Source organism: Vicia villosa, unplaced genomic scaffold (assembly GCF_029867415.1).
Source record: "Vicia villosa cultivar HV-30 ecotype Madison, WI unplaced genomic scaffold, Vvil1.0 ctg.000579F_1_1, whole genome shotgun sequence".
Classification (NCBI taxonomy): Eukaryota; Viridiplantae; Streptophyta; class Magnoliopsida; order Fabales; family Fabaceae; genus Vicia; species Vicia villosa.
In genome coordinates, this window is record NW_026705264.1 from 748,650 (window position 1) to 820,738 (window position 72,089).

The 72,089-nt window shown below is 33.4% G+C and overlaps 5 protein-coding genes across 6 annotated transcripts; all 5 read left to right on the top strand.

Moving 5' to 3' along the window:
• The first annotated feature begins 2,761 nt into the window (after positions 1 to 2,761).
• LOC131629546 (vacuolar protein sorting-associated protein 54, chloroplastic-like) lies at positions 2,762 to 18,693 on the top strand. Of its 2 annotated transcripts, none has more exons than XM_058900328.1 (19): positions 2,762 to 3,752; positions 4,760 to 4,822; positions 5,961 to 6,040; positions 6,239 to 6,356; positions 7,818 to 7,892; positions 8,675 to 8,831; positions 9,320 to 9,408; positions 10,693 to 10,949; positions 12,246 to 12,417; positions 12,512 to 12,595; positions 12,688 to 13,058; positions 13,434 to 13,587; positions 14,403 to 14,484; positions 14,602 to 14,681; positions 15,771 to 15,887; positions 16,686 to 16,753; positions 17,281 to 17,361; positions 17,453 to 17,706; positions 18,441 to 18,693. In XM_058900328.1, the coding sequence occupies exons 1-18, from the start codon at positions 3,021 to 3,023 to the stop codon at positions 17,589 to 17,591; spliced, it is 2,919 nt and encodes a 972-aa protein (XP_058756311.1). In that variant the 5' UTR covers positions 2,762 to 3,020; the 3' UTR covers positions 17,592 to 17,706; positions 18,441 to 18,693. The 2 variants fall into 2 exon arrangements, with proteins under 2 accessions (XP_058756311.1, XP_058756310.1); XM_058900327.1 differs by having other exon boundaries at positions 2,763 to 3,752; positions 15,726 to 15,887.
• A 5,785-nt stretch (positions 18,694 to 24,478) lies between these two features.
• Positions 24,479 to 25,633, top strand: LOC131629559 (F-box/kelch-repeat protein At3g23880-like). Its single transcript, XM_058900341.1, has one exon. It carries the CDS (start codon positions 24,479 to 24,481, stop codon positions 25,631 to 25,633), a length of 1,155 nt encoding a protein of 384 aa, XP_058756324.1.
• Positions 25,634 to 33,987: 8,354 nt separating this feature from the next.
• On the top strand, positions 33,988 to 36,200 carry LOC131629552 (uncharacterized RNA-binding protein C1827.05c-like). The gene is made up of 9 exons (XM_058900334.1): positions 33,988 to 34,036; positions 34,098 to 34,191; positions 34,266 to 34,380; positions 34,768 to 34,823; positions 35,078 to 35,125; positions 35,233 to 35,330; positions 35,782 to 35,851; positions 35,948 to 36,058; positions 36,153 to 36,200. The coding sequence occupies exons 2-9, from the start codon at positions 34,105 to 34,107 to the stop codon at positions 36,198 to 36,200; spliced, it is 633 nt and encodes a 210-aa protein (XP_058756317.1). The 5' UTR covers positions 33,988 to 34,036; positions 34,098 to 34,104.
• Positions 36,201 to 41,251: 5,051 nt separating this feature from the next.
• LOC131629553 (uncharacterized RNA-binding protein C1827.05c-like) lies at positions 41,252 to 43,966 on the top strand. The gene is made up of 10 exons (XM_058900335.1): positions 41,252 to 41,403; positions 41,487 to 41,589; positions 41,678 to 41,792; positions 41,881 to 41,936; positions 42,213 to 42,260; positions 42,362 to 42,459; positions 42,909 to 42,978; positions 43,077 to 43,187; positions 43,284 to 43,335; positions 43,669 to 43,966. Exons 2-9 carry the CDS (start codon positions 41,503 to 41,505, stop codon positions 43,329 to 43,331), a joined length of 633 nt encoding a protein of 210 aa, XP_058756318.1. The 5' UTR covers positions 41,252 to 41,403; positions 41,487 to 41,502; the 3' UTR covers positions 43,332 to 43,335; positions 43,669 to 43,966.
• A 21,811-nt stretch (positions 43,967 to 65,777) lies between these two features.
• LOC131629560 (uncharacterized mitochondrial protein AtMg00810-like) lies at positions 65,778 to 66,242 on the top strand. The gene has a single exon (XM_058900342.1). It carries the CDS (start codon positions 65,778 to 65,780, stop codon positions 66,240 to 66,242), a length of 465 nt encoding a protein of 154 aa, XP_058756325.1.
• Positions 66,243 to 72,089: the final 5,847 nt, after the last annotated feature.

Here is a 72,089-nt window from a genome sequence, read left to right on the forward strand (position 1 = left end):
CTGATATTTTAATATATTATTTTTGTGGTGTTTTTATAAATCTTACATTAATTAATATTAATATGATTGAGTTGTCCAATTAAATGTTCACATCACATTGTCACAAACTTGGTCATCCATTTAAATCCATATTTGACCTGTACTATTTTATTTTCTATTTTCTTTTTTAGTTTCAAATTAAATAGCAAGAAAGAGATAGTTGACTGTTCAATTTACATTTATCAATAAGAAGGTTTTTTAATTTTCATCTAAATTAACAATAATATTAAATTGTTCAATTAATTTTGATCAACTATATTAAATATTTTTTATTTTAAAATTTAAATTTAAGGTTTAATCATATTTAATTATAGAATTAAATTTATTTTTCTAAATATAACTGTTTTATAGTTCATATTTTTAAATATATTCTTTATTTATAAATTTAATAATTTGGTGTGTCATAATCGATTAGTAAATTCAAAGTTGACTATATATTAAGCGAGTATATGATTACTAAAATCTGTACATTATTTTTTATAAAAAACATTTGAAGTACATTATTTTTCACCTCCATTTTATTATTTAATGATTAATAAAACATTTTTTTTGTTTCTTATCCTATATTATTTTAAGTACATTTATTCCAATCTCATAGAATTAATAATACAATATGATAAAGTAAAATGATTATTTTGGCAAGTTTGACACTAGATAAATTCTCAATCCTATTACTATATTTTTAAGTAATACAAACAATATATTAAATCTTTAAGTAATAAAAATATATCTATTAATATCTATTATCAATAAATACTTTATTATTTGAATTTTTTTTTATGTATACTACTTATAACAAAGACATAAGTAGTTTTAAAATATTGCACGGGTATACATTTAAGTCATTATTTCACATGCCTCTAAATATAATTGATTTTGTTTAAAAATATTCTTTTAAATTGTTTTATTAAAGTCATTATTATATATGATTTTATAACCAAATATTTGAGAATATGTAGAGATAATAAATTTTAGAAGTAATGATAGAAAAGAAAGATTCGTTTTAATTGAATGAAATTTTTTCAATTGATTTCGTTTGAAAAATTAAGGATATGTTGAATGTTTAAATTCATAAGACGAATCAAAATAATTGTTTATGATATATCAATTATATTAAATTTTAAAAAATATATTAGTTTTATATATTAAAAATTTAATTAATAAGTAAGATTTATGAAATTGATTTATAATTAATGTGTGAATCATTTTCATTTAAAAGAATGATTTGTTGACGGTGTAAACTATTTTTTTATTAGTAGCTTAAATAATTAGACAACATTCTTCCAAAATAAATATATAAAAAGATTATAGTTTTTAAATAATTAGACAACATGCTTTTAAAATAAATATATTTTTGATTATAAAATGACTATATTATTGGTAAAAGACTTAGAACTGCAAAAAATTTATTTATTTTTAAAAAAAATATGTGAACATATTATAGATTATTTATCTCTATTAAAATTAATTGTCTTATTTGTAAAAAATTAAAATAAATTATTTAATATTTATGATATATTTTATTTTAATTTTAGGCATATGCAAATCATATAAAATAGAGTATATACCTAAAAAGTGTGAATGAGTTTAAGTTATAAACTAAACACAAATTAATATTTTATGTTGTATTTTAATATGAAGAAGGAAAAAAAAACAATATCATAGGTTTATAAATGGTGAAATTAAATTTAAAGATGACAATATCATTTTGTTTCTATGAAAATTGATTCAGTCAATTAAGTATGATTTATATTATTAATTTATGAAAAAACATGAGCCAATTATAATGAGTGAATACATATATTTTGCATGTCTACCAGTATTTTGTTTATTTTTCATATTTTATTTTTTCCAAAATTTAACTCACACAACAAGCAACTATCAATTAATTTTTTTTAGACACATTAGTAAATAATAACAAACAATAATACTAATAATCATATTTCTTGATAATATAATACTTATAGACAAAAAAAACTAAAAACTAAAATAAAAATAGGAAAGAGTTAGAATTTATTAAAATAACAAATGTGATTTTTGATTTGGTATTTGTTTTTAAGCTAATTAAATAAGATCTTAATTAAAAATTGAAGTCATGGAATGCTCTCTTTTTTTTTTAGATTTTTTTTGGTTTTATTTTAATTTAATTTTTATTTAGTTGTAGAGATATTCATTAATTAAATAATAATCAGTCAAAATAATTCTTTTTTTGGTTAAGTTTGTTTTTCATTATTTTGAATAAAATTAAATTAAATCCCTTTTAGAATATTTGTTGTTTTTAATAATGGAATTTAAGAAAATTTAGTTAAAATTTAAAAAAAGATTTGAAGGAATGGGGCGCTCCTTCCGCCTTTTGTAGGATAGTTTTTATTTATTTGTTATACATTTAATTTAATTTAATTTTGTTAATAAATTTTAATTATTGATTAATAAATAGATCATAATAGCTTTAGATTTAGTCTTTAATTTTCTTTTTTTTAAAAAAATAATAAAAAAATAATAATCAAACTTTTAAGATTTAAGCGACCATTTTCCCTTTTGTCCCGTGCCTCGCACGGGTATACACACTAGTATATTTAATATTTAATACCAATAATAATTGATGATTTTCAATCCCACAACCAAACACTCATGCCGCACCGGTTTAAAGTCCCAATTCCAACCCGGTCCAGACCACCGGTTTTTTCCATACAAATTACAAAGATTCTTCCTTCACTACTCCATTTTCATATCATTGCTCATCACTGCAAAACCATCCTCAACTCTCGCCCTCTATTCTTCCCCCAGATCCCAATCCAACCTTCGCCATTCATATTTCCCCTTCTCCCCATACACCCCCTTCCATGCATCACCCCCACTAACCCTCCCAACTAATTCAATCCCCTCCATTACACCAAACTCCTCCCTACAACCACCACTTCCCCACCCCCGATCTCCCTCACTAAACACCAATGTCCCCTCACTAATCCCTCCCAAAATCAATGGATTCCCCACCCTCCCAACAAACGTGGGGAAGGTCACCAACCCTCTCCTCAGCTCCTTCCACATCCTTCTCCAAAGACGCAATCCAAAGCCTCTCTTCCATCCTCAACAACCCTCTCTCCTCCACCACAATCTCCCCTCCCGAATTCACCCCTATCTCCTCCACCAAATCCACCTCCGAAATCACCCGATCCGATTTCCACACCTACCTCTCCACCGTCTCCGATCCCTTCCACCGCTTCGACGACATCCGCAAACACGCCAACAAAGAGATCTCCCTCCCATCCGACACCGACGGCGCCGGCGAAGCACTCGTCGCTTGTCTCCGCGAGGTTCCCTCGCTTTACTTCAAAGAAGATTTTCGTCTGGAAGAAGGCGCCACGTTTCGCGCTGCGTGTCCGTTCTCGACGTTTGCAGAGAACGCTGTGTTGCAGGAGAAGCTCTCGCAGTATCTTGATGTGGTGGAGCTTCATCTTGTTAAGGAGATCTCGCTGAGATCGTCTTCGTTCTTTGAAGCGCAGGGACAGTTGCAGGATCTTAATGGGAAGATCGTGGAGGGATGTGCAAGGATTCGGGAACTGAAGGATACTGTTCGGCTTATTGATTCAGATTTGGTTGAGTCTGCTAGGCAGATTCAGCAGCTTAACGGTACCAGGACGAATCTGTTGGCGCTTCAGCAGAAACTTAGGCTCATATTCTATGTTAATCAAGCACTCTCAGCTCTCAAATTGGTTAGTGTTTGTGGAGTAGTTTCAATTCTCATTTAGAGAGGCGCATTTTAAGTTTTGGTGCTGTGAATGTTAGAAATTTTTATGGAGAATTGTGGAAAGATGATTGCAGTTAACCTTAGGTGGTTTTATTTTAGTTTTGTTAGCTTGTGCATTATTTCAGCTTTAAATTTTGAATGACGGCCAATGGAACACGGACTCCGACATCGATAATGTGAAAAATATAGGACACCAACACCGTTACATATATGATTGTATTTGAACTTCATTTATGCATTTATTATTAAAAGTTAAAAATATCCTAATCAAATTTATTGTCTTTACTTTTTCATGGATAATATTGGTTTTATACATGTTTAACCCTTGCGTATGCGATTTGTTTTGAAAAGTGTATAAGGTGTGTTGAATGAAAAAAAAAACAAATTCTTTCTTAAAGACTTGTCTAAATTGTTAGACACGTGTTGTATGAATGTCAAACGAGTGTCAGACACCAATTTAATGAGTGTCGAAGCAAATTAAATAAATCATTTATTTGGGAACACTTGTCTGACTTTTCCCACACGTGTTGTATGGTTGTCATACAAGTATCGGACACCAACGCGTGTTACACACTGCGACACGCCTACTCCTAGAGTGGTCCGTGCTTCATAGATAACAACTTTTATTTTTGACTGGTTGTTAGAATTGAAAGGTGTTGTGCTGTAAATGTGGGAACTATACTGAATAGGATTTGATGGGTTATGGAAATTTATGGGGGAAACTACTTGCGGTTTACTTACTTTGCTTTGTTGGAGTAGTTCTATGAGTTAGTTAATTAATCAATTCATGCAATGAGTTTCCTAGGGAATCACTTTGGCTGTCACTTGATTAACTGTCACACTTTGTTGATTCATTGTTTATCATTTTGATTGATTTTCCGATGTTTCCTTAATTATCGTTTGTTTTTATGGATTGTTATTGTTTGACAACTGGAAATCCATTTTAAGTTGATTAATTTTGCTGTGATACAGCTTGTTGCATCTGCAGATTGTGCTGGAGCACTGGATGTAACTGACGATTTGCAACATTTACTGGTATACTTTAACTGTTTTATGAAAATCCTATTAATATCAGGGTCTGTTTACATCCTTTATGAATGCAAATGTAAATATTAATTGTTGAGAGTGGGGGGTGAGAGATAGATATAAGGAAGGGAGAGAGAAAGAGAGGAGGGAGAGGAGAGAGATGAGATCGAGAAGAGAGAGAGAGAGAGAGAGAGAGAGAGAGAGAGAGAGAGAGAGAGAGAGAGAGAGAGAGAGAGAGAGAGAGAGAGCAATGGAGGGGAGAAAGATGAGAGATGGGAGAGAATATATTTTTAGTAGAAAATAAAAAGGTATTTTTGTAATTTTGATAGCTTGTTCTTGAGACAGAAAGTTGTTATATGTTTTAGTTTGAGTTTTTGTCCAATCCTTAGTCCCCAGTTTTGTCTAGTCCAATAACTAATTTTAAAATCAAACACAATACAATTAGAGTTGTGTTGTCCAGTCCCTCATTTGTCAGCAAATCAAACACATTATCATTCTTAATTACTTCCTATTTTCTTGATCGTAGCCTTAGTTCTGTTCTTTTCTTTTTGTGAGGACTATATGTGTTTGACCTATCATGACTAGGAAAGGATGTCCAACTTAAAATGTTTTTGGTTGGTCAAATACATCATTTGGTCCTTAAAGTTAGAAGTTTGTAACAAGTTAGTCCTTTAAGCTTTTTAAGTAACAAGTTCGTCTCTTTAGTTTGTAAAAGTGTATGTTGTTAATCTTTTAAAGAAATTCTGCTGCAAAAAGTTGATGTGTTTGTTATTTATATTTTATACTATGGGGCTGGAATAATGTTACCAGACCCTATTATGGATGGGTGATGTCTATGTAAAACTGCTTAGTTATTATTCTTATTAATGTCCGTGTAGATGATATCAATCAGTGTTTGCTGTGTGTGTTGATGATATCAATCAGTGTTTGCTGGGTGGGTGTGGGCAGCTGATATCAATCACAGTATGACTGAGTAGTTTCCTTTTATATTGTAACTGACATCAATTACTTAGCGTTGAACATAACTAATTTTCTTTGAAGTCTGTTAATGAGACATTCTACTATTTAATGTCAATGGGATTCCTGAAGGACAAGGAGAGAATTATATGCTAATTTTAGTCTTTTTTGTTTACTGTAACTTTGATAGGATGGAGATGAGCTCACTGGGTTGCACTGCTTTCGTCATCTTAGAGATCATGTGACAGGTTTTATAGAATCAATAAACAGGTAAACTTTTAGTGCTGTCCTGATCTATCAAGGTGGCATATGCTACTGTTTAGTTTCTCTTAGATTGTGTGTTCCATTAACCTGCATCTCAAAATTCGTTTGACAGTGCTTTCTACTGCTTTTCTTGATTTTTGATCACCCTATAATTTTTGGAAGAGAACAGAGTTGAACTATAGTGCATTGTATTGTTTTTTGTAGCATTCTCTCAGCAGAGTTTATTCGAGCTTCTTTACACGATGCTGCAGAATCAGATGTGATAATTTTATCTAAAGCTAAAGCAAGAGCTTCCCTTCCCATGAATGGAAAAGATGATGAAGTAAGATTGAATCTTCAATTACTTTTATCTTTAACACCTCTTTTTGGTTGTCTCTCTTATTTTATATTAATCTTGTGCTGGAAATCTTTCAAATCTTTACCATTATGTTTTAGAGGGGATACAGTCACCGGGGTTTCTTCATGTAAACTAACCTGGCACATTTTAAAATGAAAATACTGTTAGGTTGTCAAACTTGAGTTGAGAGTGTAGGTAAACTCTTGGAGCTTCCGTTAACTCGTGAGAGTATTCCTAATATAAAAATAATATTAAAAACCTAAATACGGCATGTATAATATATAATGTAATCACATTTACTCACTAATAGTTCAATATTCAAATTCATAATAAAGCTAAGTAGCATAAAGATTGAAATGCATAACTTCGAAGTTCGGTAGCCCGTAGCTCTTGAATCATTATACTAAACATTAGACAAGCACTACATGATACACATTAAAATAAGATTCATTGGTTTTCAAGCATATTCTAGTAAACCAGATGTGGCCTACTATCCTTAAATACAAAAATATTAACCAATTTAAGAAAACCCTAAAAAGAGGGAGTGGGGCATAGTCTAACAAATGCATTCTAGCATAAAGAAACTTCTATAACCAAATGTTTCAGCAATGAAGGCCGACAATATGGCCCAGCCTCAATTAAGGCAGATTTTCCAACAGTTCATGATATAGTACCATTACCACAATAATTATAATTCAACATTCTGATAAGTGATATTGGGCATAGCACTAATGAAAGAAGACAACAGCCTACATTTTGAATTACTGAGGAGATTATTTTATCTTTTTTAGTTTATGTTAATTAGGATTTACTGATTAGAATTAAGTTATGTATTTTAATTTATAAGGTTATTCAGCTTCCTTATCTTGATAAGATTAGGATAACACAATTTTGAAGTTCCAATTATTTTAGCATTGTTAGGATTAAGTCTAAATGTCTAATCTTTAGGTTGTATTAGTTTTTATCCCAATTCAACTAGGATTCTTTCTGCTGTTGTAGCTTATTTAAAAGGCATATGGATTAACAAAGTGGTTGGCTCTAGTGATTAATAACCATCAATTAAGGTTGAATCAACCGAGATTACCTAAGTTCAATCACTAGCTTGAACATTTCTTTGTCAAGCTTTACTTACCACACTGAAGAATACTGGATTACTAAAATCGATTTACCCTATGAATCTATGATTAAGACAAAGAAACAGTATATTTCTTAGTATTAGTAGCAGGATAAATGAAGGTCTTGATGATTCTTGATGCCTTAAGCACACTGATAAATAAGTTCATTGAGTACTTTGGCATTTAATCCAATGTTTGAGAAGCTCAAAGTCTCACAATGTTATGTGCTTGAATTTTGTTCTATGCGATATTATATTTTCTTTGTGCATTCATGTTTTGATAAGTTTTGAGGATGCAATTTTTGATCTAACCTCTACGTCATCATAACCAGGTAAAGTTAGAAGAAGAAGAAACAACTAATTTCAAAGACAGTCTTCTCCCTACTGTAATTGGCTTGCTTAGAACAGTGAGTATTAGCTGCATTTACTTTACTAATATTATTATTATTTATGTTAATTCAATTTCGATATCATGTTGTGGAAGTTAGTTTCGTCTTTGATTTATGAAAAATCTTTACTAAGATCCATTCAACTAGTTATTCCTTTTCTACTTTTGAGGATATGCTGTTCATTTATCCTTCATAATAATTTGAAAACGCTTGACATTTGATAACCAATAAATGAGGATAAGAGAAACAGAAAAACCCATCTTGAGATCCTGTACCATAAAATAGTACACAAAACAAACAACACTTTCCGTCTTTATGCTTCCCACGTGATTCTCCTGAAATTCCCCGTATCATTCTAATCGTCCTCTGTAAGAGTTGGAAACCTTGGAGTGGGAGAGTTAGTCTTGGCCATGTGTTATTTGTGGAGTTGGAAACAGCACAATTATAGTACATTAATTTGGTGGTGGTGGTTATTGGTTTCCTCATGCCATTTAACTTTTCAGCTTACTAACCATAATTTTCTGCAAGGCCCTTTTTGTAGTACAGAGTAGGAAGCCTCGTATAGAATACAATAACAACAACCAAGTTTTATCCATCTAGGTGGAGCAAGGGATATAAATGAGTAGGACAACTAGCCCTAACATGACATGCACTATTTCAAAAATAATAATTGTACTTATGATGGCCATTCCTGATGCGTCCCTTTTTGGTAGGGAGTTTGTTGACTTGGAATCAAATTTTTTATCTTTGCAGGGGATTATGCCTGTTAAATGATTTTGTACTGTTTTTCTTATCTTCAGGCTAAACTTCCCTCTATTCTGAGGATCTATCGAGACACACTAACTGCTGATATGAAGAGCTCTATTAAAACTGCTGTTGCTGAGTTGCTTCCAGTTCTTGCTCTCCGAGGTTCAGAATCAGAGTTCTTTTCTGGAGACAGAGCTGTAGAGGCAGATGGTGAGATTTTCTTTAGCATAACTGCTAATGTTTGGCTATCAGAAAATTAATTCTTATATATATGGGAAGGGATTAAATTTTACTGGTTTAATATTGTCACTGTTACGCAATTAAAAACTCAACAACGTAGTTTTTGTGTGGATCCAACCGTTGAATAATTAATAATTTGTTACATTAATTTTGTATGTGACATCTTAAAATGTAAATGAGTTTGTAATCAGATGATTCTTGTTTTCAATATATTTCAAAAGTGCATATGTTATTTTGACATATCTCAATGGCATATTGAACAATTTTACATTAACATGCAATTTGATTAATATAATAATAATTTTCAATCCAATGGTGAATTTTGAATTACATTTATACTATAAAATATCATTGATTGTATGTTGTAATTGTCCAAGTATTACACAAGTGTAATGTGATTCATTCTTTATATATGCTCTTTTCTGCTTTCAACTTTTTATTGTTAAATAATGACTCAGGTGGTGGTGCTTCGCTTGCTAGCAAGTTAAGGAGTCTGTCATCTGATTGCTTTGTCCATCTTTTGAGTGCTATTTTCATGATAGTACAGGTAATTTGTACTTGGCCTTTGTTGTGTCCATCTTAACTAAAACTCTTGTATATTTTTGAAATGTATTTAGTCTGAATAAAATAGAGGATTTGCATTAATGATTTCTTGCCAGTATTGCTGAGATGCATTGACACTGATAGACAATACATAAACTCTGCAACTAATGAAAATGTGAAAATGTCGCTATGCTTTTGAAATGTCCTGTAACTTGGTCAGTGGATAACTTTTTTGGAGGTTGGGGGTCTTCTTGGGTGAATTTTTGTTGTCCCTCCTACATTGAATTTGACTTGAATGAATTTGACTTAATTAATACAGCAATGAGTGCGTATTGTAATTCTAGTAGTATTAATTATGATTTTATTTGAGAAAAAATAATAAATGTATTATATATTGTAATTTTAATTGAGGCTTATATTTAGGGACACTTTTTTTCTTTCTTTCTTTCAAAAGGGAGCTTATATTTTGGAACATCCATGTTGGATGCAAATGCTCCACCTTGAGGGGGCATGTTGTGATATTGTAAAATATTATAAGTATGAGTTTAGATAATATCCCAATTGTATTTCTGGGATTCTTTCCTAGTTGTCTCTTTTTGGTTGATTCTATTCCTTAATCTTCAGGGATTGATCAGGTTAGCTTCATGTATATATATATATACATTTTACATTCTCCTATCCTTGATACATGAAAATACAATATACATGAAAATACAATTTATTTTCAATCTGAAGTCCAATCATTTTGTTGTATGCTACCTTTAAAGTGGTCGTTATGTAAAGTAACTGAGTGTTCATTTTTTTTCTTTACATTTGTGAGGTTCTGAAATATTGACTTATATCAACAAATATCACTTGAACATGAATGGAAATGCTCACCGATTTAGAAATTCTTGTATATTTTCTTGACAATCTTGTGAGTTTTGCAATCACATGACTCAAACTTTTCCACATGTTATTGTTTTTAATAGCATTATTTTGTATTGTATGCTGTATACTCTTTACTGCGTAATTTTTGTCTCTTCGGCACATCACACCTCATTATCAATGGCTATTGCCCAAGAAAAGGATAATTGGCTATTATGCCAACTTATTTTGCTAAAATTACGTGTTTTTATCTTCTTAGCTTCTTAGGGAGACTCATTGTGTTGGCTGTATCTCATGTACAAGCATATGTATTGTGTATGGCTACATCCATGTTACTGAAATTTAGCTTTCCAGTGGTTTGCACTTTATCAGCTGTTTTAAGAGAGATGTAATAAGATTTTTTTCTTTTTAGTGATTGCAGGCTCATTTAGTACGGGCTGCTGAAGTGAAAAAAGCCATTGAATGGATTTTGAGCAACTGTGATGGTCATTATGCTTCTGATTCAGTTGCTGCCGCAATTGCTCATGGTGCTGCAGCTGCAGAGATATCCCAAGAAAGCGATGTTAATGGCACTACATTTTTTCCGTATTCACCGCAGAGAAATGTTGCCAAGGGTTCCTCTTTTCAGGGAAAAGCAATTGATGCTGTGAGCTCCTCAAACATGTCAAAAAATTTCAGGTTAAATATAGCCTCTTTGTTTTAATACACATGTACTGGAAAGCTTTTTCTGGATTCTTTTAGTTTAAATGTGTTAAAAAATTGTGTAATTTGTTATATAAGAGTTAATTTTCCCTCGCATAAGCACCTAAACATACTACTCACTAGTGCAGCATTATATAAGTACAAGTCTTAAGTTAATAGAAATGATAAATAGTTGTATTGTAATAAGTTTTCTTATTGTTTTGTGCAAACAATTTTTTTCTCTTATAAATTTGAACTGTTCCATTCTTTATTGAATGGTGACGGTTAAATGTGGTTGGGCCTAACTCAACTCTACAAAACCGGCTTGTAGGGTGAGGATTGCCCCCACTTATAAGGACATGTTCAGGCCATATATTGTCCAATGTGGGACTCTTAACACACCCCCTCACGACCCCCTCACGACCAGGACTAGACAACTGGAGCGTGGAAATAAATGGTGGGTGGCCCGATAGCGGAAACCATAATAGGTGGCCCACCGGATCTTAAACCAGGCTCTGATACCATGTTAAGAAATGTGGTTGGGCCTAACTCAACTCTACAAAACCGGCTTGTAGGGTGAGGATTGCTCCCACTTATAAGGACATGTTCAGGCCATATATTGTCTGATGTGGGACTCTGGCAAATGTATTATATTGAATGGGAACTATTTATATGTCAAAAGCCAATTAACTCAAGTTTAATCTGATAGGTGAAGGCACACGGAAGGTTTTATACTAAAAACATTATAGAACTATTCTATCATTTAAAAAATTAGGCTGCAAAATGGGAGAAAAATTAATAGAAAAATGAGATGGAATATTACTAAAGGCCACTACATTCTGTTCCCTTAAGACTTGAGTGTTTTGCCTCTTGACTTAAGCAAGCTATAGTAATTCCATAGCTTGGATGTCTAGTTTATTTGGTACATTTTCTTGTAGCCGACATTATCTTTGCAAATATAATAACATCCATAACCTATGTTTAATCAGTATGTATGGTAATCCTCCTCTCAAATGTTTTATCTTATCTTCCTATTCTGCCCTTGAGTAATCATTTTTCTGTTTTAGAGGCTGCTAGGTTTCAATTACTGCATTTCTTTTTACTGATTACTGATAACTAATTGCTCTTATGTGATCTCCCCTCTTAAAAACGCTAATAATGGGGTCCTGTAAAATTGGTATATGGATTATATAAAATAAGCTATACTTAGATCTAGTATGCTTTCAGCAATTACTTGTGTTTTAGTTGCTGCCCAATTTGTTTGATGTTCTCAAAGAATCTGGTCCTAAACAGAGCTGATGTATTGCGAGAAAACGCAGAAGCTGTCTTTGCAGCATGTGATGCTGCTCATGGAAGATGGGCAAAGCTTCTGGGGGTCCGTGCTGCTCTCCATCCTAGATTGAAACTGCAGGAATTTCTAACTATTTACAACATCACCCATGAGTTCATTACAGCTACTGAAAAAGTACATATTTTCATTTTGGTTTAAACTTTAAAGTTTAGATACCAAATTATGTGGTTTTAGTTCCCTGATTTAACTACCACATTCAAACTAACAGATTGGTGGAAGATTGGGATACAGCATCCGTGGGACACTGCAGTCGCAGGCCAAGGCTTTTATTGATTTTCAGCATGATTCTCGGGTTGGTTTAAATTTTGTTCTTCCGCCATCTAATATAATATTTCCTCATAAAAAAATGTTCACCTCTATTAATATTTATTGCTTTGTATTTAGATGTCAAAAATCAAGGCAGTGCTTGACCAAGAAACTTGGGTGGAGATAGATGTTCCTGATGAATTTCAATCCATTATCAATATGCTTTTCTCATCGGATGCACTGTCTTCTGAGAACCTTAATGGTGTTGAAGAGGATAATTCAACGGGTTACCATGATATGGCATCTAACAATGTTGCCCAGCCGATGGCGGACACTGGACTGTTGAGCGCTGAACAGCATGTTGAGCAGGCTGATTCCGCGGAAGAATCTAAGAAATCACATAGAGGTCATAGCAAATCGGTTGGGAGTAACAGCACTGAGAAAGATCATAAAAAATCTGCATCTCAGGCTCTTTTCTACAAAGGTGTTGGTTATCACATGGTAAACTGGTAAGTTACCTAGGCTGAACTTCGTTTTCTCTTTTTTCCCTCTATTTTATGCAGCTTTTATTCTTTTTGTATTGTATTTACTGCTCTCTCTCTCTGAATAAGCTTGTGTAGGCATTCTTTTATTTTTATTATTACTATTATTATTATTATTATTATTATTATTATTATTATTATTATTATTATTATTATTATTATTATTATTATTATTATTATTATTATTATTATTATTATTATTATTATTATTATTATTATTATTTATTACAATATACTGATTCATGTCAACCTTAATATGGAGTTGGATTCACTTATATTATATGGTTTTGTCTCAGCTGTGAATACATTTCAAGTACTTTGATTTTTTCTGTTTGCTTCCAGTGGCTTGATATTGCTGAAGATGCTGTCAGAATACATTGATATGAACAACCTTTTGCCAACATTATCTTCAGAAGTTGTTCACCGTGTGGCAGAAATCTTGAAGTTTTTCAACACAAGAACATGCCAACTTGTTCTAGGGGCTGGTGCAATGCAGGTACTACTAGTATCATTCTTTGAATTTTTGGATCCTTTTAGATATAGAAACTATATTTAGAAATAATATGCATATATTTAGAGCAAAGTCCAAGTGGTCTGCAAAGGAAATGAAGTATTCCCCTATCTCTTTTAGTTGGACCATTAGTCACCTAGCCCTCATTCTCATTTCAATACAATTAAGTTTTTCTCAATTCAATATTTCTCGTTGCCCTTCACAGCCCAACACTCAATACCGTAGAGCAATGTTGAGATTAGAGAAAAAGAGAAGGCAAAAATGAGAGAACCTGCATGTCTTACCACTCTAAATTCCCTTTATTCTATAATCCTAACAAATGTTCATTCTATTCTAACAGAGATCTCTCTCTCTCTCTCTCTCTCCAATCCCCTTACTCCACGTGTCCCATTCTGTTATTTCTCCCCCCATTAATAATGGGCCTGTCATTAATGGTGATCCTATCAGACTTCAACTTATGTGTTAGTTATACCTAGGTTGGGGAACATCTATTGAGTCATATCAGCTTATATTTGTACTGCACTGGGGAGAAACTGCAGATAATGCCGAGCTCAGAATTTTCCGGCTTTCAAATAGTGTGCACCACTTCATCTAGGTATATTCTAAGTAAATGCTGCAGCTATTAGTTTAATGATAGAACAGACCCTTGGGTTATTTTTGCTTCCCTACTTCCTCTCATATTTGGGTGCCATTTCCCTCCAACCCCTAAGACAGTTTTGCTTAACTATCTTGATCCCATTTCAATTAACTTAGATCTTTGCCATTCTTTTGGTTTCTAATTTTTTGTAAGTTGTGTTCAGGTGTCTGGTTTGAAGTCCATCACCTCTAAACACCTGGCGCTGGCAAGTCAAGTCATTAGTTTTATACATGCTATTATTCCTGGTATAAATACGCACACCTATATTAATATTTTTGAATGTGTTGGTATTACAAGAGTTTATGACCTTGTTATTACATGTTTTAATTAAAAATAACATTGTTCTTCATTTCTGGTGTAAGAAATTCGGCAGATTCTTTTTCTGAAAGTACCAGAGACTAGAAAATTGCTATTGCTTTCAGAGATTGATCGAGTCGCACAGGTATCTACGTTATTCCTATTTCACCCTCCTCCATCCGATATGGTAGACTCATGTAGACGTTTGATTTTAATTGCATTTTCAATGAATTATTTTGCTGGAAGTATTATTGTTACTCTCTTTTCCTGCTTATAGGAGATGAAAATTTATGAATTACAATTCCTTGTATAAGGTGAAAATTTACTTAGTAGTTTATTAAGTTGAAATGCATTTTTCGTTTAATCACCCTTGAAATGATTCCTCTAATATCTCTACTTCCTTTGGGTGGAAAAATAAATATTGTAAAAGAAGGGGAAAATTAATAGATAATATTTGAGCTTGTAAAGTCTAAAGTGAAGGAAAATGGCCAAATATGGTAGAAAATGAACGTGAAAAGAGATATAAAATGGAGAGAAGTCTATGTGAAGCTTACAGTTAAATGCAACGTTGTATTCTACATAGTGTCGGTCACACAAGAAATTATACCTTTTTACAGCTTGTATGCATTAAAGCTGAGGGTCAATAGTTTGGATTTTGCAGCCTATGTTCGAATAATGATTTTAACAAAATGTATGGTAACAGGAACAAGGACCGGCAAGGAACTCCGAATGTTTTAGTCATGTATATCCACTAGATCATTTTTTTCTCTGAAACTTTTTTTCTTGATTGATTTCATCATGTTCAAATTCAAACTCATTATTCTCGTCATCAATTAAAATCAACACACTTATAAAGGCTTTGAATTGTTTCTGCATGTTTGAACTAGTTGAATAGTTTAGGATGATCAGCCTGCCTTACACAAATGGGATGTACAAATATATATGCAAGAGAGAATCTCAATATATTTCAGCAATATTAAATAGATAGAATATCGTAATTATGACTGTAATCAACGCTAAATGTCTTTGTTTCTTATTTTGATTTTGCCTTAAATTTCTATACTTCCTTTACTTCCTTTTTAATTTAATAAAAAAATTCTTTAATTTTGTTTGCAAGAAAACTTCAAAATATTATAATAATGCTTACTTTTGTAACATTTAGTACCTTCATCATATCTTTTCATTTCAGGATTATAAAGTCCATAGAGATGAAATACATTCTAAATTAGTTCAGATAATGCGAGAAAGATTATTAGTCCACTTGCGTGGGTTGCCTCAAATTGTTGAGAGTTGGAATAGACCCGAGGATGCTGATCCCCAGCCTAGTCAATTTGCTCGGTCCCTTACAAAGGTAAATAATTTCGCTGATCAACAGAGATGATTGTTATGCTTGGAGTTTATGTCTACATTTTTTACTTGCACACTGTTTGATATCCTTTCATACTTTATGATGATAGGCTTTTCTGTTAATACTCATTCCTGAAGTTTTTCCATATTTAGTTTTTGTCAGTTAATTTTTATTTGTAACTCTTTTCCTTGTTAATTACTTATTATTATATCTACTTCAATATGTGCATTAAGTTATAAATTAGTTCCCAGTCAAATTATTTGGTTATCTCACTGGCCTTGCTATCAAAACTATATTCTGTTAGAGTTTTTGATTTCGAAAGGACATCTTATTATTTTTTATCACTTCAAAATAAAAGATATACTCCTAAAAATGCTTGAACTATTAGGTGATGATCACAATACCCCAATATTGGTTGGTTAAATATGTTAGGCATTTGGTTAACTGCAAGTGCCTAGGGATTAAATCAGTTTTTGACAAATATTAAAATGGTATCTGTGAGGAGTCTGTTAAATTTATCTCTGAATATTGTGAGGACTGTAACTCAGTAACTATACTTCTTTTTTTCCTCAATATTGTGTGTATCTAACTTGTGTATAATTTATGTAGAATTCATTCTGAGTTGAGTATGCTGAAATTCATTGACAAAAATGGAATATGTAACTAACTTGATATGCTTCTAGATTTGATGGGATGGGTGCTTTTAAGTAGATTAAATTTTTGAGTTCTGCTCTAATGCCAAATTTGTCACCAAAGAAATCTCATAATCGGAAACTATTTATTTTGTTAATTTGATGTTAGGAAGTTGGATACCTCCAGCGTGTTCTATCTCGGACCTTGAATGAAGAAGATGTTCAGGCAATTTTCAGGTAAGAACCTCAGAAATTGTCTTGTTTCCTTTTTTTCTGACATTTTGATTAAAAAATGTGATATCAAATTTCCAAAGTGTATGGTACCCATTATTTATAATGTTGGGATGCTTGTTTAAACAGTGGGTATTTTATTGCTTTCTTCAGGGGGACTGACCGCCGGGTCCTGCCAGGTCTTAGATATAATTAGTTGATAAAGAAACATGGTTGTTTTGAAACGCTTGAGCATAGTAATTTTTAGAAGTTTGTTATCTAGATATGAATATTACATGCAAACTGATATATTTAACTATCATGTAACTTCCCAATCATCTTTTGGACTGATATTAGTTCTGCCAGTTAAATCTCTTGGATTTGTATTCTTGTATATGATGAATTCTGAAGTAATTTTTTTTCTTCGTGTTTTTCCATTTAAAGGGAAAGTAATTACAGCTGCTGCCTTCTTGGCTTATAAAGAAAATTGATTTTATAATGTTAACATCTAACATATGGATTCCTACAGTTAACTCGAATTCTCTGTTTTCCAGGCAAGTGGTCGTTATCTTTCATTCACAAATTTCAGAAGCATTTTCAAGATTTGATATAAGCACTTCACAGGCAAAGAATAGGTATTTATTTTTCCCAAGTTATATTATTTGGACCTAAATTTTTAAACTATTAAGAAAGCATTCATTTCTAAAAATTCTTCCTTCTTGCTAGGTTATATCGGGATATCAAACATATTCTTCAATGTATACGGTCATTACCATCAGGTGATTTAAGTAAATCTGATACCCCTAACTGGGGTCAGCTGGATGAATTCTTGGTGCAAAGATTTGGTAATGATGCTGTTCAGTAAACTGTATTGTAAAGTAACAAGTCATTGCTTATGTGGGAAGGCTAACCTACTTTAGAGGATGTGGGGGTGATTTAAACCTTCTTCACTCTGCATTTTTTTGTAACACTAAGTTGAGGTAATATTTTCGTTAATGAATTTTGATTACTTATATGAATTTATGCGTGTGCATCATTGTTATCTTTTTGATAACTACAAATTTGAATATAGAGAGTGCCATGTCGGATTTGGAGTTGTTTCAATTTCAGATGAAATAATCCAGCTTTAGTGCTATGAAACTATAGTCTTTCTTGTAACAATATTATGCATGACTTTTATTTAGGGTGTGTTTGGTTGGAGGGGAGGGAAGGGATTCTTTTAGACTGAAGTTTTTTGGTTCAATTATTAATAGGGTAGGGGAGGGGAACAATATCCCTCCAAAAGCCAATTTTTCTTTGCAACAAATTACTAGGCGAAGATTGTTTAACGATAACACATCAAAATGAAAAAAAAAAAATTCAGGGGAAATGCACACCAGAAACAACTTCATATTTTCTTACAGGTTTGGTTGGTTGACAGTTAAAGTGTTAATTTCATTTGTATTTGGTCGATTGGCTGATTTATTGGGTTAAGGGTTAGTACTGGTAAATGATAAATAAAACAATGTTATTCGTTCAGGGTGATACAGTGGCTAGGTGTCAGATTTCTGTTTGGTTTTGTTTGTTGGATGGATAATACGTCACAGAAAAACTTGAACTTATTTTTGTTTTCTGAAGCATATTTCTGGAAACAATTTCTACCCAATTGGTTAATTGTATATATTTGCAGCCTTTCTGTTTTCTAATACTGATTTTGAATTCTATTATTTTTCAGGTCTTTGTTTGGTCTATGGTAGATATACAAGGTAATGTATCATTTATGGGCATTTTGTAGCTGTGATTGGTCATTTTGCAGAAGTTTTGTAGCGGTCTGTTGATATTCAATTCTTGGTTACTGTCTCATAATTGTAATGCTTAGCTGAAAATAGATATGAATTTACAGTAAATGAGTGAATTTTCTTCTTATTCTCCTCTTCTTTACAGCCATGAATATTATTAATACATCAATATGTACATGATTCGAGATATCTAGTGAGATTACTTAACTATATGCTGTTAGAGGGTGTACTTCGGTTCCCTTAATAAAGAAATCTCCTTGGTATTCCTTGAGTAACGAGACACTTTCAATGGAAGAATCCTTATTTTGTATATATGTACATTTTGTAAACCGGTGACAACCAGTGAAATTGACAAAAAGATATGACATTTGCCCTAATTAAAAAACAACTTAATGATGCAAGGGATGCCTTGAGTGCTGAAAAAGAGTGCATTCTTATAATCATAGATGAAAGTTGGATTCTTTGAGAAAAAAATGCAAAGTGTTAAATTCTTATTTCTTGATTGAGTAAAAAGTATGTTGTTGTATCTTAGATAGATTTCAACCATATATTGGTCATGTTCTTTTCTTAAGGTGTCAGGTTGATCATTTAATCAAATTTGTCAAAAACTCAGGTAGAGTTTGCTTAGATTTTGGTCTCTGTTATGGCTCATTTATGTTTCGGTCTTACTCTTCTTCTCATCGGTACAGGCTTTTATCATTTTCATTCCATTAATATAAAAATCAGTTTTCTATGGAACATAAGAACCAGTTACTTTTGAATATGAAATTATAGTCCAAGTGCATGTTTGGCTTTCTGTTCTGGGTCCCTCAACTTGAATGGAAAAATCCTTAATTTGATCTTCATATTTCACAACATGTGGTTTTTATTCGGGTCATCATAATTAATAACAGTTATTCGGGTCATCATAATTAATAACACAGTTGTGATGCTATAAAATTTGGGAGGATTAAAATATTAAGAGATTAAAAATTTATTTTGAAAATTTAAAAATAAAAAGACAATCATTTTGAATAAAATAGGAGATTAAAAAGTATACTTAAACCTAATTTTTAATATTTAAAATCAATTTAATATAAATTAATAATATGATTTACTTTTTGCAATAATCACATTTTCAATTAAAATTTCATGATAACCATGGTTTTCAAGAAATTACCCAAATTACCAGGGTTTTCAGGGTTTTGATTTAAGTAGTGAGCCATCTCATATGGCGCCTTCACTCAAAATGTAACCTAGGTGTCATATGAGATGGTGTGTACATATAATTTTTGTGAAGCGGAGCCATCTCATATGGTGCGTAGTGAACCATCTCATATGGCGCATTCACTCAAAATGTAACCTACGCGTCATATGAGATAGTGTGTATATGTAATTTTTGTGAAGGGGAGCCATCTCATATCGTGCATGAGTGTATTTACATATTTTATAAATAACACTCAATTCCTCCACCATTCTTCATATGGCGCATTCACTCAAAATGTAACCTAGGTGCCATATGAGATGGTGTGTACATGTAATTTTTGTGAAGCGGAGCCATCTCATATGGTGCGTAGTGAGCCATCTCATATGGCGCATTCCCTCAAAATGTAACCTATGCGTCATATGAGATAGCGTGTATATGTAATTTTTGTGAAGGGGAGCCATCTCATATCGTGCATGAATGTATTTACATATTTTATAAATAACACTCAATTCCTCCATCATTCTTCACACATATTTTCACTTTTTAATTTTTTTTCATGTCATCTAACATGGTTTTCAAAAGAGAAGGAGATATTTGTTTCTCGGCTATCAAACCTCCGATTAAAAAGAAATTTTGAAACATCTATTCCATGGACCATCTTAAGAGGTCATTGATCAGATGGTTAGACGGGGATATCTAAGATGGTGAAGTCGTTAGAAGAATTCAAAGACTTAGAACAACCACTTCACTAGCGACCAGAAAACCACAACGTTGGTGGGATGATGTCAAAAATGACAGGGATGTAACGGTGATGATGCATGAATCAGATGAAATTGTTTTGACATTTGTAATTTCTTAGATATTTTGTTATGTTAAGAAATTTTATTCGTTGTGTGTGTTGTTTTAGTCATGTTTGTGTTCGGTTTGTTGTAGCGAATATGCTTAAAGAATAGAAAAGTTTAGAAAACTTAAAGAATAAAAAAGTTAATTTCTAAAAATAAATTACAAATGTGCATACAAAAATTATGTGGTGGAGCTGGTTGCACAATTGGGACAATGTGTTTGCGTGTGTCCGACTTGACGGTGTAACACTCCAAAATCTATACTACTCAAATAAGACATATATTTGCATAAATTAGAGTAAATCAATATGCATCACATGAGGGCATTACACACATTTATAAAAAACAACACTCTAACATGCTATGGTCACATACAGTGGCGGAGCCACGTTGTGACATAGGGGAGCCACGACCACTCCAACTTTTTAAATTGTTTTATTCATATATGTGAAATTACTTAAATGTCCACTTTAACTTTTTGAATGACCAATTTGCCATTAGATAATAAATTTCTTTCTTATATTTTCTCTGATACCATTAATTTCTTTCTCTCTATGGGTGTTATTGCAACTTCTTCTTTCCATCTAAACTTTGTTGTTGTGTTAGTTTTTTTCTTTCATTTTTGGATTGCTTTGTACATTTTACAAACTATTTTGTATTGTTAATTCAGGGTCGGTCTTAATTTCGTGTTCAATTTCAGTTTATTAATTTCAATTTGGGGATTGTTTTATGAATTTAGGAACCGAATATTGAGATTTTAGGTTGAGTATTATTGTTTAATGGTTTTTGCATTCTGTATTTAGATTATCTTCTTTTTCTATATTGTTGATTTATATAGTCTCATAAAAGGCCAGTTTTCTGTTTAGCTTATGCTTGTTGTGAACAACAAAATTAAATAAACCAGAAAGAAGTGTATAACGCAGTTACCTTCCTGATGAGTTTTTCCATAGCCAAAGTAATCATCATATCTCGGAAAAAACTTAATTAATATATACCATATCTCATAGAAAAAATATAATTAATATATATGTTACAATTTTTTATTACAAACACAACACAAAAGATACATTAAATAAAGGTTAGATGTGCATCCTTAATATACTAAACCATCTAAAGTATTCTTAATGAAACAACGATTACAATTTCTTCTGTTATTGACTAATTATACAGCTAAGGTGTAACCTGAATGTAACCAATCACAATTCTTTGGATTGAGTTCAAGTATATGATGTTAATTCAATAATACTTGTCATTGCAACTATTGATCTTGAGTCCATAATTGATTAGTACACTCTTAAGTCATTTGATGTTCAACTTTGTGTTTATTACAACTTACATATTTTATATACGTATTAATTTAAATATTTTTTTATTAGTTATATTTTATTTTAGTGGCCACCACAATTTTTTTTACTCTGTCTCTCTCTGCCAGTGGTCACATACAAGTAACACAAAATTAAAATTAAAATGAACATGCAAAACCAAATCGGAATAATTAGCTTGGATGATTCCCATACATCATCCACCATATCACAATATCTTGGCTCAAGGCCACACATCAAAATATAACATATCCAATTAGGAAATACATATGAGTAAAACAATATCTCATAACATCAATTCAAGAAAATAATAAACCCAGAAACCTAAGTGTTACGATGACCAGAGCACAATATGACTACCTAGTCAAGACACACTACAAGAGATATAAACCTCCAAGCTAAGTCAGCGGTGTCGCATAGAATATCATTCCATCAGAAGGGTGAGAATTCACATCATCATAAAAATATGTGAAAATAAGCAATGCATAACATACATATATAAGAACTCATCATACTTTGCATACCACAATATTTCAGTTCATATGAATTATTCACCAAAAGTTGCACCACATGCATCAAATAATCATTCTCCACAAAAAGCATTCAAACACCATATATTCATTGCACACATCATGAATCATATACAATATAACATACCAACATCATATTATCCACAACTCATCAAGTCATACACGCATATACACATAATTACATGTTATTCACACAACAACATCATAATTAATTCACCAAGTGCTAACTATTATACTTCTATCATGTAGATAATTTTATTAGCTTCCTAAAGCTTCGAACGACACGTAAAATGGAGTTACAACTCAAAAGTTATGAATCTTAGAATTTTTTTAAAACAGGGCTCATTCGCCCAACGAAGGACGTGGCTCGCCCGACTCTCAAAGACATAAACTTGGTCACGAAAAACCCCCTTCTCGCCCGCTGGTCTCGCCCGGCAAAGGCACAAAAACAACTACTCGCCCGGGCAAGCGAGATGCTCGCATGGCGAACTACACCAGACACAGAAAAGTCTGTGCGTTTTCACCACCTTCCACCTCAACCCAAATTCGATTTTCACATGTTATAAGTTCTAAATACCCCAAATTAACACCATATTTCATCATACAACAACAACCTAATGTATTGATCATTATGGGCACTAAACTTTAGCACATGATTTCACATATTTCATCATCAAATCCAAGTTTTAGGTTTTAAAATCTAACTATCCAAAACCCCATAAATTGGAACACCCAATTCTAAATATGTATCTTAATCATTGCATAGAATCACATAGAATAATAACAATGGGAAGTCAAACCCTTACCTTGAAGAATCTCTCCATAATGATATTCTATTCTTACTACACTAAAATTCTAACTTAGTGTTATGTTATTTTGGGCTTAACCTACCAATAACACTATTTAGGCCCAACTAGTTATATTCCTCCAATAACTAAACTAACCCAATTAGAACAAATACACACATAATTAAGCAATTAAATAATTATTATACCAAATAATAATTAAATAAATCAAATAATTAATAAAACACCAAATAAAATAGCTAGTAAAATGAGATATTACAGACGCATATACTATATTTTCTTAATAGCTTGTCACCCGTATCCATTTTGGTTCTAATACTGGTGTTGTTGGAGTTACCTTTTTTCTTCCTTCACATTCTGTCGTTGTGCCAAACTACTCCCCCTTCATATGCAAACCAATAATCCTTTTTTACTACAACTGGAAAGATATCAGTTTTAATGCATCTCGGTGAGTATATGAACACGCCGCAATGACATAAGAGCAAGACATACAAAAGAATTGAAACTTTTCACAGTCGCACCAACCAAATGTTAGCAGGACCCTATACTCTTGCGTTGGCAGTCTCTCCTGGGGTCAATTGTCTCTTTGGCACTGAACTTATGGTTATGACGGTTGAATCTTGTAACCTAATGAGTATTGATATGTTTATGTTTGAGATGAATCAATATTTAACTCTAATTGTTAGAGTTCATGTAATGTATCTTTAGTTTAAAAAAAATTAGTGTTGAGATGTTTAGGTTCAGGAGAACTAGTGACGTGGCCTTACATCGACAATTATCTGATGATGTTGTGCTTAGGTTCAAAAGAACCAGTGACGTGTAGGATTATGTCTAGTGACGAGGATTGAAGTTGGAGGATTGTGGATCTCGATTTGCATTAATTGTAGCATTCATGCATCATGTATATCGGAGATAGGTATGACTTTAGTCCAGGGACAAGTAGGACTAAAGTCATAGTTGTATTATTCAAATTATATCAAAATTACTTATAAAATGTTAATGAAGTACTATGCAATGTCAGTGTAAAATTATTCTTTACACAGCATCACAATTATTCATAAATATTATTTTATAAATAATTAAAATAAAAATTAAATTTTAATAAATATTTAACGATAACATTGATGGTGTAAAACTACTGTCCATAATTCTAATTTTTTTTTTTTTAGTTTGTGATGTACCATTAACCATAGCATATACAATTGTATTGTCAGTTCATTGGATTGCTGCTGCCGTAAGGGTTCAAACTTTGAACTCCACGGACGGAACTCCCTTTCACCCTAACTCCATGTCGCCACTATTCCTCCCTGATGAACTCATCGCGGAAGTACTCTCTTTGCTCAAACCGAAATCACTTTTGCGGTTCAAGTGCGTGAGCAAGTCGTGGAATTCCCTCATCTCCGATCCATTCTTCATCAATATGCACCTCATCCAATCTTCACGAAATCCAAACATCATTCTTCTCCCGGAAGACTTTCCGACGACTTCCAGTATTGCCCTACTCAATCCCTTGCTCGACGACAATCCCTCCATCAATCACTTCCCAAAAGATTCTAAATACAAATTGATGAAAAGGTATTGTCATGTTATTGGTTCCTGCAATGGATTGACATGTTTGGTCAATTCTCTCCACGTGGTTAATTCTCCATGCAAGAATGAATTCTATCTATGGAACCCATCAACCAGGTGGGTTTCTAAAAAACCAGTCTCTTTTCACCATTCTTACCAGAGTTTTAACTTCTCATTTGGTTATGATAATTTAACCAATAAATATAAGGTGTTGGCCTTCCGTCCCAATGATGTCCGAATTCTTGCTTTGGGTGATAATATCTGGAGAAATATTCAAAGTTCTCCTACACCTCCTCATGAATATTGCTCTATTTTCGGTCATGCGAATTATGGTGTCTATTTGAATAATAGTATTAATTGGTTTGCCCTTCGTGATAACAAACGGCCTAATGACTATTGTCGGGCAGATCTTAGTGTTCAACAATTTTTGATTATCTCTCTTGATTTGCGAACAGAGACCTACACACAGTTTCAGTTTCCCCAGGGTTTTGATCAAGTGCCGGTTGTTGCTCCAATTGTTTGCCGTTTGATGGGATGTCTTTGTTTTTCTCACTATTCCAGATGGTATAATTTTGATATATGGCAGATGAAGGAATTCGGAGTGGAAAAGTCTTGGACGAAATTGCTTAAATTTAATTATCATGATCTAATAATTCAATGTGGTTCTTCTCAACTTATCCAATTGTTCCCATTGCATGTCTTTGAGAACGGAGATACGCTGATACTCTCAGGCAATCATAACCAATTAATTTGCTATAATAGCAGAGATAATAGAGTGGTAAGGCAAGCTACAATTACAAATAGCATATGCGAACGTATGTTCAATGTCAAGCATTATGTTGAAAGCTTGCATGAAAGTAACATCCTTCAATGATTTACTTGCTTTAGTTTGATTGTATTTCTGAATGAAAATCAAATGACTATTATTTATTCTAAGTTGTATAAATTTCTTTTGCTTTAAAACATTTCTTCAGTTGGTATGTTGAATATACTGGATGATCCTGTTATGCCTCAAATGTATGTATTTTACTGTCTACGATAATTTTATATGATGCACATCAAGGGATTTTATCCTTGATACTATTTTTCAATACCATCACAGCTTCTTTGGTTAGTAAAATTTACTTGAAGGAGAAATGTGAGCAAATTGATATTTTCAAGAAGCAAAGAATATAAATCTTCTTGTGCTTTGTGTTCAATCATCTCTCATGTTGACGTTTTAATGGACACAAAAATATAATAAACAAATAAATAAGTCAAATTAGTTTTGAAGGGAAAAGGATAAATTTGGAGGGCTGGTAGAACAGCAGTAGGAGGCAACCCTCACACTAGAGGATCCAGATCCGAGAGGCATAATTAAAATCAAGTGGTTATAACTATGGGTTGATTTCAATTTTTCACTTCTTATAATTTGATATCAATTTTTCACTTATAATTTTGATATTTAATTGTTTCAGTAAAGCCAAATTAATTGCCAACCTAAACAAGGTGTTGAATGACATAAGTTTTTTTTTTTATGGCAAACATATTTCATTAAAAACAGAAGCAGCAGAAAAACAAGCGGAGCTACCAATACTTGGTATATGCCCGGTCCAAGTCCTAGACCCCATAGTCTTGCCAATACCAACCATCCTACGGGCATCAACATTAAGAGACCTAATAATAAACATGATTGAAACATTACAGAAATCATAAATTAAAATTCTACAGTCATTTGCAATAGGCTCCAAATCAGAGTTAGTCGTCACTCCATTGATACAATCAACCACTGCAAGAGCGTCGGACTGGACAACAAAGTTTTGAAGGCCCAAATCTTTTGCGAGATGAAGAGACCATCAGATAGCCAAGATCTCAGCCGCAGATGGAGAAGTCACGCTCTCAATTCTCTTGGTGGCTTCTAAGAAAATGCTAGCAATTGGATCCTTGATAATGCAGCCATACGCTATCGTTCCATCATCATAACAACCTGCATCAGTTTGAATAATCCACCTTGCCTGCTTTCGCATACCTGTTGCAGTCCTATCGCAATCCATATCCACACTTAAACAGTCTGCAGTCTCTTCATCAATGGTGCGACGTAATTCAGCAGCCACTACATTTGACTGTGGTTTAACTCCTTTAAAGACCACGCAGTTTCGTAGCTGCCATATTTTCCACCAGCATATCGCAAAAATCTGACCAAGCATCATGTCCTTACGGGAGAAAATGTCGCTCAACAGATCCTCAACACCACCAGTTAAAGGGATACGAATTCCCAAGGGGCAAGAGAATAAAGTTCTTCTAACAAAATCACAGCGGAGAAAAAGATGGATAGAATTTTCTAGCTCCTGTTGGCACAGAGGACAGAGGCCATCACTAGGCAAACCTTTTTTCAAAAGATCACTCTTCGTGGGCAGGATATCTCTAAGAACTCGCCACAGAAAATTCTTAATTCTAGGATTCACCTGTAATTTCCAAACCTGCTTCCAGATTCTTAATTCTAGGATTGACTTAAGTTGATCACTCTACAATCTGTATTTTTTTATAAATCCTATTAAAATTAAAAATTGTTTATGTTTGAAAGTTGTATTAGTTAAAAAGTATATGTGTGCATGTTACCTCTGTAAGAGGAGGAGTATTTAGAGATCTTAATAGGTTTATAACAACTTATGGTGGTTAGGATTTTCCCACGATGGCGAGAAGTCCTGTACGGTGGTTTTATGGTAGTTTTAGAGTACCTGCTCACGTGAAGTGGAATGCTTTGTATCTCAGTTTGGGGCTAAGGTATAAGCGCTCGAGTTATGGTATGCGTAAGTTAGGATCTGATACTCCTCTTCCTTTATAGGGGAGAATATTTATAGAGACATTTGGACCTAGTGTTTCCTTAAGAAAGATACTGTCCACTTAATTAGTGGTGAACCGTTGAATCCTTATTTCCTAGAGAGGTATGGACCATCTATTGAATCTAACTTCTCTTTGATTAAGAAACTTTTTTTTCCATGTTTTTCTATATTTGGGCGAGAAGAAGGAACTTGGGGCGAGGTGATACCCATTGGAGGAAGACATATGGTCGTCGCTTTTCCCGGGGCTGTGAAGCTCCCGTCCTCACCATGTGTTTTACAAATATAACACTACATTACACAGTCTTTCAAGTAGGAGGGATTTGATAAAGAACGAAGTGTTTTTAGTCTACAAAATGAAGGATTATCCCAAGGCTCCAGGTTCCCTAATGATACATGTGATGAACTCGAAAATTAGGATTTGGGTTCTTTAGAAGAATTTATATGGATTGACTAATGAGGTCTATACGTCCGTCATGCAAAGTCATGTGGAACGTGACTGATGAGATATTAAGTCCCTCAAACATGACATTGACCCTTTCGATATGTGCTTTAATCAAGACCTTAGACAAGATCTAAGACTAAGTCTATGAGGATAGACTTCAATCGCGCTTCTTGGGCGGAATTTTTATGTTTCGATCTCGCCTGAGGAAGCTCTAAGTCCCTCAGGATAGGAGTTGAATAGTTTGGGAATCTTACCCCTCAGGCAAAATGATATAGAGTCTGGCTAATAAGACTCTAGGTTCTTTAGGCGAGACATTGACCATCTTAGACGGGACTTCTATCAACCCCTCAAAAAAGAGTTTAGACTAAGTCTCTTAGGCTAGTCTTTATTCACGCCTACCAGTCGAGATTTATATGTTTTAATCTGTTCTAAGGAAGCTCCCAGTCCCCCAGGCAAGGAGTTGAATAGCCCCGAAATCTTAGTCTCTTAGGCAAAGTGATATGGATCCTTAATAATGAGCTAGTAATTCCCTCAGGCAAGGCATTGACCCTATCGTGCAGGACTTCTATGAAGCCCTCAAACAAGACTTAAGACTAAGTATCTTAGGCTAGACTTCAGTCGCGCATCCTGAGTGAGATTTATTTGTTTCGATCCTGCCCGAGGAAGCTAGAATCTTCACCATGAGTTTATGCATTCAAAATATTTCCTTAAGAGGCAACAATGATCTTCCCCATGAATTCCAACATACAAAATATTGGCTTAAAAGGCGACAAGAATCTTAGCCATGAAGTTCAACTTACAAAATATTGCCCTAAAAGATTGCAATGATCTTCCTCATGAAGTCCAACTTACAAAATATTACCTTAAGAGGCGGGAATGAACTTCGCTATGAAGTCTAATGATGTATGAAGGTTGGTTGCGCGTATCGAGGAATAAATCACGCGTCGAAAAACATTTTAATATTTTAGAAATTTCTTATTTTAATATTTCAACAATCTCTATTTTATTTGTTTTATATAATACTGTTTTGGATTAAAGGATGTTAGCTGGAAATTTCACATGCTAATATAAATTTGATAGAGCAAGAAAGGTTGAAAAGATGTTTAGAAGAATCAAGTGGAATTAGCAAAGTTTTGACTAAAAAAGTTGTGAAGAGGACTTCGACAAAAAGTCAGCTATAGAGGTGTTTATTTCTTCAAGACGATGTTGGGACTTAATATATTTTAGAAGAACTATGCTATTTTCAACATAGAAGTTTGGAACAAGGTTGAGTAACTATTTTTTAGCCTTATTCATTCTTGGAAGACGCGTGAAAGCTAGATGTTTGGCGAAACACATGCAAGCAAGAATATGTCACTCCCTAGAGAAAAGACCGTTCGTTACAATTATTTTTATTCTAGTATAAATATGAGTTTTTAAATTAGGATTTTGTATGTTGAAATTACTACAACAATACTCAAAGTATCAGACCGTACCGAGAGACGAGTAACAGAGTGCTATGTATGTATTCAAACACCAGTTTTCATTTATTCAAAGTATTTTTCATTAAGTTTATATGTAGCCTTTATTTTCTGTCAGAAACCTTTTATTTTTATTCCTAATATTTACATTTAAGCTCATAGTTATCATAGGAATTTCAACCACATGGAAATTATTGCCGCTTACATAAAAAACAGCACAACAATTAAATAAACTTTTAGCACATGTGTCCCAGGATCAATCTAGTTGATCATGCAAGTAACCTATTTAGAAGACTAGCACTTGTTTGCCACATTTCATAGTAAACAAACTGTCTCGCACAGTGGGACTAGTGTAAAAAATTATTAGTTGTTACCTTTTTTCCCCTAGATGAAGGCCGGTGATGGTTTAGCATGTTATGAAGGATGATGACCAGAAAGTGTGTTTTGTAGGATTTTGAAATTACCTAATGAACTATGGGGCAAGAGCCTCCTCCTGTTTTGTTTTTGAAAATCTCTGAACATTTAGGAAAATATTTGAGGAAGTGTTACCCATTTCACTAGTCCTTTGTTTTTGTTGCAGTTGATGAACCAGTTTATTGGTTTTGGATACTGAAATAGACTTTGTTGACAGTAAAAGATTGATTATCTTGGCATTTGTTTAAGGGATTTATCTTTGTTCTTTGTTTTCTTGTTTTTGTTGTTGGTGTCTCAAATGGGTTTTGATTTAATTGGGCATTTCATAGAGAAAAGATAGAAGTATAGATAGAGATAATGCATTTTCAAAGATATAGTAGATAGATAACACACATTATTCTCTGGTGGTGTATCAATTGGGAATTTCATCTTCAATATATATATGTGTGCATTTCAGATTAATCTAATGATTTTTGTTTTCCTCCAATGTTTACTTTACCAACAAATTATGAACATTCTTTTATTGTTCTGTCAGACCAATTTCATACATAAAATGTATTTTTGATATTATTCAACTAGTGTCAAATATATCTCCCACTTTAGCAACTTAATGTCACTTGGAAAACATTGGCCAACACTCCATTCTTAAATCTTATTTGCTTCTGGTTACAGATTTATTCTATTATAAATGAACATCATCAAGCTTGACACAATATTTTCATTTATTTGTTTTGCTCAAATCTGAACTATGTTTTTCACATGCTAGAATATCATTATTATTTTGACATGTTGGTGCTCTTTGCATTACAATGATTATCCTGTATTTGAATATAAGGTCAACTGGAGGAACACCTTCTGCATTGAAAAGTGTTGGAGTGGCTGACTAAAGTTGAACAGCTTACTCATTTCCCTGAAATGGTGAGTGTACTTGTAACTTGCTTTAGCTTGCATTTTGATGTTGAAATCTCATTTGAATTCAGTTTTTGTGTAAATTTTTAGCAGAATTATTAACAATGAATGCAATGGCTCAACTGGTTGTAGATTCGTCCAATGGTTTATCTTACAAGAAGAATTAGTGCTTACTGGATTCGTTTTGTGGTTTTTTTAGTCCCTGATTCATCTGCACAAAAAAAGCATGTTGAGCTCCTACTTCAACATGGTTTCAAGAAGATATTGAATGTTTAATCTTCTAGAAATTATATTTAACGATTTGAGTTTCATGTATATCTGTTCATTCCTGTCTTTAAAGATTAATGTGTAGTTTCTCAGAAAACACAATACTAACACATGCCTTTTAAATTTATATGTATTGGCCAAAACGGTCATTTTATCATAGGCTGAATAAATTAACTTTTTCGTAGAAATTTATGAAAGAATATTACAAAGCATGTTAATTTGATGATTTAATATGTAATGATAAAGAAATAAACTGTGGCAAGATAAATGATTTAATATGTAATTTGATGATTTTTTATTTTAATCTTTTTATTAAGAAAAGCTCATTTAGGGCGAGTAACCCGAAGTCCATCTAGGGTCGGGCGTGGATAGTAATTTTGTGGCCTGTATTATAATATGGCTTTTTTGGTACAGCCTTAAAAAGCCCAGATCCATGAGGGCCGGCCCTAAGTGGGTCGGGTGACTCATTTTGACAGCTCTAGAAATAACGGACGTTATGGTTAGGAGAAAGATCAATTTTATGTAACTACAAGAAACTCAATGAATGGGTGAAAAGGGGAAAGAATTAGAAAATTCGGGTATTAAGCTTTGATACACCGGTAAAGTTAGATCGAAAAATTGGGTGAGTATTATCGTAGTCAAGAAATGGAAGAAAGATATTGTGGATTTGAAAGTAGTAGGAGATCATATCATAGCCTTAAAATTTATAGTAGAAAAAGAAATTTTCAATGTTATTATTGTGTATGCATCTCAGGTTGGATTAACATAACACCTTAGAGTAAAATTTTGAGAGAATTTAGAAGGCATATATTAAAAAAAATGATAATTTTCAAGGAGGGGATTTAAATGAACTCGTAGGGAATATAACAAGAGATTTTGAGGGAGTATAATCTTGACACTTGGCAGCAGGCATGTGAAAACCATTGGAATAAAAAAAATAAAATTTTATTTCACTGAAAAATGAAAATTGCAAGAAAACAAACTAAAGTATTTATAAGGTCAGAATCCTAACAAAAACATTCAACCCAACTAAAACTATATTGGGCCTAATAATCATAAAATTGAAAAATAATAAAACTATATTTTAACACCTCCTCTGAATGAATATTCAACTTCAAAGTATGAAAACTAAACAAGTAAATGTTATTTTAGATACTTCAAAACTATTAAATCACCCGTGCTGCCGCACGAATATATTTATTTGATATTATATAAGATATTTATAATATTAAATGATAAATATAATTGTATAAAGAATAATGATATTTATGCATTTGTATAGGTTAGAATGATTTAATATGGTAGTTTTATACTCAAATACATACTGAAAGTAATATTTATAAAAAAAGTTGCGTGAATTTAACTAATCGTGTCCAGTTACAAATTTATTTATCATGATATAGATTTTATTTAAATAAACATGTAGATATTTTTTTGATAGTGCCCTGTGAGAAAAATAAAAGTTGACATTTGAAAATAAGAATTTTGTGTCTCAAATAAAAACAATTGCTAAATAAAATATGTATTTTACTGATAGTTTTCAATGAGAAAATAAAAATATTGACATTTGAAAATATTTTTTTAATAATTATAATTTTGACATTTGAAATTGTTAAAACAAAAAAATAATTTGGATAGAATTATGGACTTTATTCTTTTAATAACTTCCTGGTAGACAAGTGGTCTAATAAGTTAAATCAGGTTTAACACACAAATGGATAATACAAATAGATACTTCAACTGTTAAAGAGTAAAACTTAAACCTATTATAAATAAATTGAAAATTTTATTAAAAATAAAAATATTGCTAAACAAAATTATTATAGCATGAATATATATCCACAATGCCAATATAAAAATTAAAGAAATAATATCTAATCAAAATTTACATAAATAATATTTTAATTTGTTATTAATATTATCATACCATTATAACAAGAGGAGTGCTAGCAACACTCTCTTTTGAACACTCTCTCAAGCACTCACTTTCTTATTGGTTGAAACATGTGTGGGCCCCTCATTTTGAAAATAGGTCCCACATAAAGTAGTAGGACCCACACATGTTTCAACCAATAAGAAAGTGAGTGTTTGAGAGAGTATTCAAAAGAGTGTTGCTAGAATTTCTCTTATAACAATAATAAATAATAGGCTAAATTACCTCCAGGGTCCTTTAAGTTATTTAATTGTAACAATTCAGTCCTTTGTGTTTTTTACGTTACATGTGGGTCCTTTATGTTAATTAACGCATGCACTGTTGACCTATTTCTACTTTATTTTGTTATATTAATTTTATTTTAATTTCTAAAATTCATATTAAATTCGTTTTTGGTCGAAAAATTATGAAAAAATTTCTAAAAATACTGCTTCTCATTTTACACTTCGTGTAATTTTATGAGAATTTTATTTTCTGTTTTACTATTTTTCTTTAATTTTTTCTTTTGCATGCATTTTAATTAGTTTAAAAATACTTTTATGCACTAAAAAATTCTGAAAATTTTATTATATGATCCAATGATGCTCTATGACCTATGTTATGTGACATATCAGCACCATTAATGTTTCTTCAGCTTTTTTGGAAAGGATTTTGAGAAAAACGTCAACAGTGCAAACGTTAGTTAACATAAAGGACTAACATGTAGCGAAAAAGGACTAACTTGTTACAATTAAAACATAAAGGACTGATTTGTTACAATTAAATAACTTAAAGGACCCAGGAGGTAATTTAGCCTAAATAATATCTTAAGGGTGCAATTAATTTCGGGCCAATAATCATTCGGGTTGTACAATCAAACCCGGTTCGATTCATTGTAAAAGAAATCATAAAAACAAAAACAAAAAAACGCCTAAAGTAACAAAATCAGTCAGTACAAAATATTTTGCTCTGAATATTTAACAAACCCTAGCGCAGCCACCACCGCCTGCACGTTCAGCCACCGTCTCAGGTGCTTTCTCTATTCTGTCAGGTACTTCGCTTAGATTTTTCCTTTCTTCAATTTGTTTGTGGCTAACTGCGAATTTTAACAGCGTTGTGATGGGGACCAAGGCAAAGAAAGCTATGAAGAAGAACATGAAAAGGGTTACCGCTAAAATCAAGCCTTCCGAGGGTGCTGATTTTCTGGTACATCCAACTTCATACCACTTTTGCTCTCAATTCTTTTTTTCAGCTTGTTGCTGACTGAATTTGTGTTGTAGCCCTTAGCCGGTGGTCCGGGTCGCAAACTTCCTGAATTGAAACCTCTGGAGAATACTTCACCTGTTTTGTACATTGGTAGAATTCCACATGGCTTCTATGAGAAGGAGATGGAAGGTGCTTACACTTTTACATTTTTTTTTTATGTTTATTGTTTCTTCTAGCATGTTTGAATTGTCTTTTGGAAGCCCAGAATCAATTCTAGAGGTGTAGAATTGATTCAGAGTGATTTTGAGATGTTTGTTTTATCAAAAGCAGAGTTAGTTTTCCTCCAGAATTGATTCTACTTGAAGCTAGAATTTGTAGCTTCTACCGGAGTGATTTTTACACTGAAATTTATTGTTCAATCCACTTTTAAGTAAATGTATCCAAACAATAATCAATTCTGCCAAACTCAGTTATGTTAAAATCAATTTTATCAAACTCAATTCGGCTAGAATCAATTTTGTTCACCGCCGCCCTTCATATTTTAAGATTGTTATTTTGCTGGATTGGTCTTTGCAGCTTATTTTGCACAATTTGGAACCATCAAGAGAATGAGAATAGCCCGAAATAAAAAGGTCAAGTTCCTAAACTTGTTTTTCACGTCGCGCTTGTGTTTGCTTATGCATTGTATCAATAATTTTGATGATAATTTTTCTGGAGTATGTCATTCTAATGTACATTTATCTTTTAATTTAAATTTTTAATTCACATTGCAAAATCGTTGCATTTATTGCACTTTTAACATCATTGGTGTACAAGGGTGTCCATCTTTCGTTATATATTTATTGCCCCTTGTTGATCATACTCATATTTTTTTCTTGTTTAACAGACCGGAAAATCTAGACATTTTGGGTTCATAGAATTTGAATCTCCTGAGGTAATTGTTGTTTCATCTGTATGATTACTGTGGTTTTGATTTTTGATTATAATCTTTGTTGTAAACTCTTGTTTGTGCTAATATTTCTATTTCTTTGTTCTCTCTAGGTTGCAAAAATTGTTGCTGGTACTATGCATAATTATTTACTTTTCGAACACCTTCTTCAGGTTTATGTGGTGCCTTTAGAAAATGTTCATCTAAGATTGTAAGTTACTATTTTAGAGTTTCCCCCCCCCCTCTTTTCCTGTGTTTAAAGAGAGTTTAATATGCCATAAAAGAAATTCTATTGGAGAATCAACTATTCCTGGGTAGTATACTAGAACAGAATCATATGATAGGAAAATCAGCATATAAGCCTACCTATCCCCTTATATATCTCAGGTAAAAACGATTATGGTTATGGTTCCATGGTGCAATAACACTTTCAAAGTCTCAGTTTGCGGGCTTTTTTGGTTTGTTACCCGCTTCATCCATGATGCTTTTTCGGATCCCCTCTCCCGAAAGAAATTAGAGTAGTGCACATACCATGTGACGAAATCATGTGTAGAAATCAATTTGAATCAATAGTATATTACATGTCACGCCTGATGTTAATTAATTTGTTTCGTCAATAACATCAAGATGGTTAAATGAAAAGGTGATGTTTTTCTTTGTAGGTGGAAAGGATTCAATTACCGTTACAAGCCCTTGGACTCTCTCCAAATTGAACGAGAGCGACATGACAAAGTATCTATCTAGTGTGACAAGAAAGTATATCTTTAGTGTTCTTGTTAGTCTGGTGCTCTGTATACAAAAAAAATGTATTCATAGTTGTCATTTCAGGAAAGGACACTGGAAGAACACAAAAAGTTGGTTGATAGAGTTATGAAACGTGACAAAAAACGCCGTAATAGGATAGAGGCTGCTGGCATTGATTATGAATGTCCCCTGATTGTAAGCTTTTTGTGTTTATTAATCTTTTTACTTATTAATGTTTTGACTGTCCATGTCTTTAATTGTCTCATTTTATATCAAATTTCTGTTGCAGGCGGGTAACAACCAACCTGCTCCAAAGAAAATAAAGTTCGAAGACTGAGTAGGTAACATTTTTTCTCTTTGAAAGTTCAAATTTTATTGTATCGACATATGTTGTAATTGATGTTTCTCTGGATTTATTTTCGATGTTAAACTTGCATTGAAACATGATTTTGCCTATTTCTGAGTAATGCTGAATGTATTGTGTACACATTGAACTGATTTAGTTGTTACCTTTTTTTCCCTAGATGAAGGTCGGTGATGGTTTAGCATGTCATGAAGGATGATGACCAGAAAGTGTGTTTTGTAGGATTTTGAAATTACCTAATGAACTATGGGGCAAGAGCCTCCTCCTGTTTTGTTTTTGAGAATCTCTGAACATTTAGGAAAATATTTGAGGAAGTGTTACCCATTTCACTAGTCCTTTGTTTTTGTTGCAGTTGATGAACCAGTTTATTGGTTTTGGATACTGAAATAGACTTTGTTGACAGTAAAAGATTGATTATCTTGGCATTTGTCTAAGGGATTTATCTTTGTTCTTCGTTTTCTTGTTTTTGTTGTTGGTGTCTCAAATGGGTTTTGATTTAATTGGGCATTTCATAGAGAAAAGATAGAAGTAGATAGATAACACACATTATTCTCTGGTGGTGTATCAATTGGGAATTTCATCTTCATATATATATATATATATATATATATATATATATATATATATATATATATATATATATATATATATATATATATATATATATATATATATATGTGTGTGTGTGTGTGCATTTCAGATTAATCTAATGATTTTTGTTTTCCTCCAATGTTTACTTTACCAACAAATTATGAATATTCTCTTGTTGTTCTGTCAGACCAATTTCATACATAAAATGTGTTTTTGATATTATTCAACTAGTGTCAAATATATCTCCCACTTTAGCAACTTAATGTCACTTGGAAAACATTGGCCAACACTCCATTCTTAAATCTTATTTGCTTCTGGTTACAGATTTATTCTATTATAAATGAACATCATCAAGCTTGACACAATATTTTCATTTATTTGTTTTGCTCAAATCTGAACTATGTTTTTCACATGCTAGAATATCATTATTATTTTGACATGTTGGTGCTCTTTGCATTACAATGATTATCCTGTATTTGAATATAAGGTCAACTGGAGGAACACCTTCTGCATTGAAAAGTGTTGGAGTGGCTGACTAAAGTTGAACAACTTACTCATTTCCCTGAAATGGTGAGTGTACTTGTAACTTGCTTTAGCTTGCATTTTGATGTTGAAATCTCATTTGAATTCAGTTTTTGTGTAAATTTTTAGCAGAATTATTAACAATGAATGCAATGGCTCAACTGGTTGTAGATTCGTCCAATGGTTTATCTTACAAGAAGAATTAGTGCTTACTAGATTCGTTTTGTGGTTTTTTTAGTCCCTGATTCATCTGCACAAAAAAAGCATGTTGAGCTCCTACTTCAACATGGTTTCAAGAAGATATTGAATGTTTAATCTTCTAGAAATTATATTTAACGATTTGAGTTTCATGTATATCTGTTCATTCCTGTCTTTAAAGATTAATGTGTAGTTTCTCAGATAACACAATACTAACACATGCCTTTTAAATTTATATGTATTGGCCAAAACGGTCCTTTTATCATAGGCTGAATAAATTAACTTTTTCGTAGAAATTTATGAAAGAATATTACAAAGCATGTTAATTTGATGATTTAATATGTAATGATAAAGAAATAAACTGTGGCAAGATAAATGGTTTAGAATGCATAACATATAACAACGGTTTTAAATCTTTGGTCATAACCAAACCGTGGCTATATCTTGAACCAAAACTGTATGTTAAACTGAAATCGTGACTTTATCATATGGCCACAGTTCTGTAATCATGGCAAATATAAACCGCGGCCTTAATCAAACTACCTAAACCGTGGCCTATTAAAGCCACGGATGTCAAAAAAACGTGGTATATACCAAAAAACCGTGGACTATACTTTAGGCCACGACCGCATATCCCACGGTTGGATTTTCGTGGCCAAACCGTGACCTCAGCGTTACGCCACGGTTATTTTGCATATAGCCTCGGTTTCTTGGCCGTGGCAGGAGACCTTTTTTTTAGTGACTCTTGACTTTAATTGTTGCACTCTTATTTTAGTTACTTTACTCTTAACTTTAATTGTTGCACTCTTGTTTTTTTAGTTACAAAGTTAACTAATTTAAACTTTAAATAAATTAAAAAAATATTTCTCATATAGTGATCACAAAGTAAAACTTTGTCGAATTGCCATATGAGTTAAGTAAAGTTTTCACATTATTTTGTGAACGGGTGCGGATAAAGAAGTTCGTTCATAAGAATATGATTTGTTCCATAATATGGGATATATGCTCACTTAGTGTAAAATCTATGGAAATAGTGGACGTAATGGTTAAGAGAAAAATCAATTTCATATACCTACAAGAAATTTAATGGACATGTGAAAAGGCGAAAGAATTAGATAATTCGGGTATTAAGCTTTGGTGCACCTACCTGTAAAGTTAGATCGGGAAATTGGGTGACTATTATCGTAGTCAAGTAATGGAAGAAGGATATTGTGGATTTGAAAGTAGTAGTCTCATAGCCTTGAAATTTATGGTGGAAAAAGACATTTTCAATGTTATTATTGTGTATGCACCTCATGTTGGATTCACATAACACCTTAGAATAAAATTTTGAGAAAATTTAGAAGGCATATTTTAGAATATATCCTAAGAAAATGATATTTTTTAAGGAGGAGATTTAAATGGACATGTAAGGAGCATAACAGATTTTGAGGTTGTATACGGTTGACACTTGTAACATGCACGTGAAAACAATTAGGGTGTGTTTGGTTCAAATGAGGGGGAGGGGAGGGGAGGGATTTTAATGAAGGGGAGGGAAGGGGAGGGGAGGTGAGGGGGTTTTTTTAATCAGATGGGTGTTTGGTTCAAACGAGGGGAGGGGAGGGGAAGGGAGGGATTTTAATTAAAAATTTGTTTGGTTCAGGAGGGGAGGGGAGGGGTTTTATTAATAATTTACATTTTTATCCTTATTATCTTATATAAGTGTTATAATATGATATTCAAATGTGAAAAATTTATACATATTTTTTTGTTAGTAAATTTTTTAATATTGAGTGACTAAAAAGTCATAATTTACTACGTAACGTTAAAAAATTGAGTTCACTTAATTTGAATAAAATGTTCAAAAACAAATTAAACTATATGTTGATAACAACTTTGAAATCGTAATGAATTATTTAACACATAAAATAATTTATTATTAAATATAAATAGTTTAAATTTTTTAATAAAATAAATAAATTAATTAAAATGAAAAATTTTAAATTTGATATAAAAGAAAATATTATAGGATACATAACAAAATTAGAAAAAAAACATAAATAAACATAAAAGAGTTATAAAAAAATCAAAAAAGTGAAATGATTATGATTTATATTAAGGACAAAAATTTCAAAATAATTTGAAGGTAGAGAATAATTATAATAAGTTGATAGAAGCAATCGAGAAAAATCACACAGAAGAAAACAATAATACAAAAGAAAATGAATAATTTTAAAATATTAAAATTAAACTGAGGATATTATAGTAATTATAATAATTTTTAAAATATTAAAGTTGAGATTCCCTCCCCTCCCCTCCAAATCCCTCCGATTTGGAGGAACGCAAAAAGTGTGTTTTGGAGGGGTTTTGCTCCCCTCCCCTCATAAAATTTGAACCAAACACATTTAATTAAAAATATTCCCTCCCCTCCCCTCCCCTCCATCTACCCCGAACCAAACACACCCTTAGAGTGAAAAAATAAAATTTTATTTCACTGGAAAATGAAAATAAAAAAAAAACACACCAAAGTATTTATAAGATTAGAATCCTAACAGAAACATTCAACCCAACTAAAATTATATTGGGCCTAATAATCATAAAATTGAAAAATAATAAAAATTGAGTATATTTTAACATCCCCTCAATCTCAAATGAATATTCATTCTTCAAAGTTTGAAAACTAAACAAGTAAAAGGATCAAGGTATGGTGGATTTGTAAATAAATCTTTCACCCGAGTCTCTAAATTGATGGGCATGAGATTGATGGGCATGAGATGAAATGGTCTTGCATTGGATCTTGTTGTAGACTAAGTGGTAGTCCATTTCTATATGTTTCGTGAGTTCATGGAATAACAAATTAGTAATGATGTGAATTGCACTCCTATTGTCACAAATGGTGATCGAGTGAAGATGAGAAATGCTAAGTTCATGAAGTAAGTAGATAAACTATTGAGTCTTGCATGATGTTATATTTCAAATTTACCCGTCTTATTTTTAACACTCAAATTATTATTTTTAAACTTGGTTTTGTAAAATTTTGGATTTTACTAACATTTTAGTTTTAATATTAATTTTTCTTTTTAAAAATATATAATAGTTTATATTAAATTGTTTGTATTTCTTAAATAACAAATATTATCCATCATTCACATGCTTTCAAGTGACTTTTTTATTTCGAATGAAGAAGATAGCACAATTGGTAACAAGGAGAGACTTGCAAGTATAAAGTCGTTGTTCAATGTCTCTTCCAAACACTACATAATAAATTTCTATTTATGCCTCCTCTTAAATATGAGATCCTCTATCACTTTCTCTCAATCACTAACTCCTAGTAATCAACTTGAATAGCAACTCTATTGATAGATGAATATATAACTCAATTAACACAAACCAACAACTATGTCAAACTAATAAAACATAGTGTGGTGTACACAAAGATTCTACCCTAACTTTATTATGACATTAACATGAAATACATATTACAAATAAATACTTGAGTCCTAACACAATAATACTAGCACTAATGATTAAAACTTAAGCCTCCTTATTTATAAATTGAATATTTTATTAAAAATAAAAATATTGCTAAACGAAATGACTATAGCATGAATATAATAAAAAATTAAAAGAAATAATATTTAGTTAAAATTTACATAAATAATATTTTAATTTTCTATTAATATTATATAACATTATAACAATAAGGGTGCAATTCATTTGGGGCTAATAATCAATCATTCGGGTAATCAAGCCCGGTTCGGTTAAGAAATAAAAGAAATAAAAAAAACGCATAAATAAGTCAGTTCAAAATATTGCTCTGAAGATTTATCAAACCCTAGCGCAGCCAGCACCACCGCCACCACCAGCACGTTCAGCCACCGTCTAGGTACTTCGCCTACATAACTAAGTTTATATTTTTCCTTTCTTCAATTTGTTTGTGGCTTACTGCGAATTTGCGAATTTTAACAGTGTTGTGAAAAGGGAGATGGGGACCAAGGCAAAGAAAGCTATGAAGAAGAACATGAAAAGGGTTACCGCTAAAATTAAGCCTTCCGAGGGTGCTGATTTTTTGGTACATCCAACTTCATACTTGACCATTGATTTTTTGGTACATCTCAATTCTTTTTTTCAAATTGTTGCCGACTGATTTTGTGTTGTAGCCTTTAGCGGGTGGTCCGGGTCGCAAACTTCCTGAATTGAAACCTCTGGAGAACACTTCACCTGTTTTGTACATTGGTAGAATTCCACATGGCTTCTATGAGAAGGAGATGGAAGGTGCTTACTTACAGTTTTACATTTTTCGTTATGTTTATTGTTTCTTCATATTTTAACATTGTTTTTTTTGCTGGATTGGTCTTTGCAGCTTATTTTGCACAATTTGGAACCATCAAGAGAATGAGAATAGCCCGAAATAAAAAGGTCAAGTTCGCCGCATGCTTGTATTAACTATCAATATCACAATGATTTCTGCTTTGCTATTTTACACTGTGCTCTATAATTTTGATGATAATTTTTCTGGAGTATGTCATTCTAATGTACATTTATCTTGTAATTCACATTGCAAAATCGTTGCATTTATTGTAAAGTATCCCGATTATTGCGCTTTTAACATCATTGGTGTACCAGGGTATACATCTTTCGTTATATATATTGTGCCCCTTGTTGATCATACTCATTTTTTTTCTTGTTTAACAGACCGGAAAATCTAGACATTTTGGGTTCATAGAATTTGAATCACCCGAGGTAACTGTTGTTTCATTTATATGATTACTGTGGGTTTGATTTTTGATTATAATCTTTGTTGTAAACTCTTGTTTGTGCTAACATTTCTATATGTTTTATAGGTTGCAAAAATTGTTGCTGATACTATGCACAATTATTTACTTTTCGAACACCTTCTTCAGGTTTATGTGGTGCCTTTAGAAAATGTTCATCCAAGATTGTAAGTTACTGTTTCAGACTTGTTTTTTTTTCTCTTTCTTTTCCTGTGTTTAAGTTTAATATGCCATAAAGGAAATTCTATTGGAGAATCAACTATTCCCGGGTAGTTTACTAGAATGGAATCATATGATAGGAAAATCAGCATATAAGCCTACATATCCCCTTATATATCTAAGGTAAAAATGATTATGGTTATGGTTCCATGGTGCAATAACACTTTCAAAGTCGCAGTTTGCGGGCTTTTTCGGTTGGTTATCCCCTTCATCCATGATGCTTTTTCGGATCCCTTCCCCCAAAGAAATTAGAGTGGCGCACAAAACATGCGATGAAATCATGTGTAGAAATAAATTTGAATCAGTAGTATATTACATGTCATGCCAGATGTTAATTAATTTGTTTCGTCAATAACATCAAGATGGTTAAATGAAAAGGTGATGTTTTTCTTTGTAGATGGAAAGGATTCAATTACCGTTACAAGCCCTTGGACTCTCTCCAAATCGAACGAGAGCGACATGACAAGGTATCTATCTAGTGTGACAAGAAAGTATATCTTTAGTGTTTTTATTAGTCTGGTGCTCTGTATACAAAGAAAATGTATTCATAGTTGTCATTTTTCAGGAAAGGACACTGGAAGAACATAAGAAGTTGGTTGACAGAGTTATGAAACGTGACAAAAAACGCCGTAAAAGGATAGAGGCTGCTGGCATTGATTATGAATGTCCCCAGATTGTAGGCTTTTTTGCGTTTATTAATCTTTTTACTTATTATATGTTTTGACTGTCCATGTCTTGAATTGTCTCATTTTATATCAAATTTCTGTTGCAGGTGGGTAACCTCCAACCTGCTCCAAAGAAGATAAAGTTCGAAGACTGAGTAGGTAACATGTTTTCTCGTTGAAAATTCAACCAGTCGATCCTCTCATGTTTACGTTTTGCATGTATTGCTCTAATTGCTCTAATTAGATTTTAAGGAGTAAATTCTTTTCAAATTTTATTGTATCAGACTATCAAACATAAAATGGTTGAGTTGAGTTATAATTGGAGGATACATTTTCATTCGACATATGTTGTAATTGATGTTTCTCTGGATTTATTTTCGATGTTAAACTTGAATGAAATATGATTTTGCATATTGCTCAGTAATGCTGCTCAGTAATGCTGAATGTATTATGTACACATTTAACTGATTTAGTTGTTATTTTTCCCCCTAGATGGAAGCTGATGATGGTTTAGCATGTCATGAAGGATGATGACCAGAAAGTGTTTTGTAGGATTTTTAAATTACCTAATGAACTATGGGGCAAGAGCCTCCTCCAGTTTTGTTTTTGAGAATCTCTGAACATTTAGGAAAATATTTGTGGAAGTGTAATCCATTTCACTAGTCACTAGTTTTTGTTGCAGTTGATGAACCAGTTTATTGGTTTTGGATACTGAACTAGACATTGTTGACAGTAAAGATCATACATCTTGAAATATGGATATGTTATGCTTAGGTCAAGTTGACAATTATCTTATACATGTTGAAATATGGATATAAAATGCATTTAAATTATCTAATGCTTAGGTCAAGTTCCCTGAGCAACAGTTTCTGCTATAGTTTGTTTGCCAATTAAAATGTTATAATTCTTCAGCACTGTTTTTAGGTTACAATGGAGGAAAAACAAAGTAGAAATTATAGTATTCTAGCAAAATATTTTGATATCAGTTATTTATGGACTGAACACTGCCGTTTTCCTTCATCTGAGTTAAACAAGTGGGTTTTTATAACCATTGCATGTTGAAGCTGCAAAAAGAATTGATGATACATATATTGGCAATTCACAAACCATGCACCATTGTAGCATTTTTTTGATATAGGTCCTATATTGATAAGCATATTGTTGTTATATACTCATAACAATGTTTATGTTATAATATTTTATGAGTTTTGTGTAACTCTAAAAAGCTACTGGTATATAATCAATGCTGTGTTATACTGATTTTACCAGTTATGTGTAACTCAAAAAAGCTACTGGTTTACTATTATTATAAAGACAAATTAAACAAACAATTTTATAAACACAAATTGAATAGAAATTTAATTTATTTGTTTACTATTATAAACACAATTATAAATACTAATTGAACAAATAATTTTATATGTCAACTCCATAAAATAGAAGAGATATTATCATTCTTCTCCAAAATTATAAAAGTTGTTGCAGTATTGATCTTGTCATTCCTCTACAAAATTATGAAAAACTACTGCAACAATTCAAAAAAGACATCCATGTTTAAAGAATACCATCTTCTTTGTTCTTCATTCAACATTAAAAGACTCCTACAATTACAAAAGTAAAATACATAATGTCATTAGAAACTACAAATATATAAATATTTTTATTCTTGATGATAACTTATCTTACCATTAACAATTTAGTGAAACTAAATTGATTTCCACTTGTTTGAGATGATTTATAAGGATTGATCAACTTGCTTCCACTTGTTTGTAATATCTCATAAGGATGTGCCAAACTAGATGTTCCACTTTCTATTTGACTTAAGGATTCAACATCCTTCAATGATCATAAAAAAATTAGCACATAATAAATACAATGGTAAAATAATGGATTTTCCAATTATTGAGTTTGAAAATACTCCATGATACAACCAATTTCTTCACACACCATGCTTCGTTGTCTTCTTTCTTTGAGGTAGTTCCTGGAATCCGGTCGTATATAACCAAGATCAGTTCTTCCTCCAGCATGTGCACTCATAAGTTGAAATGAAGCCTTTTGCTCAACCAGAGTCCTCTGCCAATTCAATCTCATGTGCTTGAACTTCAGATATTTTACAATGTGATGCTAGCATGTGTGTTGTTTCAACAAATTGTAAAGGATGGTTATGCTTATAAACTCTTGATTACAAATTTTTTATTCTTTGCAGTAAGTGCAATTCTTGCTCGAGACCCATTTGTTGTTTCAGCCTTAGGATTCTTAACTAAAAAAGATCTTTTATCTGCCGTTCGATTACCCTCCTTGCAACAAACAAATCGGCATGATCTAATGGATCCATGTTTTTTTGTTGAGGTATTGTTTTCTTACTCCAAAATCAATTGCTTTTCCATAATCAAGCCAAAATTTCCAAACTTCATCTATATTGTCAAACTTCATGCCAACACTAGGTATTATGTTGGTTGTCATTATTAAACCAAATCTATCAAATTCAAACATATATACTAGGATGATAATATAATATCATAAAAATTTAAATAAATTTTGTTTAAAGATAGCAGTATCCAATCAAAATTCATGAATTACAAAGTTTAGATAATTTTACTTAAAAGGCATTGGTACCCAATCAAAACCGATTGATACTTAATTTAGTTAACTGTGTGACTGTGCCATTTTAATGACTACAACAAATCACTATTCCTTGTTTTTTTGTCAACAACCTGTAATTATTTACATCTTATTTTGTTGGAGTGATTTATCCGATTAAAATTTTGTGAGAAGATTAATGTAATTGATAATTTTTATATCACAAATTATATTTTAGATTTCAATAGTTTGAATAATTTGAACAACTAAATTAATTGAATGTAACAATTTTAATTATTATCTTACTAATTAACTAAAGATAGAATGGAATTTCAAATATTTATTAAGGTCAATTAACTATTAAAAATTCGGAAGATGCAAAAAGTAAAATTTATTGTTATATAATCATGAAATGCTTAGTTTTTTTAACAGATAAACAAAAATTCAAAAGTAAAATTTATTGTTAGAAAAACATAAATTTATGCAAGATTATAATATAATGAACAAATAAACATGAAAGAAAATGCAACATTATTCATGGAACAAAATTCGACGTAAACTCATTGAATCTGAAATGAGAAGTCCAATATATGAAGTGCAATATATTCGCTAGCAACAATCTAAGTATACATGTTAAAGCATCAAAGTATAATTCTTAAATCCTAATCAATGTAACTCACTATGAAGATGTTAAACTAAGTTAATATGAAAATCCACATATATACTTGAATTTCAATAGAATATGTTAAACTAAGTTAATATGAAAATCCACATATATACTTGAATTTCAATAGAATATTAATATCAATGTAATAACTTGACTTAAATATAAATAGACGTGAAAATTAGTAAGTGACTGTGTCATGCCAATAAATTTCTCATCAATCAAGTTAACCAATGCATTAGGGGCCACACAAGGTTTAAACTCGATATTACATTTCTTAATCATATGACTTAGTTTTCTATAATTGAAGCAAGAGAAAACAACAATGTCATTTCTTTGTGATGGTGATTGTTGCCTATCAATTATAGTAATTGAGACCCTTAAAGGGTTCATATTCTTAATTCGGCTCACAACGTTGCAGTTCTAATTCTTTAATAATTTTCCAAAAGACTTAAGAACTACACCAAATTTATTTTTTGTTGTTTGAAAGAACCAAGGCTTTTTCTCTTTGATCATGTCTTTAAGACTCTTCTTCAATTCAAAGGCGAATAATTAGTCTCTCAATTAAAAATTGTTTTATTTTGTAGCAGAACATAATTTTTAAAAACATTCAATCCAGGGAGAAGTTTGTCAATAATAAAAGAAATTTGAAATTGTTCACCTAAACACACAACTTTTGTAATGATCTTATCAGTAATCTTTTGAAGTTCACAACATTGAGTCTCCACAGACCTTTCATCTTTACCATTTGATACTTGAGGTAGCGGCTAAGAACATACTTCTTTGTTCCAGATTCTTCAGTATCATATTTATTTTTCAAAGCTTCCCATACATGTTTAGCAATCTCGTAGTTATTTTAGTAATCATACATATCATCAGTGAGACTCTTTTAAATTTGGTTTTTGCAAAGATAGTCATTATCTTTATAGATGGCTATTTTTTCTGAGTCGTAAGTCATCTGCTTTAGCTTTTGCAGCAGAGTATAATTCAGACGAGTTAAAAGTTTTGTTTGAATTTAATTTTGTTACCATTAGTTTATTTGGTTGACCCAGAAGGAATAATAGGAATATCCTCAATCAAAACGTGGGCAACCTTTTTTAAGGTTAAGAAAATTTTCATTTTAGCTAGCAAATGTATGAAGTGAGAATCCTCAAACTTAAATGGTCTGTTAGAGACAATGGTCGCATAATTACTAATAACTTCTTCGATAGCCAAGGTTTGTTGTTTTACGATTTTGAAAAATTGTCAGTGAAGAAATTATACGAGTCACAGAACAATTCGCTCTCTTTAAGACATTTCACGGCACTGCTCAAAATTATGCAAAGCATTCAAACTACCGCGTCGCCTCTAGGATAAAACATCTCAGTTCTATATTGTACGATTACTACTTGCACGGTAGATAATTGGTCTAGAAGTATATCTTATGATGGTTCAAAAACCATTTGAATATGGTATAAATACCACTCGTAGTATCTGGTATAACGACTCGTTGTAATAATTTCTCAAACCATGAGAAATTCTAATAATTCTCCAAAGAGAATTCAAAAATGGTCATTTGACCATTCAAAATGATTTCTTAAACAAAGATAAATTTGAATAATTCTCTAAAGAGAATCCAAAAATTATACTTGAGAATTTTCCAACTCACACGAGGAGAAATTAACATAATTTTCTGAAAGAGAATTCAAGAAAATACTTAGAAAATTCAACGAGTAGAAAGAAAGGGGGAGAAGTTGGCGTTTCAACAATTAGAAAAATGCAGAGTTATGAGAGTGAGGAAGGGAAAATTCAACAAAAGAAGTATTAGAACAAGATTTGGTTATGCGTAAAATCTCTAGTTTGATGATAACAATACACATATTTTATATGTAACAATTTTGTACTCTAATAGTTTCTTGAGTGTGCAGATACTGTAGTCTAATTGATTCAGGACTCTTATATGGAAGAATCATCAGAATCATTTTCGGCGCGCCTCGGAAAGATTATTTCACCAGTTTATAAAGAAACATCAGTAGTTCTGATGAATGTTCGTTAGAAAGGAATCTCAAGTGCTTCTCATATAAGCTTTTTGCTTCAAAATCAAAAGTCAAGATTTCAAGCTCAGATAATTATGGTGGAAGATGAAATTAATAGATGAGTATGAATTTTTAGGAATGATGAAAATGAATATGATGAATGAATTTGGGTTGAAGATGAAAGAAAAATATAGATTTTTAGAGATGATGGAAGTGATTTAATTTGATATCGCCGCATCTTCAATTTTCTTTTTTGTTTGATATAACGTAATCTTCAATTGTATTGTCTGCAATTTGATTTGATTTGATATTAGTCTGTAACAAGACATTGTGACCATGTATTTTATTATCATTGATATTTTTTAAACTATTTGCTTCAACACAATCTAGCCTTATTAGGATAATATTTTTTTTTTTTAAAAAACTTGGAACTACCAAGATTGACAAATGTCAATTTGGCATAACCTGCTATACCAGGTTACTTGGTTGTTAGCATAAAAACAAATAGGCTCACTTTTGTTATAGAAAATAATAAACTCAATTGTGGTTTCTATCATGGTATCAAATTGTTAACGTGATCCTAGGTCATGGCATCTTCTTCCCCTGCTTCGTCGTTACCTTTCGCTCAGATCTCCTCCTCTCAAACTTCTGTAGCACTAGTCGCGCATGATGATGTTCATGGTTGAACCATACATAAATGTGTAATTTCAAGCTTCTCAAGCATAATTGGTTTTGATGAAGACAAAATGGACATCAAGCTTTCATAAAGGATGTGCAAAAAGAATGTCAAGTATCAAGCAAAAATACATCTTTCAAAGTCTTGAAGAAATTGTGAAGATTCAAGAATCAAGCAATAAATGGCAAAGGTATAAACAATACTCACTTTGACATATAATTGTTCACAAAATATACTCTCATGCATATCATAATCATGAACAAGTTTCATATATCAAAGAGTTCTTTCAAAACCTTTTTCAAAGTTAAAATTCAAAGTAAAGGTTTTAGGAACCGGGTTGTCCCTACAGGGGAACCGGTTCCCAGCATTCTATATTTTCACCTCTCTGTGTTTTACTATGGGGAACCGGGTTGTCCCTAGGCAGGAACCGGTTCCTCAGTTCAAAATTTGAAAATTTCTGCTGTAACGTTCAGCAGGAACCGGGTTGTCCTATGCAGGAACCGGTTCCTACTGAACCAGTGTGTTTTTCCATTGCATGTTTTCACTCAAACGAAATTGTCTTTATACCATTTAAACATTGCATTGCTTCATGGAAAAATAACCTTTTGAAGAGGTGTTTTACACACTATATATTACACATCTTTCATATTCAAAAACCACCTTCTTCATTAACAATTCATATCCATATATTCTTCATCTTTCAATATCCAAGTGTTCATAAATTCATTACTTTCAAGTGAAACTTTCTATACACATTTTCATTGAGAAAATCATTCTAAGTTTCATGCATACATTGTGAACACTTATATTCATTTTGAGAATTGTTTATTTGAAGAAGAAGATCAATCCAAGATTGATAGTGCTATACATATTTCATCTAAATCTCTTGTAAAAATTCAAAATAAATTATTCCCTTACTATCCAGGATTGTTGGAAGTAAGTGTTGTGTTTGAAGAGGATTGTTCTTCATTCACATTAGTGTTGTTTGATCTTAAAGGTGTTAAGAACCTTTGATCACCCTATAGGTTAGATAGTAAGGCATAGGCTTGTACAATAATTCTAACTATAGTGAAATCTCTTTCGTGTTTGAAAGGGGACTGGAGTACTCTCGGATTGTGAGGGGAACCAGTATATATCGTTGTGTTCTTTATCTTTCCGCATTTACCGCATTCATCACCATTAACAAGAAAAAGATAAGAACCATCAAAAGCCTTCAAATACTTAACCAAAAAGTTAGTAAATACATTCTCATAAAACCGATTATTTTTGAAAACCTAATTCACCCCCTCTTAGGCGCACTTATATACTTACAAAATGCTCACGGTCTCACTGATTTTGTTGCCTGCACTAAAATTCCTCCTCAACTTCTTGATGAATCTGCTCAAAACATTGGAATGGTGATTTTTGCTTATTTTATTTGGTTGCAAAAGGATCAGTTACTATTGTCTTGGCTCCAACCCATTCTCTCGAGCGAAATCCTCTCCCGTGTGCTTGGTTTCTTGAACTCTCATCAACTTTGGAACCATCTCTTCAATTATTTCCAAAAACATATTTGAGTTCGTGCAAGGCAACTCCGCGTTGAACTTCGGGCTACCGCCTTGGATTCACTCTCAATTTCAGATTACTCGTACAAAATCAGGACTATAATGGATGTTTTAGCCTCAATTGGGGATCATGTTCCTTTTTCTCATCATATTGAAGTGATTCTTGAAGGTTTGACTTCTTAATATGCTCTTGTTGTGTCTGTGATTAAAAGCAAGTTTGGTATCATGGATTTCGATGAAGTTGAGATACTTCTGGTTGCTCGTGAACTCCGACTTGCTAAGTTATAGAAATATTCTATTCCGGACCTTGTTTCCTTGAATCTAACTCATACCTTTCCTCATTTATCTGCTCATCCTGAGTCTCAAATTGCTAGTTCTGAGCCTGCACCTCTTTCTCTGATTGCTTCTGATCCTAAGCCTGAGTATCAGGCCTTTAGAGGTGCTAAGCCTACATGTGTGTTGGGTGAGAATATGAACCCAAAGAGGTCTAGAAGGGGTATTGAATAAACTATTTCCCTTTAAGACAATTTCAAAAACATTTTAGGTCTCATGTTTGAAATAAGAGATTTTAAGAGGCACGAAAGGAAAACACAAAAACAGGAGAGCTTAGAAGCATCTCAATGAATTAAACCAAATGAAATGATACATGATGTTGCTAAGTACTTGATTACTTCTAATGCAAATTTATCACAAGACAACCAAAGCTACTTTAAACAAAGCAACTTAAAACTCTTTACATAGATGTTCTATCAAGACATAATTGGATTCATGATACTTTAATAAGATTGATACACCACATATCCAGTGGAGAAGCCAGAAAAGTTATAAAGCCTGGGCAACAATTTAAATACCGCAAGTTTATAGTATATAAAAAGGTTTTAAAAAATGGCCGCGTAAAGGTTTTTGCGATTTCGGTCGGTACATGTGTATTGCGGTCATCGCGGTGTGAATTAACCACAATTTGTTCATCAATATAGGAAACAGTGATAACGGTATCGGTTTCGGCATGTTCCAAAACTGTTTTTGTCGCGGCCGTTTTCGCGGTCGTGGACCGTTTTTAAAACTCTGGTATATAATATATAAATAGTCATCAAACAAAATAAAAGAGATGAAAAATAACCTTACAATAGGGTGTTCAATAAAATCACGACGGTGGTTCTAATTCAACCAAAAATCTCCTTGTATCGAAAAAAACAAGCTTAACATAAAATCATTACCAATTTACCATAAACAAAAACATTAATATAAAATCTCCTCATTAACCTAAAACAAATATTGAAACAAAAATTTGACATTCTTACTAAGCTAGCAAAGAAAATGACATAAAAGGATAATATTTCTAATATTATGTATCTCACTCTTTAATTACCAATTTATCATTATTCATTTTATATCTATAGTTTAAATTTTAAAAGTATCATCATTTTCTTTGAATCATATCTAAATTTACGGTTGCGTAAATGAATACTAATACCAGTATATCACCATTAGCATTTTGAGTACCCTATTCCGAATAGCCCTAGTCATTAATGTCAAAATATCACAAAATTAATAATTTCCTCTAAATTAATGAAACAAATCAAAAAATGTGAAAATATTTCATTTTTTTCTTACAACTATGCCAAATTTTCCAAACAAACTCAAAAACTCAAAAAGAAACAAATTTTATGGACCAAAGTAGTGTTGTTTCAGCTACTATCAAACAAGATACAATTTTGAAATTACTCAAGCAAATAAAGGAGAGATACAATTTTGAATTTACTCAAGCAAAGAAAGGGGAGAAAGAGAAGAACCCATTATTTTAAAGCTCAAGGTTAACTGTTTGACAAAATGGGTAAGAGATAACTAAATCATTTGTAAAAGGGGACAAAAACAGTTGCATCAGGTGAATGGGGAGAAAAAAAAGAAAAGGTGGTACCGTTAGATTTCTGAGTTACAACAAGGATCACTGTATTGGCGGCCGACGGTGAAGATGGTGTTACAGTGGTGTTGATCGGCGGAGGGAGTAAGAGAAAGAGACAGAGGGAGTAAGAAAACCCTTTTCCTCAAACTGCAATCTCTCTTTCTGCAATCTGCAAACCCTTTTTCTTTTTTTTTTTTAAAGACAAAAATTGTTTTTCTTTCAAACATATGTGGGCTAACAAAATGTATTGGGCCCGAGCCTGGGCAAGTGCCCACCCTGGACGGGCCCTAGCGTCGCTTATGCACATACCTAAGCCTATACATTAAATCTTTATAAGCACGATCTAGCCTATACAGCATACAATCAATACAATAATGCACTAATGCACTGGAACAAATTAATGAGTACTAGAAAATAAAAAAGGAGATAAGGGAAGCAGAAAAGATACACAGAGATATATAGTGTATCAGCGTTCGTACTTGCTTTTCCTACTCCACTCTTCAATGATGTTGAAAATAATTGGAAATAATCACAATCTTCCATTATTTTTGATAAGTTTGATTACAAGCATTTTGGCTACTATGAACTATCAAACAATAATTCTCTCTGTTGATGTAGACACTCAACTGCTAACAAAAACAAGATCTCTAAAAGATCTTGATCCAATATCCCCGCTATCCACAATAACCTCCTCCAAGTATTCGTATGTGGAAATCCATCTGATCCAACTGGTATCTTGTATGAGCAATTTTCATTAGCTAAGCGTTGATTGGAAAACTTCCAACTTTGGCTACGAGCAATCTTTTTCCAACTCCACCAAAGATGGACAACTTCCACCTTCACCTTACAGACAATTGATACTTGGTCTCGCCAAAGTCTTCCTTGGAGTATATTGAAACTCTCTTCTTGATAGATAACAACAAATATAAAATTGCATTCAAGAAATGATTTCTTTAACTATAACAAACAACAAACTTCACATAAAAATATTAGATACCTTAATGTACCACTAGTCTCCCACAACACTCAATCTTTAGAGAAGTGAAGGAGTGAAAAACACTTAGAAAGGGGGGGGGGGGGGGATTGAATAAGTGTAACTTCAAAAACTTAAATGACAAAAACAATGAACACAATTATTTTTATCCTGGTTCGTTGTTAACCAAACTACTCCAGTCCACCCCTGACAAGGTGATTTACCTCAACTGAGGATTTAATCCACTAATCCAACTGATTATAATGGTTTTCCACTTAGATAACCTCTAAGTCTTCTAGAGTCTACAGATCACAACTTGATCACTCTAGGAATCCTTTTACAATCAATGTAAAATAAAGTTTACAAGAGTTTGAATGCTTCTAATAAAGCTATAATCACAACTGTGATATTTCTCTTAAGTTATATTATTAACACTCACTAAATATTACAAAGAGTTTGTGACGTTGAAGATGAAGTTCTTTAGCTTTTGAATTTGACAGCGTTTCTGTATGTTTTACGCAAGTGTTATATTCAGCTTCTGGACAGAACTTTTATATATAGGCGCTTGAGAGGAAATGGCCGTTGGGATGCATTTAATTCTTTGTGTGAATAGTACAACGCTGCATTTAATGTTTCACACTTTTGTCAACTACCTCGAGTCTTGATTTAGCTGCTTTTACTAACTTTGCCTTTTGTAGCTTCTAACGTTCCTTTTGTCAGTCAGAGATTTGACGTTACAGCCTTTCATCTTGTACTTTCTTTTGGACTCAGATTTGTAGATAACAACGTTCGAATATCAGAGCCATCAGCTTTGGTGCAGAGCATCTTCTGTCTTCTGACTTTGAAGAGCTTTTAGCGTGATACCATCAGAACTTCATAACTTGTACTTCTGACTTCCATTCTTCTGATGCTTTCCAGTTCATGTTCTGATTCTGCATGACCATCTTCTGATGTCTTTCTAGAGCATGTTCTGATGAAGCCATCCAGAACTTTATGAGTCAGTGCTTCTGAACGTTGATTTGTGCATACTCTTTATATATTTCCTAAAATGGAAAATGTAAAGGATTAGAGTACCACATTGTCTTATACAAAATTCATACTTAATGTTATCATCAAAACAAATAATCTTGATCAAAACATTTCTTGTTCTAACAAGAAGAAGGTCCTCAACAATAAAAAAAGACTAAGGATGAAGATGATGAAATATGCCAGAATATCTCACAAACACTCTAAAAGTACAAGGTGTTAGTCAAGGGTTTAGATGAATGTGAATGAAGAACACACACTCACTAGGTTCTCTCAACTTTCTGGGAAAATAGGTTTTGGTACTTGGTTGTTATCAAAAGCTTGATTAATCATGAACAACACAACAAGATTAATCAGCTCACTCTCTCTAATTCACTTAAAATAATAACAAATTGCACAAGAACAAGATGCAACAAAAAAGTAGAATGAATATGACATGAACTCATAATCAAGAAGTTGTTCTAGAGAAGAAGAGAAAGATTCATGGTGATGGGTATAGACACACTAAGAAGAGAAGACAAATCCACTCTTTGTCTCTATGAGTTTTACGCATATGTTTCACTCTCTTGTTGCTTTCACTAAAGAAACAACTATTTAAATTAAAGATAAAATTGAATCTTGCTAAAACATTTCACATATACTTCGGAGAAATTAACTTGCCACCCCCTCAATTTTTTTAATCCAATTTTACCCCTGATAAAAAAAAGTGAAAAACAATGAATTTCCTAAATAAATTTTCGGTATGCATCACAAAATTTCCGGTACAAAATACCGGAAATTAAGTTATTTTTTAATTTCTGGTACACCATGCCGAAAATTTAGTTTATTTGAAATTTCCAGTATACCGGAATTTTGAAATTTCAGGTAAACCGAAATTTTCAAATTTTCGGCATACCAGAAATTTCAAATAAACTAAATTTCCGGTATGTTTCAATTTTTTGTTTTTTTAAACGGTTGAGATTTTGCTGACACTTTTGGAGGGTCCTGATTGCACCGACACATTTGTGTGGTATAGAATGCACCACCATTTGTATAAATAGGGATGTTAGGGTTATAAGATAACACATCATTTCAACAAAATGCCTCTTCCTCAGTATTTGATTAAAGTATCTGTGTATTTCAATGGCCGCAACTCTGTTATCAAACCAAGATTCTAGATGACGCTGAATCCTTTGCCACCTTGAAAGAAACGTTGAATAATTTGCTGCCTGATTCCGATAACAGAAGGGTGACAAAGATCGAGTTTCTGGAGGACTGGCTTGATACAAATGGAAGGGTGAAATACAACTTAATCGAGTTGAAGAATGATGAAGATGTGAAGGCCATGTGGAAATCATTACCGTAGGATAACTAAAGGTCCGATCAAATTGGATGCGCAGATCCAAAGATCCGTTGACGACATAATGAAGTGTATGATTCATCCAGAGTCTTCCGGTAGTGCCTAGGTTTTCATGTTTCGGAGTACTGTTTATGCTTGTTTTTTATTTGTCATTTGATGTTTGTTAACTATGTTTGTTTGTTATTTGTCGTTTGATGTTCATTATCTACTCGAAGCATGTACTAGCCAAAAAAAAGATTATGCAATAAAAAAGATGTTCACACATAAGATGTTCGTAGAAAATATACAAATAATACAATGATAACAAAATAAATCTACATAGGTCCTCCACGGGTAACATCCGCCAACCTAGCTAAAATACTATGGACCTCACCATCAGGGTTCACCAGACCCATGAGGCTATCCAAGTGAATTGTGATGTACTGCAGGCGGCTGTCCTGGTCACCAACGAGAGGTGGAGGTGATGGATAAGAATCCCTGGTACCTGAAGGCCCTGGAACATCAGATGATGTGGCAGATGGGGGGCTAACCCTAGGGTGTGACACTCTAAGGAACCACTCTAGGTATCCATCCTGACACTGCTCAGGCTGCTGAACCGCAACGGCTGTATCCATGATCTCACGGGGGGAGCTGAGGATGTGACTCTCAAACCAGCGATCAATGTCACCAACTGGAGCCTCTAGGACCAGCCGTGGAATGCCATATATATAACTAAACTGGCGTAGACACCTCTCAGACAAGTGTCTAGCCACATGGCTCTCCCATCTGACATACCCTGAATATAAAGAAGCTACATCAAAAGGAAGATGCTCGCGGAGACCTGTATACGGTATCCAGATGACATCATTCAGCGTTAGAGCATCCAGCCTCCACCTGTACTGCATCAATGCTGCCTCTCCTGGAAGGGTCTGTCTGGCCGTCCACCTCATCACACAAAGGTCAGCAGCCGCACAATGGCGGGTCCTCCGCTCACAGATGCGAGGAAAGTGCTCGTAGATCCAACACTACAAAAATAAAAATAATCAAACCCAGGTAAAATCTAATAAAACACAAAAAACCATGTAAGAATATATATCTGTAGCAAGCTCTGATAACCAGCAATCTGTCAGGTGTCAGGACGAGATGCGACATCAAGCGCCGTGTATAGCATCGTCTGAGCAGCCACTCCCCAAGCCCAACACGGGGTATCAAGGTTGTTGAAGAGAGTAAGATAGCAAACATCTATATAATATGCTGACTTGTCCGCAAAGTGAGTACATGCCACTAAATGTAGCATGCACGCCCTAGCGGCAGCCTCGTACCTCTCTGCATCGACAAGCTACTGATAAACCTTCCGCAACCAAGACATCCTGAGGTGAAAGCCTCGAGTGTCACCAAACTCCTTGAGCACATCCAGCTCATCAACCTCTAACGCATCCCTCACCATTTGTAGCGCCGTCTCCTGGTCTCTATGAACTGGTGTAAAAAATGTACTAGCTATCGGAAGGTGAAACAAGGAATGCACATCATCCAGAGTCACTGTCATCTCCCGAATGGAAGATGGAAGGATGATGTCTCCGGGTGCCATCTCTCTACAAAAGCTAATGATAGAGGGGCGTACAACATCGTCAGGGATCACCCAGCAAAGTCCAACAAATGGAACTCCCGAGCTATCCTCGCCACCTCCTCATGCATCAGTCTCTCGGGGAAGTTCTTCAACTTCGACCTGTGAGAAGTGACCTTCAGCACTGGACGCTCCTGTAACAAAAAAATACAATTAAAACACAGTATTATAGATCAAATTGCATAATAAAAATTAAGCAATGTTACATACCTCGCCCTGCCATATCCTAAAAGCGACATGGTCAATATATCCTGTCAAAACGGACCTGTCAGAAGGTCCTCCTGGAAAAACCTCATCACTGTATACTGATGGCACTGTAAATGCACCTATGATAGTGTCAGTATCATGCACCACCCGCTCCTCGGCAACCCCCTCATCAACCACAATCACCCTTTCCTCAATTATAACCACCCCCTCATCAGCAACAGGTACCTGCTCCTCAACTCTAGGCACCCCCTCATCAGCAACCCCCTCCCCAGCTATAGCCACCGACTCCTGAATAACAACCTCTGCAACCTCATCCTGCTGCACCTGCCCGTCCAAAGCAGTGGAAGCTCTGCCACCCGGCGTCGAGGTGCACGGAACCCCCTACCCGCCTGCGCCTGCTCAGCCCTCCGTTTCCGGTTAGAACCGGTCCGAGCAACGCGTCCAGCACGTAAGACTGACGTACCAGCCTCATCAGTATCAGCCCGAGCGCGAGCCTCGGCTTTATCGATGGCCCGACCCGCAACAGTATCATCCCTGCCTCTAGTCCTCACTGAAAAAATTAAAAAGTATAAGAAATATAGCATTTAAAAAAAATAGAAATACCGGAAATTTCAAAATTTCTGGTACTGGAGAAAATACCAGAAATTTCAAAATTTACGGTAATTTTAAAAATTTATAAAGATACCGGAAATTTTGAAATTTCCGGTACAAAATACCGTAAATTTTAAAATTGCCGGTACAAGATACCGAAAATTTCACAATTTCCTGTAAAAAAATATCGAAAATTTTATAAAAATACCGGAAACTTACTTGTTTGCGCGAAATTTCCGGTACACTGCTCAAATTTTTAGTATTGCCCTAAAATTTGAAAAATCCGATGATCCACGCAGATTTCTAAAAATGTAGTAAATGATTTTAGTTGGATATTTTGGTCTTTTCAACCATTTTGGGAGGTGCCAGGGATAATTTGGAGGATGGCAAGACAAAATCTCTTTGTCATGGGAGCTGTTATTTTGGAGTAAGATAAGACAATATCCACACCCCCTATGTTTTTCCAAAACATTTCTCATATGCTTTTTTGTCATTTCATGTTTAATAATAGTGGTTATTTAAATTAAAAAAAATATTAATAATGGTTATTTTGAGCGGAGTATCATTAGATGATTAACATGTGGGTAATTATCTTTTTAAAGGCAAATTTCCTTAATTTTAAATAGCTAATAATAATTTGGCTAAATTACAGTTTTAGTCCCCATGTTTTGGTATTTTTCACGATTTTGGTCATTCTATTTTCTTTTTAAACAGTTTTAGTTCCTCATTCCAATTTTGTTCATAAACAGTGCATGATCCGTACATGAACAGTACATGACCGTACATGAACATGATCCGTGCATGAACAGTACATGACCGTACATGAACAGTACATGAACAGTTGGTTCAAAATTGGGATGGGGGACCAAAACTGTTTAAAAAGAAAATAGGGGGACCAAAATCGTGAAAATACCAAAACAGGAGGACCAAAACTGTAATTTAACCTAATAATTTTTTTTATAAAGATAAAAAAAAAAGAGTGGCATGACAAACAGACGGAGGATATTCCGAGCATGTTCGTTACATGAGGAATATTCTTCAAAAAAATTCCATCAATCTTAAATATTTCTATGGCAAAAACTCAAGGACAGTTCTAATATATTTGAAATTCTTGTAACTCTTTAAGTTGAGTGACAACTTTTGTCACAAATACAAATCATCAAATAAATTAAAATTTATTTATGTATTAACACATAATAATAAAAAATGATTCAAACGTTGTAACATGACAATCACTTCACTAAAATACGACATAGTGCATGACAATTATAGAATATAACGACGATAAATTCAATTTATGTATAGACATAAATGAAATGAGTAAAATAACGAAGTTGAATCCCGGTTGATAAATTATAAATTAATAAAATTTTATAAAATTCATAATACATAGGAATAATTATATTTTAAAAATAATATTAAAAGATATTAATAATTTTATAATAATTTATTTAAATTTGATAGTCTTTTATATTTTAAAATTTTATATTTAATTATTTAAAAGATATTAATAAATAAATAACACAAAAGTATTTAAAATGTCTTAAACCTCCTTTTTTTATTTAAAAATACAATTTATTTACAATAAAATAATTAATTTTAATTTTTATAGTAAGTCTAAAATTTTAAATTCAATATAATTACAGAAATAAATTAACAATCTATTGTGTATTATGCTTTGTTATACAAAATTTATTTTCATTCGCAAAATAAATTATAAAAGAATTGCGAATAGTTTTTACTTTCGTTTTTTTATTTGGTTTCTCTATACTTCTATTATTTATACTTCTATGTATTAGAGTGATTGGAGAAGAAAAAAGAAAATTAAATCAATCAACAGTGTTCCTCAGATTGCTCCTATTTTCTTCCAGGAATTGAGAATTTTGAGCTACCATTTTTTCAATAGCGATCTCCCAATCTGCTTTCTTCGGTACCTGTTGTTGAAATTGTTGTTGACCTTGAGTTTGGAACTGTTGTGGATGGTTTTGAAATTGTTGCTGGTATGGTGGTTGTTGTGGAGGTCTGTATTGTTGTGGATGAGCTTGTGATTGATATTGGTTGGGTCCCTGCTTTTGAAAATTTGCTTGTTGGTCTTTCCATGCGAAATTAGGATGACTTTTCCATCTTGGATTATATGTGTTGGCGTATGGATTATTCTGCCTCAACATATGAATCTGTTCCACCTGTTCCTGCGTTGCCACACAATGCATAGCAAAATGCGGCCCACCACATATTTCACACATAACTGATGTGATTGGCTCAACCTGTGCTACTTTCTGTTCTCCAATATTCATCTTATTTAGTCTTCTTTCTACCTCAGCCGCAATCTGGTCTTCCATTTTCACAACCTGATCTGCAAGCTTTAAATCAATTTTTCCTTCTGGTTGGTTCATTGTGCGATCATACAACTCAATATGCTCATTAGCGGCAATTGCTTCTGTGATCCTCTTGATACCAGTGGCTGTTGAAAAATTAGTTGAGCCACCGGCAGCAGTGTCTATAAGTTGTTTCGTCTTGACTCGTAGACCATTCACAAAAGTCTGCATTTGCTCGGTTGGATCCATGTTATGAGTAGGACATGCAATCAAACACCTCTTAAACCTTTTATATGCGTCTCCAAGCGATTCCTCTTCTTTCAGTTTGAAATTGACAATGTCATATCTTTTTCGAATGAAAACTGAAGCAGGGAAATACTCATTAAGGAAAGCATTTTCCATCTCTTGCCACGTCGTGATACTTCCAGCTAGAAGTGAGTAAAACCACTCTTCCGCATCCTCAGATAAGGTGAATGGAAACATCACAAGTCTCTTGGCTTCTTCAGAATGGCCTTCTATCTTCAATGATGTTGTTGTGGTGAGGAATCTCTGTAGATGCTTATTCGCATCTTCGTTGATTCTTCCTGAAAAGGGCTTGATCTCCAACTAGCGGATAGTAGAGGGATGTAGTTGAAAGTGTGCCACATTGACCGGTTGATTTACGATTGTCATTCGGCCAAGTGGTGCGTTAGCCCTTCCATAATCACCTAAAAGTCTTTCAGGGGAGGTGGATCCTCTGCCATAGTTTCAGATTCTGACTCTAACTGCTCGGATTGGTTGAATAGTGTTTCTTCGTTCTCTGGTTCTGAAACTATGGTTGATTCTTCTTTTGATGCCAATCTTTTTTGCTTAGCTTCTCGAAGTCTTGCTCGCAATGATCTTTTTGGTTCTGCGTCAAAAAGAAATTCTGCTGAGGCCTTACCTCGCATACAAGATTAGACAATGGTTAGTTGAGAGTAAAAATAAAATAGAAAAAAATTAAAAATTGAAGAAAAATAAAATTTTAGTTGCAGAGCAACAAAATTTTAATTGACTTATTAATCACTTATATTTTGGCAATCCCTAGCAACGGCGCCAAAAACTTGATCGGAAAAATAGCAAGTGTACTATTTTCACCGATGTAGTTATAATGGGTTTTACCCCAAGTATCGATCTCGAGGATTGCGTAGGAAATATAAGTTATTATAATGAGTCAATTAAACAAAATAGCACAGGGGTGCTTTTGCTTATAAATGAAATAAGCTGAAATAATATAATTAAGCTGAAATTAAAGTTGAGCATTTTATAATATGAGATTAATGACAAGGTAAGGTGTGTGATTTGTCTATAACTCCTCTGGACTAAGATCTCTTTAACAAGTTCATGGAATTCAATTATTTATTCCTAAGGATGTTTTCCTAAGTCCTTAGTGAAAACCTTTTGGTTTATAATCCTATTACCCAAGTCCTTAGAGAAATAGGATAAAACCAAATCTGTAATTAATCAAGAATTTCTAAATAACCTTAGGTATCCCTAGTCCTAAGTGATAACTATAAGGTTCAATTGTATACAACCCTTAACAATCGTAGTCCTACAAATTGTTAACCACAAAACAATTCCTATTGATCCGATAAAGAAAGCATTAAAAACATTATACAATCGAATTGAATAATAAGAACATTTGATTAACGAAATACCAAATCCAGAGTTATCACAAATCATATCAGGGACACCCCCTAGCATTGGGGGGTTTAGCCTCTCATAATATTCAAGAAACATAAAGCAAAGAATTTAGACATTACAAAGATAATTGGGAACTTTGATCTTCAATGGTGTCCACCGTTGAATCTCTCCGTCTCCGAAACCCTTGAGGAAGCTATCTTTTCCTCTTACTGGAATTCTATCGTATGATGCAAAAAGTGCCTTATTCCCCTTTCACACTCTGTTAAGTAGTTTCAGAATTAGTCTCAGCACAAAGTCCAAAATGTCCTTAATGACCAGATAACTGGCAAAAGATCACAAATTGGAAGTTTTCTGCGTAACCATCTACACGGGCCGTGTAGATTCACACGGGTACCCATGTAGATCTTCTGACTTTGCTCTTTGAAATTTCCTGCTCCAGACACATCAACACGAGCCTTGTTGATTTACACGGGCGGCTGTGTTGATTCACTGACTTGGCTCTTTTTGACTTCCATCCTTAAGCCTACAACATGGGTCGTGTTAACTTACACAGGTGCCCGTGTTAACCTTCCGATTCTTCACAAACTCCCATCTTTTGGCCTTCCAGCAGCTCCACAGTCTGACTATTATTTCCCTGCTCCACGGCATCAATCTGAAACAATAACAATACCACATGTAGGCATAAAGAGGGTCTTTTGACAAAATCACTACCAAAATGCAATGAAATACTATTACTTAATAATTAAAGTAAACTTAACTTAAAAGCAATAAAATAACCAACTGTGTTACTGAATTGATGAATTTCCGCCGGATGAAAGATCGAAACTTACATAGAAATGGTGACCGATCAGGAGGATAAAGGAGAAACAAAAGAAAGTTATAGAAGAACTGGAAGTCGAGAAAAGAGAACTTCTAGCAATCGTAGCACATCTCAACGGTGAAATCAGCATCTTCAACTACAAACTAGATTAGATGACACGGTCAATTAGAATGCTAAACAATGGAACTGACTCCCTTGAAAAGATTCTTGAAATTGGTCAAAAAGAAGGAAATCGGTCTGGATTAGGATTTGGGAATGAATCTAATCTAGGGTCAAAAGAGTCAGAACCAGAAACATTTGCTGGTAAGCAGATGTCAGCATCGATGTCACGACATCATGAAACGAGGAATTGGAACCAAACAAAAGGGAAATTTCAGGAATGGAGATGCCACCACTGTGGGAAATTTGGCCACTTGAAAAGATTTTGCTATGAACTGATTGGGTACCCGTGGCAAAAATATACAAGCAATCTCAACCAGCACAACATTCTCACAAAACAACGATGGGTTGCTAAATGTTCTGCATTAATTGCTCATACCTCCTTGAGAGTGTCAACCAAAGGAGACTGGTACTTTGACAGTGGATTTTCAAAACACATGACAGGAGTGAAAAACTTGTTGGAAGAAATCAAGCCACATTCCACCAGCTATGTAACCTTTGGTGATGGAGCCAGAGGAGAGATTAAAGAGGTAGGAAAACTAGAGCATGCAGGAGCACCTCAACTAGACAGTGTTCTACTAGTCAAAGGTCTAGCTGCAAACTTGATCAGCATCGGTCAGCTATGTTACCAAGGCCTAAAAGTCAGATTTACCAAAGATGAATGTGTGGTCACTAATGAAGAAGATGTAGAGATCATGAAGGGAGTAAGATCCAAAGACAACTGCTACTTATGGGAACCCAAAATAGCAAGTCATTCATCAATATGTACCATGGCAAAAGAGGAAAAAGAAGTTAGACTCTGGCATAAAAAACTAGGACATCTGCATTTGAGAGGAATGAAAAAGATCATAAACAAAGAAGCTGTGAGAGGAATACCTAAGCTACAGATTGATGAAGGCAAAGTTTGTGGAGAATGTCAGGTTGGCAAGCAAACCAGGACCTCTCACCCAAGGGTCAATCAACTCACCTCCTCTAAAACTCCGGAACTATTACATATGGATCTAATGGGACCAATGCAAGTGGAAAGTCTTGGAGGAAAACAATATGCTTATGTAGTAGTTGATGATTTCTCCAGATACACATGGATAAGCTTCATTAGAGAAAAATCTGACGTATATGATGTCTTTAAAGAGCTCTGCACTAGACTCCAAAGAGAAAAGGAAAACACTGTCATCAGAATCAGAAGTGATCATGGAAAAGAATTTGAGAATGCTAGATTTGCTGAATTCTGCTCAACTGAAGGAATTAGTCATGAGTTCTCCTCCCCTATTACACCCCAACAAAACGGAGTAGTAGAAAGGAAAAACAGGACTATACAAGAATCAGCCAGAGCAATGATTCATGCTAAGAAACTTCCCATGTATTTTTGGGCTGAGGCTATGAACACAACCTACTATGTCCATAACAGATTACACTGAGAAAAGGAACCTCCTCAACTCTGTATGAACTCTGGAGAGGAAAGAAACCAAGTGTCAAATACTTTCATGTTTTTGGAAGCAAGTTCTATATCCTAACAGATCGAGACCAAAGGAGAAAAATGGACTCCAAAAGTGATGAAGGCATATTCTTGGGATATTCAACAAACAGCATGGTTTATAGAGTGTTCAACATCAGAACGGAAGTGATGATGGAATCCATCAATGTGGTCGTTGATGATCAACATGGAGAATTCGATGTCACAGATAATGTTGAGACATTCATTGAAATTCTGGCTGAACAGACATACTAACCTGAAGTAGGCAATGAAACTCCTTCAGAACTAGAACCCTGAGCCAATCAGCAAAGATCCATCTATTAGAATTCAGAAAGATCACCCCAAGGAACTGATCATAGGAGATATCAACAGTGGAATAATGACCAGGTCAAAAGGAACTATAGCTAATTCCTGCTTTGTGTCCAAAGTTTAACCAAAAAGTGTAAAGGAAGCCCTGACAGATGAGTTTTAGATCAATGCCATGCAAGAGGAACTTGCACAGTTCAAAAGAAACGAAGTATGGGAACTGGTACCCAGACCAGAAGGGACAAATATCATTGGTACCAAATGGATATACAAGAACAAGACGGATGAACAAGGAGTCATAACAAGAAATAAGGCCAGGTTAGTGGCTCAAGGATACACTCAAGTGGATGGAGTAGACTTTGATGAGACCTTTGCTCCTGTAGCAAGACTTGAGACAATCAGACTTCTACTAGGATTAGCTTGCATTCTAAAGTTCAAACTTTATCAGATGGACGTAAAAAGTGCATTTCTAAATGGATATCTGAACGAAGAAGTTTATGTAGAATAACCTAAAGGGTTTGCTGATCCAAACTTGCCTGATCATGTATACAAACTAAGAAAACCTCTCTATGGGTTGAAACAAGCTCCAAGAGCTTGTATGAAAGATTAACTGAGTTTCTGACCACAAATGGATATAAGAAAGGAGGAATAGACAAAACCCTCTTTGTCAAAAACACAGATGGAAGAATCATGATTGCTTATATATATGTGGATGACATCATGTTTGGAGGAATGTCAGATACAATGGTAAAACACTTTGTTGGTCAAATGCAGACTGAATTTGAAATGAGTATGGTTGGGGAACTAAATTACTTTCTTGGTCTTCAAATCAAGCAAATGGAAGACTCCACATTCATGTCTCAAAGCAAATATGCCAAGAATATAGTAAAGAAATTTGGTATGGACAATGCAAGTCACAAAAGAACTCCTGCACCAACTGATCAAAAACTATCTAAAGATGAAGGAGGCATAAGTGTTGACCAGAGTCTGTACATAAGCATGATTGGTAGCCTGTTATATCTGACAGCCAGCAGACCAGATATTACATTTGCAGTTGGAGTGTGTGCCAGATATCAAGCAGAGCCAAAGGCGAGTCACTTAAATCAAGTCAAGATAATTCTTAAATATGTAAATGGGACTTCAGACTATGGCATACTGTACACCAACGGAAGTAACCCCGTCTTGACTGGATACTGTGATGTTGATTGAGCTGGAAGTGCTGATGACAGAAAAAGCACATTTGGAGGATGTTTCTTTCTAGGTAGCAACCTTATATCGTGGCTCAGCAAGAAACAAAATTGTGTCTCATTATCTACTGCTGAAGCAGAGTACATAGCAGCTCGTAGTAGTTGTTCACAATTGGTCTGGATGAAACAAATGCTGACTGAGTACAATGTTACTCAAGATGTCATGACTTTATATTGTGACAATCTCAGTGCTATCAATATATCCAAAAATCCAATTCAGCATAGCAGAACCAAACATATTGATATCAGACACCACCTTATCAGAGAGCTTGTAGAAGACAAGGTAATTTTCCTAGAGCACATAAACACTGAACTTGAGCTAGCTGACATCTTCACAAAAGCTCTTGATGCTACACAGTTTGAGAACTTGCGAAGCAAGTTGGGACTCTGCATCATTGAAGAACCATAGAGTAAAAAAAAAAAAAAAAAAACAAAAAAAATACAGGTGGAGAAGACACTTTCTTTGGCTTTGGCAACATTTGTGGCCAAACAGGGGGAGAAGTAATATATGTCACCACCCTAGAACAACAAGAATGGTGGTTGTGTGTGATCAACAATTATATTTGCTTATCTTTGTGTTGATCTGTTTGTGCTTGTGCTACTCTTGTGGATTGTGCTTGTGCTACTCTTATGCACTGTCTGTTTTTGTTTAAGCACTGTGTGCATAATGGTGATGTATGCTGTGTGTTTGTATTAGCTTGTGTTTGTTTAGATTATCCGCTGCAAGTGTTTCTCTGGTATGGTGTGACAGGATGTTTTAGCCAAACATTTGCCAAAGGGGGAGATTGGAGGTGTTTTGCATGTTGGCTGCATTATTGGTAAAACATACCTGGTTGATTGTGTTTATGCAGGTTGCATATATGTGTGGAGCTAATACAGGTTTTGTAATGAATGTCATGATCGATGTCATGACATCCATGTGTGACAGCAGGAGCTGTTATTATTTGTTAATTGTGTTTCCTGATTTATCCTTTTTATCAGTTGAGGAAACTTTTTAATGAGTGCTGGATATTCCATCCAGAAGATCCTATTGACAGCACATTTTGTAACATACAGTTCGCGTGTGAATTAGGTTAACTTTGTTAACCCTAATGTGTTTCAAAAAATCCCAAGGCCCAAGACTGCTTATAAAAAGACCTGCAATCCTAATTTGGAACGCAGACAGAAGATTGTGTATTGTGAAGAACGGCTGTTCTGTAACTGTCTCTTGTGATCCACGCTATTATCTCTGATGATTGCGTTGGAATTAGTTTATGTTTTAGTTGTGTCACTCTAAGATTTTAAGCACGAGTGTGTGTCTCTTGATTGAAGCTTTTAAGCAGATCAAGGTGTGTTTTTGAAGTGTGTCTTCTATTTGTAATTGTTTATTGTGTATGTGTTATCACTGCTGTGATTGAGGGGGAGTGGAATGGAGATATTCCATATCTAGGTAGAACCTAGGTATAAGGGTCATTGGGTAGTGATTATGTGAGGAGTTGTAAACTGGGAGTTTAGCTCTGAATTGATACTGCTAATAGTGGACTTCATCTCTGGCTTGGTAGCCCCCAGAGTAGGTTGTTTGTACCGAACTGGGTAAACAATTATGTGTGTTCTTTACTGTTTTATGTGGTTTGTTATTATTGTCTGTGCTGCGTAATTGTGGATGTCATAACATCCAGTTTGACATCGAACGTGTATTACTAGAATTTTCAAACCATGGCCGAAAATAGCTAGGTGTACGAGTGAAGGGTAACTGTGAATAGGGTAATGATGATGAAGAAGGTGCAACCTAGGTTAGTTTCACCGGAGCCCTATAGTGAGTGCCATTGTAATATTCAAAAAGTACAAGTATGTGTGTTGTCCATGCAAGGCCAGGGACACTCAGAGGTCTTAGTATTTATATATTGTTGTATGTTGTTTATGGCTTGTCCTGGGCGAGCAGAAGCCCTATATGTTGGTATTTTGTGATAGTTTAGGGAACCTGCTCATGTGAGGTGAGAGACTTTATGAATGAACAATGTGCTTAGGTATAAGCGTATGTAGGGTGTGATTTGTATGGATTAAGATATGTCCCCCCTTTCCCTTGGGTGAAAGGTATTTATAAAGGTCTATTGGGCCTAGGGTTTGGATAACCCTTAGTCGCAGAAACTGCTCCATCATGATCGGGGAAAGTTGTTCACCACCATATATTTTAGGAGTAGTGGTGGACTCCCTCTCTTTTAACTAACAGTATTACACACGTCATAAATGTCTAGGGCGAGCCCTTAGTTCTTGTGAGGATTTCGCCCTCGGCGACACCATTCTTGGGCGAGGGTGCCCTTGTTTAGGATACTCACAAATATATATGTATATATATATATATATATATATATAATTGTGAAAGATTTGGATATTATATTTATCCTATCACATCTTTCTAATATAAAACAAGCATCTCGCAGTGGGTGAAACCTACATTATCTGATACTAGTCTTGATGAGCGTTAAATATTAAAATGGCTAAACTTAATATTTATTTTGAAATAGTTTCCAATTAATTTGATCTCATCGGCTTATTTATCGTACAAATAATCTCTCACATGCATCAACATACATTCACATGCATTTGCATACATTTCAAAATGATACGGTTTTGATCTATAGTACAATTTTTTACCTCAAGCAAATGAGATAACATAAGCTGGACCTAAGAACGATTTATGCTTCTTTAAGATAGACCTTCGTGAGTGTCCTCCTCTAATGTTGTCTTATTCTATTTCTTCATTAAATTACATTAAAAAATTAAAAAAGATGACACACATGTCGTGTTTAAATTTCCCAAGAAATAAAAAATAAAATAAAATTTGATGTCATAACCTTTCACCATGATATAATAATAATAATAAACAAACTTTTATTATTATTATTATTATTAAATTTTGTTCATTAAATAGACAAAATTAAATTTTGGGGATTGATCACACTAAGCATAGTTAGTTGGGGGCAGCGCCATGGCGCAGACTTTTAATGAACAATTCTCTTTGAATTGATGTCATACTTCACATCAACACTTGATGCCTTTTTCAAACCCTAACATTATAGTTTTTCACTGTTAAGAAACCTAACAATATGGGTCCCTTCAGTCCACACGAACAGATCCCTTCAGTCTCAGTGCTAGCTGATACGAATGAAGGCTTTGAGTGAGAGAGAAAAAATACGCATAGGATTTCTCAGACCAAAATTTCATCAAGTGAAATGCTTCAGCACAAGGGTTCTATTTATAGAACCACTTGTGAGGGCTACAATCTAAAAGCCCAATTAAGGCTGCAAGCTAAAATCTTAATTAAGTCGTATATCACTTAAGTGCGTGGTACCTTACCACATTCCCAATTCACTTAAGTGCACCGTACCTTACGATGTTCCTTATTTACTCTATCTCTCATCAACTTGTCCTTATGTTGTGACCCTGTAGGTTTTCGCAATGTTGACAATTATATTAAATCACACAATTAACATAATAAACAGTGAGTGGTATCTAGCAACACATCACTGCTACCCAAGTCACAAAAAAGTCATGTGATATGACAAAAATCTTTTCGTGATAATGCTTGTGTGTATAATTACCCTTTTGCCCTTATGTTTATATTGAACACAAGGCATGGATCGTGTCACCCTTGTCCAGTTCAATATTGGGCCCTTAGGCATTTATCCTATTATGTAGGATGGGAAAATTCTATCTAGGTCACTCATGTCCCTCATCATGCTTTGTGATGTACGTCATCCAGTTACAAACAATGTTTGATTAGCAATAAAGCACTTGATTCTACATCTAGGGTTCGTAGTGGTTTCAGGTCAAAGAGTGGTATACACCCCTTATCACCATGAGAATAACTTATGACACTTTGCATAACATTCTATGTAGTATTCTCATAGCGGGTCAATCTAGTGTAAATATTACTCCTAATATTTATACCTATGTCAAGACTTGATAACTCCTTATCCATGATCCATGAGATGTGATCATCGGTCTATCTTCATAATAGTCTTGATGCTTTAATGTTATCCCGCTTCACAATAAATCTCAACTATGGATACTTTAAGAACAATGTCCTTATGTTTAATGGGATCTCAAGATTAAGTCGCACTTAACATTTCATTAAATAGACTAACTATTCCAGGAATTTATTATTTTGGAAAAACAAACATAATAAAGAAATACCTTTTATTATTAATAAATAATTCGATACAAGTACCAAAAGTATTGGCCTCTAGGGCTTACACCAACAGACAAAAGCATGGCTCTTGTGCACTCATAAACTATAACCCAACATGTATATATTATCAAAACTGTAATGATCTATTATTCAATATGACTGATTGAAATGTCGATACTTCACCATACAAATTTCAAATAATAAAGAAGAATAAACACTGATCATTCAAATGTATAACCATGGTTGTCAAACTCACGGATAGACTTACAAGTCAAGGAAGAAAAATTGAGTAGAATCACTCATAGAATATTTTTTTATAGACTCGGATAGACTCGCATAAACTCATACAGACTTGTGATTCAATGGTAAATTTACAAGTCTATATATAAATATATATATATATATATATATATATATATATATATATATATTTGATCTTTTATTTAAAATACAATCCAAATTTCCCTAATATTTTTTTTAAAAAAACCTTTATTCTATTGCTTGTACGATGATACATTTAGAATTAGAAACGTCCTTTTCCTAGTCTTTTCCTTCAGAAACGATGAGTCAACGATGTCTCGGAAGAGTCCCCTCCTTCATCGATGTTTCTTTCTCTCTTTGTCAACGGAGTGGCTGCATTTGTATCTTTCTGTGTACATAATTATTTCTCATCCTTCAGGTTTTTGTTCTGTTCTCTTTTTCTCTTGCGTTCTCTTGCTATGTGTTTCGTAAAGTTGTTAGTTGGTGCTCTGTTCTGTTCGTTTCTTTCTATGTGTTTCGTAAATTTGTTCTATGTTCCTCTATTATTTCATTTGAATATATTCATTTATATGGTGAATGGATAATTTAAGATTCTAATGATTAAACTGTGCAAACTAAAGTTAATGTTGAGCAAGATGATGTTAGTGTTAACAATGTTGTGGAAGCTGGTGTTATTGTTACTAATGTTTTGTAAAGTTGTGGTGGTGAAAATGTTGAATTAGGTGGAAGTGTAACTTCAAGTAATTCAACTTTTGTTAATGATGAAGAAGGTGTTTCATCTAGAGCAGAGTTTGATGATGATAGTCAAGATACAAATGACGATGATGGTAATGATATTCGTGGTGGTGATTTCACAGGAGCTTTTATTGTTTGAAGCCATTAGCATATTTTTTTGGTATTTTTTTCTTTATGCAATATCCAATTAAGAAGGATTTAATACTTTAAGTCTTTAACTACATACTTTTATATTGTGTTTGTTTTATTATTGAGTTTTGTAACACCCCAAATCTACCCCGCAATTTAATGGGAAAATTAGAGTACAAAACCTGAAAACAAACATCATATTTGAGGCGTCAGATATATCAACTTAAACAATATTACATGAAAGCTCATATATAAAGATACATAACACATGTCAACGGAGGAATCATACTTCATCAAACATTCAAATCAAAATAGTTCATATATCGCAGCGGAATTCAAAGAGCAACATAAATCCAAATCATGACATCCTTTCCAACATGGCAACAATATCCAACATGTCTCAAAATAAAGAGAACGAAAACAAAATCCAGCAAGGCATAATGACATAATCAAAACAAATAAACGTCCCCGAGTGCTACGTATCAGAGCATAGCACACCGACTCGAGCTATAA

Coding starts and splice junctions, on each gene's coding strand:
- LOC131629546 (XM_058900327.1), top strand. CDS start 3,021: ATGGATTCCCCACCCTCCCAACAAACGTGGGGAAGGTCACCAACCCTC. Junction 9,409..10,692: donor CTATTTTCATGATAGTACAG/GTAATTTGTACT, acceptor TAGTGATTGCAG/GCTCATTTAGTACGGGCTGC. Junction 12,596..12,687: donor ATTTTCAGCATGATTCTCGG/GTTGGTTTAAAT, acceptor CTTTGTATTTAG/ATGTCAAAAATCAAGGCAGT.
- LOC131629559 (XM_058900341.1), top strand. CDS start 24,479: ATGTCGCCACTATTCCTCCCTGATGAACTCATCGCGGAAGTACTCTCT.
- LOC131629552 (XM_058900334.1), top strand. CDS start 34,105: ATGGGGACCAAGGCAAAGAAAGCTATGAAGAAGAACATGAAAAGGGTT. Junction 34,192..34,265: donor CCGAGGGTGCTGATTTTCTG/GTACATCCAACT, acceptor TTTGTGTTGTAG/CCCTTAGCCGGTGGTCCGGG. Junction 35,331..35,781: donor GAAAATGTTCATCTAAGATT/GTAAGTTACTAT, acceptor TTTTCTTTGTAG/GTGGAAAGGATTCAATTACC.
- LOC131629553 (XM_058900335.1), top strand. CDS start 41,503: ATGGGGACCAAGGCAAAGAAAGCTATGAAGAAGAACATGAAAAGGGTT. Junction 41,937..42,212: donor GAATAGCCCGAAATAAAAAG/GTCAAGTTCGCC, acceptor CTTGTTTAACAG/ACCGGAAAATCTAGACATTT. Junction 43,188..43,283: donor ATTATGAATGTCCCCAGATT/GTAGGCTTTTTT, acceptor TTTCTGTTGCAG/GTGGGTAACCTCCAACCTGC.
- LOC131629560 (XM_058900342.1), top strand. CDS start 65,778: ATGGTAAAACACTTTGTTGGTCAAATGCAGACTGAATTTGAAATGAGT.